We start from the raw sequence: 71,852 nt of genomic DNA, 5'->3' as shown, positions 1-71,852 counted from the left end.
AACATACAATAATGAAAACGCGGGCATGTTAAATTGGCAATGCCCTCTTTGCTACATTGCACGTGGCGACACTGGCTACCTGCATAAAAAGAGGGGTATAATGGGATAAGAAGATCGATAGACCAGAGGACATCATTGGGCGTGTTCGTGGGGACCGCTAGTTGATTGAAACATAGGACACAAACTGAAAATTTATAGTCCGGATTTAAAACTTGTGTCTTTAGAAGCGCTCCATAGCGCTATAAAACACGCTTATATAACGGCCGAGCATCAAGCACGTCTAAGCGGGTCACTACCATGCCCTGAGATGGGCGCCAGAAAAGGCGCCCTGAAAGCAGACCGCACACATCGCAAGCATAAGACAGACTAACCCTCCTCTCTGTAAGCGTGGAGAACTTTTATATCGCTATTTCCCTTCCCGCTTCTTCCCCATGCAGATAGTGGAGACCATCTGCGACAATACTTTGATGATTCATCACAGGGTTTCTTGGTGTCTTTCTTGTCAGGGGAAGGTTGGGGCGACAGCCGCAGGATTTTAGCTCCAGTTAGGCGACAAGACCCCAAACGGCGGTGCAGTGCATCTAGGGACACTTGTTCGCGTTCAGTGCAGCTGCAGCACTCACATGCTGGAGATCCTGTTATTGCGCTATGGTGGGAGCAAACATTTGTATGTACCCCTTTCAACCACAGGTGACTCAAATGCGTTGCAACAAACTGGGGAAGACAAGATTGTAGCTAAAGTCTTGAATTGGGCTTGTTGATGGTAGTACATATTGATAATCGGCAGCGCGAAGGGATACGGGCTCAGATTGAAATTGAAAGAGTCATCATTGAGGCATTGCTGATTACCGAGGCTGGAGACCAATGTGGCAGCACACTTTGAGTGTTTCTTTCTGACAAGGAGTTGGGTTTTTTAGAACGTTGCTAGAGATGTTCCCGCTTCTGCTTTGTAGTTTTGACACTGTCTTCGCGCTTCTGGTTTTTTATGGTTTAATTGTGCCCGTGGCTGCCGATCCGGTGCCTTTAGGTTTGACTCAGCTTTCGCTCCATCTGATTTTTTTTTTCCTTGCTAGTTCTGTTGTTTTTACTTTTGACTCTGTTTTTGCTTCGATCGTTGAGCTGTTAGTTCTGTTGTTTTTATTTTTGACTCTGCTTTTGCTTCGATAATTGGTCTTGACTGCGCTTGCGCTGTGTTTTGTTATCGTTGGTAACGCGGCGTCCCATACATTGATTTTTATCGTCATTGTGTGCGTCGGTTCAGGATACGTTTAGCTGTGTAGCGATCTTAAACCGCTTCAGATAAGGGCCTTTAGATGCAATGAAAGAATGACGTTTCTTGGTTGATAATTTTGTTCCTCTTGTTCTCATGATGTCACGTGGGTTATGGTTTGCGTTCATAAGCTGCTCCCCGCTTTCAATAAATCTGTTAGTCAGCGCCTGTCGTGTTGTGTGTTGTCCGTGTCTATTCGCGCTGCTGATTATTAGTAACATTGTAGCTTCAGTTGTCGGAATTGATCGAGGTTATGTAAACGGCATCCCGAGTCCCCTGGGATATCCTACGCGACCAAGACCAGGGCCGGCTTGCACGATGAAGTCCGAGCTAAGCCCAGACAGAAACGGTGTCTTTAGTAAGACCAGACTTCTTTAAGATGGCTCGTGTTCCGAACGCCGAAAGCTTCGGTTCGGCTCGTGTTCACCAGAGTGGCTTCCCTGAACGCCCTCAGCAACCACTTAGGGCATTTTACCTCGTAATACAATCTTAAGGAGCAAAAAGCAATGACACGGATTTTACACAGTGCAAGATTGACTGAATGTTTGCATCTTACAGCGAGAACAGGGCAAGCGCATCTCTGTATTTTCCTAATTTATCTACTTAGGAACCTGACGTCCTTGTATCTTAAGACGGCAATAGAGTCGTAATCGTACAAGCGAATTATTCAAGTCGGGACTGACATCCAATCTTGACTCTAGTCTTAGGCGGCCTGTCCTTTAGATTCCAGTTAGGTCTGGATTTAGCTAAGACAGTCTTGAGATCGTTTCGTGCAAGTGGGCCCAGGTTACGGATAAATATTCGTAAATATCCTAGATGCCGTAGAGTATCGGATCTTTTCAGTGTAATTGGGTTATAGGGTAGCCTACTGGGCATCGCCTAGTTAACCTCCCTGACTTTCTAATCTTATATTACTCTCTCCCTCTCTCTTTCTTTATGGCATTGGGGCGACAAGAGAATTTTTACTTCGTCTTACCGGATGAAAACCGTGAGTGGTTGTCGAACGTTATTAGATCAGTGATAGTTTCCCTTGGCCTCTCAGAAATGATACATACTTTGCATTTAGGTCGAAGAGCTATGCTCAACAGAAATCTGGTGAAGTTCTTTCTGCTGCGCCCTGATGAACCTCAGAAAGCGCATGTGTCTGCTGACAGCCACTATTTTCATGCATCGCTCTCATTTGGTGATAACTGATAAGGCAGCCTCCAACACTGTGAATAAGTGGACCGCGCTAAATTGGTTTTTAAGTTAGAATACAGCGAGACTCGACAAGATGTAGAACACAGCGTTCTGTATTCTAAATATGAAGTCACTCCCACTCGCCAACTGGGGCGTCACCTTGCAGTACCAAATGTCCACCGCTTTCTCTAGTTAAATAACGAATGGTTGGTCATTTGCAGGCAATCCCATCATCTGACAATGAAGCCAGTATTTTTGAGGTCGTAGCTAGCTACTTTATGACCAGTGACTCTGGCTCTTGTGTTTCACGTTGATATTGGAGTCGGTAAGTATTCGTTAAGTATCGCTAAGTATTCGAGTCGTGGAAGAGGCGCATTGGTAATTCATAGCTCGTCGTCGTGGCCAAGTTTCTTCCTTAGCCGGTAGCTGTCGGGTTTACCTTCTGAACACTTTGAGCTCGTTACGTGCCGCCGACGAAAGGCTTTCCTGAACCCATCTCGCTCTTCCTGAGAAGACGGTCTGGTTGCCGCCGACTTGATCAACCAGCGAAGACTGGTCACGCGCGTGCGATGCGTGAGGTGGAGGCCAGAGTTCTCCGGAACATAGGAAGCCTCTCAAGATGCAAGAGCGGCATTTTGTAAAGTTGATTTATTTACCTCTTAAAAGCCGCTCCTTTTAATTTCTCTTACGATGCCGGGAGGCCTGACACGGTCTCGGCCTATCTGTGCAGAGAGACGCGACGCGTTATATTCAGAGCTATGTGGGGACTAATTCTGCATGGATAAACCTGTCCACTCTTTCCTGGGGTCGCTGTCCACGGCTTGCAAACAGCGCGTTGGCTGAAAAGCAAGGCAGAGCCGTTTGCTTGTATTGAAGCGCAGAAAGACGTGATTGGCCCACCGCAGGAATTCTCACAAGACGGCTGTGAAGAATGCTTAATTCGTCCCGTAAGCTATAGGCTTTGCGCTTCACATGTGAGAGTAGCGGGATCGACAGGGTGCCATGGGACGGCAAAAGAACTGCAGCGATAACTCTGGACGTCGTGTCATGGTCTGGGAATGCGCTCTTCGGCAAGGAAATGGCTTGTTGAATTGTTTTTCATTGGGGAAGGGAGGGGGGAAGAGTGGGAGTCATTAAGGCGCGATGCGTCAAGCGCATTCTATGGAGGAGAAGGGGAGTGGCTGCTTCCGGCCTACGACTACTAGGTCATCGCCGTTTGCGACGGCGGCTAGTGTACCACCGGATTTGTATCTGTTGTAGGCCGTCATTGCACCCATCACGACGGCTGTTGCGACGGCTGTTGCGACGTGCGTCTTTCTTCTCTATTTTCTCTTCTGTCCGCATGAGGCAGCGGAGGGGGCTCAGTTACAGAGCCAGTAGCAGGCCCGTGCTTTTTCTCTTTCTTCTTCCTGCAGTCGCAACAAGAACAACAAAAGCATTCTATGTTCCTTCGTGCCGGACGTCCATGAGTAGGGCTGTTTCGAGCCGTGAGGAGTCTTGCAATGCCTACGAAGCCTCGCGGACAATCTTGCGAATAAACTTTTGTAGTTGATCACTCGCAGTTGTCATGGAGTACCCCGATTCAAACCCGACCGCAGCGGCCGCGTTTCAAAGAAGGCGAAACGCAAATGCATTCGGTGTCATGCGATATCAGTGGCGTTAAAGGTCTCCAGGTGGTCGAAATTATTTCGAAGACCTCTAATACGGCACCTCTCTCTCTCTTTCTGTCCGTCTCTCCGTGAACTTGAAGAGAAGGAAGAGAAGGTGGCGATGACCGCATTACGCGACTTAACAATGAAGGTGCGGAGCGGCCGCACAGATGCAGCCAGTGAGAGAATGGGGCATGTCAAAGTTGCGAACATCGCGGCCGTCACTGGGCAGCGTTGTACAAGCGTGTGTTACTCCGGGCTGAGCAGTCGTGTGTCACTCGCGCGTCCTCAACTTCGGCATCTCTCCCCTTGCATTAGTCACTCCTTAGCCTTCACGGACAGCAGACGTGTATGCGCGGTGATCCCTGGACCTCGGCTCCAGTCCACCCGCCGCGTCATGAAGCAGCTGCTTACCTCCGCGCCTTAACTGGCGCTCGCCTTCAAGCGTATTTCCCTGCTCTTAGATTACCTTTCTTCGTCCTGGAGACCTTCTTTCACTCCTCGGAATGTGAGTGATGCCGAAACTCTGAAGCATCTGTTTTGCTCATGCCCTACATTCTCCTCAAATCTCTCTCTCTCTCCCTATGATCCCACCAAAACCTTTCGGGTGCAGAGCAGTGAATTCCTAAGAGGGATGCAATACATTGTGCCTATTTTCATTCATCTGTAATAAGAACCACTGAAGATTGTGTAAGGAAAGCTGAGGACGCGGCTACGCCGCGCATTTGCTGTAAGTCGCAATGGACAAAGCCGAGCCGTCTGGCACTGCGGCGCAGGTTCGACGTGCTGAAATACAACGGTTACGAAGACAGCGGGAACATCAATGTACTGATTCTGATACAGCAACTAACGGCGCACGACGTGTAAAATGCATGAAAAGTATAGTAGCGATAAGCTATGCACATACTTCGCATTTTATTAAGTATGCAAATTGGTTATAATTTATTTTTTGCAATACAAATATTTCTTCTTGTTCGCGCTATTCTTGAATATTTTGTGCATGTATGTAAGTATCAACTACGAGCAATCGGCACCAGACTCTCGAAGAGCTAAATTACATCGCTACAGTTTTATGTACACGAACCCTGATCTTGGCTCTTTTCTCGCTGTGATCAGTTCTTCAGAAAAGGATTAACATAGGTTAGATAGCCAAATTAGCAGATTCTGAATGGCCCTGGCATTGACCGCTGAAACATCTACGCCGTCACAGCAGCAATGAAGGTCGGTACACGCTCGTGGCCGATAAAACGGGAGCTAAAGGGGGAAGAAAAAAACACATTCGAGAGTGCCCGTAAGCACTTTATTTCAGTGTTTATATTTTTATAACGCAAGAGGAAGAAAGAACACTTTCGCTGGCCCCTACGGATTTAGGTCATGAATGCTGACAAGGGAACGCGTCGGACCAATCTCAAGGTGGCGCGCGTATATATAGGAACTAACCTAGATAGGTCCTGTCTTCTTTTTTGGCCAGCCGCGTGGTCGAGCGGCCGCGCTGGCGGCCCATACGCGCACGCGGCGTCCTTGAACGAGCTGGGAGGAAAGCTCCTTTCTGTCAAAGAGACCGCAGGTGAGCTTTCAGGTCACTGCCCTATCAAGTACAGTAATATTTTATCAGTACTATCTATCAGGTTAAGTTACTATCACCTTGTGCTCTGTTCCACTTTGTCGCATAATTAATACAGTTCATAAAGGATATTTAAAGCGTTTTAACGCGCCTCCTATTTTTTTCCCTAGAAACCGGTTTTCTGGTTTGTGTAGGCGCATATTTGATGTGCCCTGGACGAATTCAGTTGCACTTCCATCGCTTATAAACGCGATTAGTGATGCCACCGACAACGTTACTGGTAGTCCCCCCCCCCCCCCCCCCCCTCCTTCCACCCCCGTTGAGATCGAGTTTTTACATTCGTTAGACAAGCACTGTAGATGTCCGTTAAGCCACTGTATATCTGTGCAGTCGAGCGAACATGATTAAAGTGGCATGCGATTGTAATTATTATGACACGTGCGAAGTTCATGTTAGTGAGGACACCGTCTCAACGAACATTTCTGTCCTCGCGTTCAGTAAGCAAAAGAAGCTGCGGAGCGTGGATGTGTGCTCGTTACTAGTATATATAAAGCTAGTTCTAAAAATCATTTTCAGTATGCAAATTTTCAGCGTGCCTTTCAGAATAGCTAAAACCTCACCCTTTTACTCGCTGGACTGATTATACGATTATACGCACGTGCACCAAAGGAGGAAAGATCTGGTAGCGCGAAAGCTTCGCTAGCTTTCACAATAACCAGAAAAACATGCATTTTGATTCATCTGCGTAAACATTGCAAATGTATGCGCACCTTTGTAGTGACTTCCAGACGCATATGGTCACACTTATTAAATGCGCACCGAATATGTCCGTGTTTCGACCAATACAGAGGTTCACCACGGATTCTCTGAAACATCCAGTTTATGTTTTTAGGCTATTCCGCCCCTCACGTCAATGTTTGCATACTTTTGAGGTGTTGCAGTGACATACCCGACGATGCATGCGAACCATGTTCACGACCGAAGGACATTCGTGTTTCACTGTGATGTATCTGTTTAGTTTTGTCACACGCCTCGGTGTACAAATGACTTTTGCATCCGGCTTTTGACCTCAAAGCTGCGAGTCTGACCATGACCGCAGCGTGTAACCTACGCGTAGATTTGAGACGTCCAACAACACATGTGATGTCATTTTTTTTTCTGTCCTCACAGACGCCGAAAATTCATTAATTACTGGCTAACTTGAGCTAAACATATGGATGTAAGTTGAAAACGGAAATAGGCAGGAAGAAGCGCGTAACGTATCAAATTTCTTGATGAGTGAAGGTTAGATTGAAACATAGCGAACTAAGCAAAAACTGCAAACTACTGCAGATTGTGAAACCTTTCTTTAACGGTTACTAAAAGAATACTGGCGTTCATTGACAGCAACCTTAGGTAAGCTTTTGAAGGTCTTTCATGAATGAATGAATGAATGAATGAATGAATGAATGAATGAATGAATGAATGAATGAATGAATGAATGAATGAATGAATGAATGAATGAATGAATGAATGAATGAACGAACGAACCACATAACCAAAATACTGAGAAATAATTTAGCCAGCCTTCTTATGCTCTAAGGAGTTAGACTAGTGATAAAAAATATGAGTGAGAATAAGGGCATTAAAGCCGTCAGGATAGCTTGAGACTGACATGCTTGGTAGTAAATAGGAAAAAAAAAAATTGCTAGGAAGTGAATATATCAAAATATCAAAAAAATATCGATGTCACAATAATTCTTTGCATTTTTCTTTTTCAGGTTTTCCTTTAGCAATGGACAAGGCTGCTCTACTATTACTTCTGTATCCGGTCTTCTCGTCTTGCGTGCGGCAGGAACCGCCATCTGAGGATATGTTGGCCTACACAAAGTCGGGCATCCTGCGCGGGAGCACACAGATGATCATGGGAAGACCCGTCGACACTTTCTTCGGAATACCATATGCGCAACCTCCCGTGGGAGAGCTGCGTTTTAAGAAATCTGTCCCTGTAAAACCCTGGAGTGGAATTCGCAACGCGACCCGGCTTCCGCCGCCGTGCCTGCAGTCGCCACTACCATTTCCCGTATCTTGGGCGGAGAACAAACTGCCCGCGTCCGAGGACTGCCTCTACGTGAACATTTGGGCCCCACCCTGCTCTCAGGAGGATTGCAACTGCTCCTTGAAAAACATAATGGTAAATATTTACGGAGGCGGATATAGTGTCGGTTCCAGCGACTGGGACGTCTACGATGGCGGTGTCATGGCATCCCGCGGTAACCTGATCTACGCCAGCTTCAACTACCGGATTGGCGCTTTCGGCTTCTTGAACGGCAAGGTACCCGATGCTCCAGGTAACCAGGGGCTTCACGACACTCTCCTCGCCGTAAAGTGGATCAAGGAGAATGCCATGGCCTTCGGCGGAGACCCCGAAAAGATTACGCTCTTCGGCGAGAGCGCCGGCGCTGTGTCGGTGGGCTATTTCCTGGTGTCGCCACTCACCAGAGGCATCGCCCGGAGGGTTATTATGCAGAGCGGCAGTCCTTACTGGAGGATCGGTGACAACACCGACAGCGGGCCTCAGAAGATAATGGACATAGCCAGACAAGTCGGCTGCGCTGAACCGACATCAAGATTTCAGGAGGACTATAAGGCCGTCATACAGTGCTTGCGAAACAATGTGTCAGGAGAGGCGATTTTGGATGCGGTTCAACAACTCTACGGTAAGAAGCACTCAACCATGTTCTTTCCTAGCTACGGCGATGATTTTCTGCCACAGGACCCTGTTAAGAGCTTCGAAAGCGGTGACTTTGACAGCAGCACGCCCGTACTGGTGGGCACCAACAGAGACGAGGGCTCTGTCTTCCTCACCAGCACACTCCCCGAGATATTTCCTCACAGTGGAGTCGTCACGCTGTCGAAGGATGAAGCGAGCTTCTACCTAATCTTCGTGTTCCAGCACCTCATGGGCAAAACGCCAACCGGGGTGAGGGACTTTTATTTTAACCACTTGCAGAACCCCAACACATCGGCAGTGCTGAGAGCTGCGTCGGACGCCGTCGGTGACTACGCTTTCACCTGCCCCGTTAACTACTTCGCCAAGGCCGTGTCTCGTAGGGGCGGAGATGTTTACCACTACTATTACACGTACCGCTCCGCTCGCAGCAGCATGGCGGAATGGATGGGCGTGGCCCATTTTGAGGAGTTCCCATTCGTTGTCGGTATGCCATTCTGGTGTGACTACCACTACCCGGATGAAGAAATCAACTTCAGCAAGGCGCTGATGAACATCTGGATAACGTTCGCCAAAAACGGGTGAGATCTCGAACGACTTGCTTTTATTTTTCACCGCGATGATGAACATACTTTGACGGGATATTCATGCATCAAGATTTTTCGATTTGGAATCGAAGCCTGTACGTTTATTCAGGTTATTACATATCCTTCCTATCAGTGTCACTTCTTGCCAGACATCCCAGCATATCGTCAATACTCTCATATAGTTGCGATGTTTTTTCGCTTTTAATTTACATCAGCTAGAGCTCAACAGTGTGTACCAAACCGAGGACAAAGATTGAGAGGCTGTTAAGCAGTCGGTTACATAAATAGCAGCAGATAAACGATGAAAAGAAAATAGAGGTCGGTTCTGGCTTTACAGTCGTTATTTCCCATATTTGACTTATTTGTACCAAAAACCATGGCTTTCGCATCCAATTCCTCGCCAAACCTCAAAGAAATTTAAAATCTTTAGTGCAAATGGATCATTTATAAACCTTACGCCCTGTTGTGTGACTGCAAGAAATGTTAACCTACATTTTTTTTTTTATCCTAACCTCCTGTTGTCCGCCTTTCCAAAACTTCCGAGAGCACTGCAGAATCTGCAGTGGAGAAATGCGTAAACGTGAGCGTTGTTGTTGCACATGGCATATCGCGCTCCCCGTGTAGAGATTTCACACTGCAGAAATTAGGATAGCAGCTGCGCCGTTGACGACACTATTTTGTTTTTTCTTATTTCTCCTCGATTAAACAACACTTTATACATTTTCTGATCAATTTTACTCATTTTATTTCTGTTGTTTTTTTCTCAAATGCCCAGCTTTCAATCGCAAGAAACACATCCAGACACGTCACACTTCCGGTCAGATGACCCTTGCCACATGTTACGTGACCCGACCATACATCACGTGAATAGAAGTGTGACGTCACATTAGGGCGTCGCCATTACGCTGCGCGGCTATTTCAATTGACTTTTTGGCTATACTTAATTACATAATTACCCAATTTTACCCATACGATTCCCCAAACGAGATTTTCCTTCTTCCATCTAGTCCAATCATTTGTTTATTGGTAACTCATTCGATTACAAGAAAATTATGCACACAACTTTTTGGGGATCGATGCCAAACCTCAAACGTAGACACTTAACGCTTACGTATTAATAAGTGAATGGTGGATAGACAAAACCCTAGAAGTGGACCTCTTAGGCCAAGACTCCGTTTACCGTAGCTATCAGTAAATTGTGCAAACATCTTAGCTGGAAAGGCAAAATTAGGGTAAAGATACTACACATAGTCAAAAGTATAAAATTAATGAGCTGAAATATGCGAATTTCGTGATATGAGGACAAAAACAAGTCTTGAACGTAAGAATATTTGGAGATCTTTCCACAAACTAATAGTTCAGAAGTCTGTAAAAAATCTTTGTGTCACAACTACTTCTTTCCCTCAAAAGTTCTATTATTATCACTGGAATAATGTTCTATCTACTTGAGCTATATAAAAAGCCTACAGGAAGCAGTGCAAACTCCAGTTCATAACAAGACACTTCCTGGTAAAGAAGTTTTAGCACTGTCAACAACTAAACCCTAACAAAGCCTTAAGAAAGTAATATGGCATATATGGCTGAATAATACACGGGCGCTAAAAAAAAAAAAAAACAAAAAAAACATCATGAATGGAAGCAAGATAGAGCCCATCGTTATTAGGGCGTGCCACTGTGGTTGGAAGTCTGTTTGGCCATGCGCCTCTTTAAGATGAACAATCATAAGGATGGAATAGAATTTTGTAGAAACAGCAGATTGAAGTACAATTCCGTCTGCGATCTTGCAAAGGCTGTGTAGTGGGATTATAAGTTAATCTATATAATGTAGTATTAGAGCAGTTCTCAAACTTTTTGTCTCAAAGGACTTCAATAATGACTTAGAGATAACGGAGACCAAACGCAGATAACGGGTAACGTTGCTTCTAAAGGGGCAAAGTGGACAAATTGGAAATTGGTTTGGAAAGACGACCTTTTATAATCAAGCATGAGACAAAGACGCAGCTAATCCCAAACAAATGAACCTACATTGAAGTTTTAGTACCTAACTCGATCAAACGCTTTTTCAAGTCAGATTAGCATTATTATTATTGCTCCTGGGAGTCACAGTAATGCTGAAAACCTGTACGCGCGACACAAAGTTTGAACTGTACTGATCCGCCCCTTATTAAACGGCTGGTGACGTCGAGTCAAAGCAGACATCGCGAACTGCAGTAAATTCGATAGTGGTTGCGGAACCCCCGCAGTCCGCATTAGTAACTGCAATACACTACTGGTTAGGACGAGGTATTCTGGTTACCTCAACCTACACAAACGTAATATTAAACCTAAAAATAGTTTTTCTTCATCATCACTTTTTTTATTATAACTTATGTGACAGTTCGTTAATACCACAAAATTCCAACATCGCTACTGGTCGTGAAAATCTCAAATAGGATAAGGTACATATAACAGGGGAGTAAGCTGAGATCAAAAAGAAGTTCCCACAAGTTGTGCCGCCATCATCAAACTCATTATCGTGGCCAGCATAGATTTTTCTCGCTAAGTCAAAAGTGAGCAGGGTTTGGACAGGCGTTTTAAAAACTTGCGTTAGATAACGTAGCTTTACAAAATTTTGGGCATTTTTGTCAGGTTTCAAAACACTTTTGAGACAATGTTTAAGCGGGAAACGTATGTGAGCGAAAAAGTGAGCGAAGCGACAAGGCGGCGCGGCGAAAGCGATCATGGTTCGCTCCGTCGCCTACTGGGGAAGACGCGTGCACGCGACAGCGCGAACCGAGCGAAACGGCGACAACGCTCTGTGTAGGTTGTGTGGCTGGCATTTGGCTGGCATAGTGCCTTAGTACACCGCAAAACTATTGCCAAATCCAGCAGCAGACATAACGATTGCAAGAATTAACGTTATTTTGCGACAACATGGCAAAGTAAAATGTATTTACAGCAAACCGTATCGAATGTGTGTGAACTTGCACTGTAATCGGCACGAATAGTCACGTGACCCCTTAGTTCTATTGTTGTTTCGGTTGCGATTAGACGTTCTTTGAATCCTTGGCTATCCACCATTGTTCGTACAAAGCGAAATGTTTACGCGGTAATGCACAATCACAATGCAACACAGCAAAATAAAGAAAGCATGCGAAATGAGCGGCAGTGACGTACGGTTACTTCCGGGCGAACGAGCGAAATTTTCTATTTCGGCAAATCCGAGCGACGAGCCAAGCGACACATGCATTTCTGTTCGCGCGAAGGCTTCGCGCGCCGCGTGCCGCCGTCGCGTTCGCGTGAGTTTTCGCGTGCATGCGATTCAGCCTTTAAGCATGAGGAGTTTAAATAAGACGATTCTGAAACATGTTCGCGAGCAGACGCTATTTGAGTGTCGTTTAAAATTTGGGTTTTTGAGTATCCCTTCAGCTTGCGGTTGCAAGATCAAGCATTTAAAATAAGAAGCCGCTCGTAACAAACAGCAGCTTGCGCTCTCATGCACCGTGATGGAACCGTCATGCAACGCAAAAGCTTCAAAACGATCCGGCATATTGCCTCACGCTCGTATGAGTAAACGCGTAACATTACACTTACATTTGCAAATTTCATGACATGTTTTACCTTCCACAACGACAGCTATGCGTGAACTATGGACTGCAAGGCGTGACAAAGAAAACATTTCCGAGACAAATGACATCAAGCGAACTGAACGTTTTTATTTGCTCATTTCCTTATAGGAGCAGCTGTGCAAGTAGTTCAGTGCCACAGGTTTAACGCGCTTGTCTGCTCGCAGCATCTCAACTGTCATTTGTAAAACAACACAGGGCAAATAAAGTGAACAGTAAACACACACGCGTGCCCCCTTTGACGTTTGCTGTACGGAGCGCTGATCATCCACAATAAGCCAGGGAACAGAGCAGATGCCTGTGTGCTCGACAGACGAAATGCTTGGAAGCGCGTAACAACCACAGGGTTAGCTAACTTTAAGACAACACAGAAGAAGTTTGGCACCTATATGACGTTACAGCAGATACGCAACGCCACATACCATCAGAAATGTTTCGGGCGTGATGATTTTACCGTTGTTTACATTAGCCGCCACCAACCAGTTTAATGCAGGCCGCCAACTTCCCGCGATCTACGTTGCCAGGTTCAAACCTTATTCATCGGCCAGATTTAAGAGTATAAATCATCTAACAATCATCAAACATTATGATGATGGCGGAAATCACGCGGTATCCGCTCGGATGCATTGGATGAACGAGCAGCTTTTTTCTAAATTTTGTGCATTATCTCTATGGCATATAAGTAAAATACTTAAATTCTTCGTCAAATTCACCTCAGTGGTCCACAGGTAGAGAAGAGTTCAAGCAGCAGTTGTGCACTGGAATCTTCCAGTCTTTTCTTAATCAGAGTCTTTGAGGCTAAGCTTGACATGCACGGTAGGGATAGTTCTGATGACTGAGTAAGACATGGTTTGTGATCATTCTAACTAGACACACTAAAGCGGAACACTGGACATCGAAAGGCAAGACAAGAAAAGCACAGCGCGCAAAAACTACACAAACAGCCATGGCGCAAGTTATAAAAGTTGATAAAACAGGCCAGTCGCTCTTCGAAAACAGAGGAGTACTTTCAGGCTGGTAGGCGTGATACCCAAATTTTGCCTGCTCAGATACCTGTTAGTTCCCCAGACGTCCCAACACTGCTGATGTGGAGCGTTTCGGTAGACTCTGCCGGCGACAATGGCTTTGTAACTATTGTTTCCACTTGAATCGCGATTTCTGATAAGACGCTAAAAAGAAGACAGATTCAGAGCATGCACGCAAATTATAAAACCTCCATTTTAGTAAAGCCTTATGGTGAACCTAAATAGTTCGTGCATGGAACTGATCGCCATTTTCCTCTCCTTATGACGGAGCCGAATCAACTGCATTAAATTTCAGACTAAGTCGAAAATATGAGCCTTCTATTGGTGCATCTTCCAAAACGTATATAGTAGAAATCGTGAAAAATAGCGACTTCCGCCTACTTAGGTCCCCCTGCACATTAGCCATTAGAGGCTTTATATGGTGCGTAACCCGATGACTTGTAGTAATACTTTCAGGGACTAATTGGGACATATTTTCTTAGAAGAACTTGGCGCCAACGCAGACAGCACACGGTAGCTCTTGTCAAGACTCTGACTGTGTGTTGCGGCGCTGTGTTCTTCAGAAACCCCAAGGAGAGAGAGAGAGAGAGACAGAGAGAAATAAGACTAATGAAAACAGATATTTTGTCGGCTTTAATTTTCACTGACATGATACTCTGCATGGGGGGAGGGGGGGGGGGGGGACTACGGAATAAATACTGAAGAAAGGTTAGGAAAGAGTGCGGTAATTGAAGATGGATGGGTGGCTTTTTGAATAAAGCCGAAGTCCGGTAGTGTGCATGTATAGCGTGATGATCAAGTAGATGAGTAATTTAGAGTTTTTTTTAACATACCAATAGCGTCTAAATAGGTAAGTAAGAATGTCTTTGCACGGCGCTGCTGTCTGTAGTAGCTTAAAGGACCTAGTGCACTGTGAGCGGCACTTGGGTGACAGATTGCATGCATTGCTCATAGTGCGCAAGTCCGTTGGCGTACGCTGGACATTCGCGGAGAATATTCTCATAGTCGGAGGTCTCAGTTGAGCCACAGTTGTGACAAACCGGACTGTCTGCTTGATGGAATCGGTATCGTAGACTGCTCGTAAAGACAGCATTGAGACGGAGACGATGATAAATTGTTTCGAGATGACGCGGAAGCCCGAGTGGTAATCTTGATTTGAGATGTGGGTCGATGTAATGGAGAAAGGGTTAATGATGACTTGGCAAGTTTCAGAGGCGGTTCTTCTCATTCTGGCTATATCGCTTGGCGAGTTGAGACGCATCTGATTTTGTGAAGTAGATGCGCTTATAGTTGTGATGTTGTAGAACTTTTCGAGCCGCTTCGTCTGCTCTCTCGTTGGCCAGGATGCCGCAGTGAGCCAGAATCTATTAAAAGATTGTAATGTGACCTTCAGTGACAGCCAAATGGTGCAGGTATCCAATCTCGTGGGAAATTGGCTGGTTATTTGTTTTCTTCATTATGCTTGACATGGTTTGCAGCACACCTTGCGAGCCCGTGAAGATTACCCATCACCCTGGGTTATGGCGCGAAATATAGAAGAGGCTTGAACATAAAACGCGCTTAGTTGCTTTCCTTCTATTAAACCCAACTGAACTTTCTACATCTGTTAATGTCAAGGTTGCGATTTCGCTCTTATTTATTAATTTATTTTTGCTGAGGCAAGCAAAATGGTGAAATGGCGGCTCCCTATCGAGCGTAAGCAGAAGTCGCACGCCAGCGATCAGCACTGGCTGTGCCAACAGTTCTCAAACCGCCCAGCGAAAGTTTTGCAAGCTTTTCCCGCGGCGATTGTGGAGCAGGTTGGGAGCTATCTACGTGCGCTGCACGCGTGCCGTGGCGTCGATGACACGTGTCGCGATCGCCTCCGACGCCCCATTGCACTCGTTGCGTCGACGCCTTCTCGGCGATGTCGCAAACAGAAATCATGTCTGCAGGACCCAGGCCGTATTTCAACAGAGCAAGCGCTCGTTAGGACACACAGACATAAGGACGGTCTCAATTTTCGGCTTTTATACGAGCTGATCCCGCGCGATATTTGTCACGACGTGGGTATAGCGCAGTGTGTCTTTTTTTTTTTTTTTTTTTTTTTTCGCGTCTACCGCGGTGAAGAGGCGAGATAGTGGAACGATGCGATTTTCGCCGAGGTGATCAACACAAGGCAGAGCGTTCGTTTTTTATGCTTGCATCTTAGTAAGTGAAAAATACGGCTAATTTTTGCTCTATCACAGTTACGCAATATCCGCATAACAAAAGCTTGAACTTTGTTGCGGTCCTCATTGAAATGAACTCAGAAAAGATGTCACTTAGTAAAATGCGCAGTTTTAAACTGCATACAAAATGAGTTGAGAGCCTTCGTCGGATTTTCTGTAGAAAGGGGCTTTAATTTTATCATAATAAGAACACCTAAAAAAATCTCTCTTTCGATTTATATAAAACGATGTGTAAGACAGGCCGCTGTGCGCTTTCTATCTATCAATCTTTATTTCCTTCTCAACCGCTCTTCGAATCACTAGATAATGACTTAAAAAGAGACAGATTTTAAGCATGGATCATTCTCATCGTCTTCATGCTCATTTTGTTTATCTTCTTCACTTTAGTCTCAAAAGGATCCAGTTTTGGATATCACACTGGATGTGAGAATTACACTACTTCTTTTCACGGTTGCTTTGGTGTTCAAGAGAGCAACCGCGCCGCGGTGGCGCAGTGGCTAGGGCGCTTGATTGCTGTTTCCAAGGGGGCGGAATCGAATCCCGGCCCCCGCGATCACTTTTTGATGGAGGCGAAAAGCAAGCCACTCGTGTGCTGTGCGATGTCAGTGCATGTTAAAGAACCCCAGGTGGTCGAAATTTGCGGAGCCCTCCCCTACGGCGTCTCTCATAGCCTGAGCAGCTTTGGGAGGTTAAACCTCATAAACTAAACCAAACCAAACCAACACGAGAGACGCGATCCTGAAATGTGGCGATGGTGTTCAACTTCCGTACGCTCCGTTGACCCTGTGACGCTTTCACATCCCATAAAGCATACACGACCGAACTGGCAAGGCACTTCTAAACTATCACTTTAAACCCAGCAGCTTCTTTGTAATGTCTGCTGATCTTTGCGACTACAACGTAATGTTGTTACGTAAATCTTGGCGGTTCTGAAGTGCACTGTGCGATCACGCAGAGGTACTGAAAAGCGTTTACATAAAGGCAAGCTTTAGATTCACGTGGAGTTTTGTTTTTAGTCATATACGTTTTAATATTACCAGAGTTTTCCACACCATTTACTTCGCAATTTGACTTTCAAGTTAGCCTCGAATGGAAATCTTGCTAAAGCGCTAGCGTTCGCTTTTCTTTTCCTTTTTTTACAGAATCCCGCCAATCGTGAACGGCACGCGATGGCCCAAGTATTCTGAAGAAGCCCCGTTGCACATGGAGCTGAACCCGGGGCACTACCGCGTCGGCAATGGCATCCACGAACGCAGCTGCCAGTACTGGAGGAAGCACATCATCCGGGACACATAATAATATAAAAAAAAACTGGCGACACAAAGCCTCATTCACGCGTCTTCATACACACGAAAACTCAATTTTTCAATAACTGTCATATTATGACCTACGCTTGATTGTTAACAGAAACCGTGCAACAGTTGGGCGGGAGCTTCAGTGCGCTATAGCCAACGTTTAGAAAAGTGGGCTTCACTTGATCGGGCAGCGCGGTCATCCCTGGCAGGGTTTATATAGGATTATGCTTACGAAAAAGAAAAGCTGGGGAGGGGAACGGAGGCGAAAAGAGTAAGGAATAAAAGAATGTTGCTTTGGAGACTGCTTTGTGCGAACTGGGAACCTGTGATCCCCTCACCAGGAAAATGAAATAAATAAGGCGGTAGTATCAGGGAAAGTGCAGTGTGAGGTGCATGATGGATAGGCACAAGAAGCAGGCTCGACATTGGCACATGATTGTAGGAGAGGCTTTCCTATTCTAAAGGAACCTAGTAACAAATAAAGCTATAGCATAATACTAGAAGAGAGAGCTCCAGAAATGCTGAAGTGATAACATAGACTGACCAAAGATGCGAATAAGGAATGATAAGATATAGAAGGCGGGTTGGTGACATAGTAAGAAATGCACGCGCACTAGGTTTTTAGGAAGACATTGGTACGGAGCCTAGAGGGGGGCACAGTAAGATAATGACCCAAAAAGGCGGCAAAAGGAGAGCCAGAAAAAAAAAGTATTGTAGTACACTACACGTACAAGCAAAGAAAAAATATAACAAAATGGTTCAAAAGAAACGAATATATTAAAAACCAAAAACAGAAAGGAAACTAGTTTTTTTTTTTTTTTTAACACAAGGAAATTATGCTATGGAGAGGAGAACAAATACTGTAGATAAAGGGTGTATGATTCACGCTGCATGTAACTGCCTCAAAGAATCATTATGGGGCTGAAACAATAAATTTTATACGTTCTAATTTTCCTTTTCAGACGTTTGTTCCTGCTGGTTGCAATGAGTTGAATTTACGGATTGGAGATACTTTCTTTTATTTTCTGTCCATTTAAGATTTAAAGCCTTATTGTAGAATAAATATTTTAATTTCAACAAATTTGTGGCCATGTGAATTGAATGATTGGAAACTGGTTTCGGTAGGTTTATGCCTGTACTACGGATGACCGTTCAGCCTTACGCTCATCGATTATCCAGTCGATCCGGTGTATTGTTTCGAGTAGGAGGAGCATTCTATGTGGTTCATATCGTTGAAGATGTGCAATTAAACTTTGTTTCGAATTCAATTATTTTTACCGCGTTTTGACTGTACTACATTATCGCTGCAGCGGTGGCGTAGCGGTAGAACATCCGCCTCGCATGCAAGAGGACCGGGGTTCAAATCCCGGTGCCGCGCAATTCTCCACCGGATGACAAAAAAAAAAAAAAAAAAAAAAAAATCCGCGTGTCGATGGAATTGCATATACAGGTTTGGGGTGCGACCTGATGCCGGTGAACACCTCCGGCAACGCACTCCCTCACCAGAACAGGAGTTGGCCACCCTGGTGCAGTAATTGGCCACAACCTCCTATGATAAGCTCCATAAAACCTCGGCCCTCAGTCACCAGCGGCTGCGGAACAACTGACCACGGCGGCGGTCAGACCTGTGACGCAGCAGGGGGTGCTAAGAAAGCCTGGCTCCGCTGGACAGGCCGCCATTGGAAACTGACCCTGGCAACGTTTAATGCTAGAACCCTAGCTAGTGAAGCTAGTTTAGCAGTGCTGTTAGAGGAACTAGAGGGCATGAAATGGGATGTCATAGGGCTTAGTGAGGTTAGGAGGCCGAATGAGGCATATACTGTACTGAAGGATGGGCATGTACTGTGTTATCGAGGTTTACCAGAGAGGCGACAACTAGGAGTAGGTTTCCTTGTCAATAAGTATATAGCGGGTAATATAGATGAATTCTATAGTATTAATGAGAGGGTTGCAGGCATCGTAATTAGGCTTAATAAGCGGTATAAACTGAAGGTTGTACAGGCCTATGCACCTACATGTAGTTATGATGACCAGGCAGTTGAAAGCTTCTATGAAGATGTAGAATCGGCAATGCGAAAAGTAAAGACGCAGTATACTGTACTAATGGGCGACTTCAATGCCAAGGTAGGGAAAAAACAGGCAGGAGGCAAGGCAGTAGGTGACTATGGCATTGGTTCTAGGAATAGCAGGGGGGAGTTACTAGTTGAGTTTGCAGAGCGCAATAACTTACGAATCATGAATACCTTCTTCAGCAAACGGAAGAACCGAAAATGGACATGGAAAAGTCCTAACGGAGAGACTAAAAATGAAATCGACTTCATAATGTGTTCAACCCCCGCCATTGTGCAGGATGTAGAGGTAATCGGGAAAGTTCGATGTAGTGACCACAGGATGGTGAGGTCCCGAATTAGCCTAAATCTGAAGAAGGAACGCAATAGATTAGTAAGAAAGAAACCCATCAACGAATTAGCGGTGAGGGGGAGGGCAGAAGAGTTCAGGATCTCGCTACAGAATAGGTATTCAGCTCTAACTGAGGATGGCGACATTACCCTAGAGGCAAGGAACAATAATTTCAGAGATATCATTACTGAGTGCGCGGTAGAAGTAGGCGGTAGGATAGTTAGAGAGGATACCGGTAAGCTGTCTAAGGAGACGAAAGATTTGATTAAGAAACGGCAGAGTATGAAAGCTTCCAATCCAACAGACCAGATCGAATTGGCCGAGATATCAAAGCTAATCAATAAGCGCAAGGTGGCCGATATAAGGAAGTATAACATGGAGAAAATTGAGCATGCTGTAGAGAACGGGGGAAGCCTTAAAGCGGTAAAGAAGAAATTGAGCATAGGCAAAAACCAGATGTATGCGATAAGGGACAAGGCGGGCAACGTCATCACTAATATGGACAAGATAGTCAAAGTAGCCGAGGAGTTCTATACAGATCTCTACAGTAGCCAAAGTAGTCAGGACCGTAATGAGATTGGCGTCAGGGAAAAACAGTCAGACGTTCCACCAGTGACGAAGGACGAGGTCAAGAAAGCACTAGAAACTATGAAAAGGGGGAAATCAGCTGGAGAGGATCAGATAACTACAGATTTGCTGAAGGACGGGGGGGATATCGTGCTAGGAAAACTGGCCACCCTGTATACGCAGTGCCTGGTGTCATCGACGGTACCGGAAGCATGGAAGAATGCAAACATTATCCTCATTCACAAGAAAGGGGACTCTAAGGACCTTAAAAATTACAGACCAATCAGCTTACTGTCTGTTACGTATAAGGTATTTACTAAGGTAATCGCTAATAGAATCAGGACAACCTTAGACTGCAATCAAGCAAAGGATCAAGCAGGGTTTCGGAAACGGTACTCTACTATCGATCATATCCATACCATCAATCAGGTGATAGAAAAATGCGCGGAATATAACCAGCCCTTATACATAGCATTCATCGATTACGAAAAAGCATTTGACTCAGTTGAAACCTCGGCGGTGATGCAGGCATTGCGAAATCAGGGGGTAGACGAGCCGTACGTGAAAGTGCTGGAAGATATATATAGTGGCTGCACAGCAACCATAGTTCTGCATAAAGAAAGTAACAAAATTCCCATAAAGAAAGGTGTTAGGCAAGGAGACACAATCTCCCCAGTACTATTCACAGCTTGTTTAGAGGAAGTATTCAGAGACTTGGAATGGGAGCAGTTAGGGATAAGGCTAGATGGAGAATACCTCAGTAATCTGCGATTTGCTGATGACATTGCCTTGCTAAGCAACTCGGGAGATGAACTGCAAATAATGATTGATGACCTAGACAGGAAAAGTAGAAAGGTAGGCTTGAAAATCAATATGCAGAAAACTAAGGTAATGTTCAACAGCCTCGGGAAGGAACAGGAGTTTACATTAGGTAGCGAAATACTGGAAGTAGTAGGCGAATATATCTACTTAGGACAGGTAGTAACCGCAGATCCGGACCATGAAAAGGAAATAACAAGAAGAATAAGATTGGGATGGAGCGCATTTGGCAAGCACTCGCAGATTATGACTAGCAGCTTACCGGTATCGCTCAAGAGGAAAGTATACAACAGTTGCATCTTGCCTGTACTCACCTATGGGGCTGAAACGTGGAGGCTAACCAAGAGAGTTCTACTTAAGTTGAGGACAACCCAGAGGGCTATGGAACGAAAAATGGTAGGGGTAACATTAAGAGATAGAAAGCGTGCAGAGTGGGTCAGAGAAATAACTCAAGTTAACGACATTCTAGTGGAAATTAAGAAGAAGAAATGGACATGGGCAGGACATGTAGTGCGAAGAGAGGATAACCGATGGTCGCTGAGGGTAACAAACTGGATTCCAAGGGAAGGAAAGCGTAGCAGGGGGCGGCAGAAAGTTAGGTGGGCGGATGAGATTAAGAAGTTCGCAGGGGTCAAGTGGATGCAGCTAGCACAGAACCGGGTTAAGTGGAGAGATATGGGAGAGGCCTTCGCCCTGCAGTGGGTATAATCAGGCTGATGATGATGATGACATTATCGCTGAGGTTTACGATACGTTTGCACATTACCCTTTGTGCCTACAGGATTTTTTTTTTTTTTTTGTACTGGTGACTATTGCTTAATAGCATGGGATGGTACTTCTGCAGGATATTGTTTATGTTGGGAAGAGCGCTGACATATTTTGTTTTAAAAGAAAGTGGGCGCTCACTGTTAGCTTTTGATTGATTTTCTTTAACACGTCGTTGCGTTTTACAGTGGCCGCTTTTTTCGACGCCCATATTCCGAAAGTCACAGGTACGTATACTCAGGAATTTACAGGGAATTATAGTTTCTTTTAATTAGTTTTGCTTTTATTCAATGAATTTCGCTCAAGTTATCCTTCTGACCAATGACGCCTCTCCGACAAATATATTTTGCTTAAAACGCCTTTGATAATGGCTGGTGAAATCTTGGTATTGTCATCGATCTGTTGGTTTTCTTCACAAAGAAGTTTTAACTTCTTTTTCATTTCCCCGCTCACCACAGTGTCGATAAAATTAACTTCTAGCCGGAAAGAGTGGCAAGCAAAATTAATGCCGCTGCGAAAATTATTCATGCGGGAGACGGTTCATATGAATTATTCATACGGGGAGGGGGGAGGGGCGATTGGAATGATCCCGATCCATGTCCCCACGTCATGACGATGCCGCCAGTACAGTGCAGGTTTATGAATAGTGATTCAGGAAACCATTTTTTTTTTTTTAGCTTGCATTCCAAAATTACATTTCCTTAGGTCGGCACGAATGAAGTAATGAATGCCGGTTGATATTCTTCCGAATGTCAGCAGATAATGCGATGATTCCAATTCAAAATAATTTAAGGTCAGGATTAGCTGAAGAAGCGGTAGACAAAACTTCAAATTCAGGTGAGTGGGAATTTTGTGAATGGGGAGAGGACTCGATACCTTCATCGACAAGAATATTCCTGCAGAGAGCCATGACATGTCACGATTGTGTGCCATTTAACAGGTACGTTCATATGTATTGTTGTCCGTGAAAGTATCGAAGCCCATTCACGAGCATTATTGGACCCCCCCCTATATAAATATGAGGCTGATCTATCTTCACAATATATTACTTTGGGTTTTAATCATCCTATTACCTGTAGACAATCGGAACAACCATAGGAACTTAAGCCGCAACAGCTCATGCAAATGCAGGGTAATTCATGTAATCCGAACCAAGGATTTAAAATGAAGGTGCTGTGTATCTTGGTGAAACGTAAGGCGCACTATGAAGAACGGCTGAGGGAAATGAATTAGGAGAGCTGGGCGCCAAATGTTTTCAGGTAACTCCGGTGCAGCATTGGTATGACATGGAGGAGAAGAACTAGATGGCTTGCAAATAAGTACAAATGTCATGGAGAAGAAAACGATAGACAAACCACCGTGAAACAAAAAGTGAAATCCTCAGAAAATGCTCATTGGCAAAAAAGAATGCCGGACAAACCGACGATGGAGCTTTATTGGGCGGCTAAGATCAAAATTCGAAAGGAAACTTTTTTTTTTTTTGACAATTCCAAAGGTAGTGGTTTACTTTTTGAGTGTAGGGCAGGGTGTTTGAGGACGAAATGCTACCGGCAAAAATTTGATAGCACAGATGACATTTGCTGCTTCTGCATGCAAAGCATGAAAGCGATTGAACATATTATTATAAAATGTAAGGCACTTCTTTTTTGCAAATTTTCGGCATTGAGAGACTGGCGCAAAGTGTGACAAATTGTGTGAGAGAGAAAATATTTATTTTGTCAGAAAGAGGATGAGCCGGCCTAGATGGTGAATGCTGACATCGTTTAGGTCCGCGTCCCTAGTCCTGGTTGCCGCAAGATCCCGCCGCCTCTCGAGCCCGGCGTGTGAGAGCAGCTGGTGCCTTTGCACACGAGCACTCGAACTGGAAGGTCTCCCAAGCCTCTTTAGTGGGGTGGGTGGGGAGAAAAGGGAGGATTGCGTTAAGAGGTCCTTACCATGTGGGATAGAGAACAAAGCTCGGCTCGTTACGGTGTAGGCACAAAGCATTAGCTTTCGGATCGTAGCGAGCAGCCTTGGCGGGACACCAGTAGGTGTTCGTCTATAGCTGTCGCAGAATGCTTTCGTCCATGGCTTCTACAGCGCCTTTGCCGGTAGAGAAAACTGGCGATGGCTGTCTTTATAGTGCTCGACGATTTCTCGAAACCGCAGTAGCGGTCGGCTGGGTTCATCGGTTTGGGAGGACGCGGAGGTAGCTAGGTCCCGGAGGATAAGCGCTCGGCCAGCCGCATTCGCAGCTTCGTTACATGGGAGTCCCTGGTGGGCCGGTGCCCACACGATGCGTCTAGATGAGAGTTCGGCGTGTCTGACGGCGTTGTAGAGCATGTTATAAGCTAGAGGACATACCTAACCTTTGACTCAGCTCTCGCAAGCGAAACGCGAGTCTGAAATCACAACCTTGCATTGGGGTCCTGCGACCGCGAAGGCGGTAACGACTTCTTCATCCCGGTATGCACTGTCGCCGCAAAAGGAAAGCCCTTTGATGTGCATGTTCTGGTGCACTACGACTGCCGTGTAGTAGTGGCCCGACGGAGTCGCACCTGTGACGTCAACGTAGAACACGCTGGGTTTCGGACCATGTTGTTCATCCAGCGCCCAAGCATGCACTGTTCTCCTGTCTTCATGTGTGTGCGGAGTCGTGTTTTGTGGCACGGGTGCAACCTTTAGCTTGTACCGCCACAGCTCCGAGATGTGGAGTGGCTCCTCCGGAACACAGGGTACTCTTTTGTTGAGGCGGCTGACGGCCCCGTCTGCTGCAGTCTTGTGAATTGACTCGTGAGTTGAGCCTCTCGCAACTTTAAGTAGGTGTTGAGCGCCCCTATATAGGGCTGTGGAGGTTGTGCTGTGAGGACGAAATGAAGGCTTAGTATGTGTCTAACTTTTCGGTGGACGCATTACCACTTACATTGAACGGCATACGTGTGGATGGAGCTATATGTATCATCGGTCCGAATCCCTATGGAAAACTTGCCTGAAATTTGACTAGCAGATGGATCTAAATGGGAAGCGAAATGGCCGATATGGCATCCCCCTTGAACTGCTGCTGTGTGATGCTTTTTTAAGCAGTTTAGTTGCGCGTTAAGTTGAATTTATTTATTTATTTATTTATTTATTTATTTATTTATTTATTTATTTATTTATTTATTTATTTATTTATTTAATATACACTTCGGTGTAGGCGGTATCAGGCTAACTCTATTTGGCAATAGGTAGAGTCCGTGAGCTGTCGAAGCGTAGCCCGGAGGGTTTGAACTACTACTGCGACGCCGCACACCTGCAGCGTTGTTGTCGCTGTTGTTAAATAAAGTGAACATGTGACTGATTCAGTCATATATAAGCGGTCATAAATCATGGCAGTCATTTTGAGAAAATAATTTCTCTGCTAAAGAAACAGTGCCCTCAGGTGGTGATCAGATGCGGAGCACTTTGCACATTGCAGGCAGAAGCGGCGCCATTCGTCCGATCCTTGAATACTCAAAATTTACTCTGGGCATCATGCGAAGAAATGTTTGAAGCAACTGCGCAGAGATCTGTGCCTTCTTGCACACTGACCGCGATCATTGCCACTCTAGCTTCGGGTGGTGCCTGTTTTTCCGGGTAGTTTTGTTGACCCTTAGTACGTGAGCAGATTATCTTTATACATTTGTTATAGTTACATAGTTATTTGTTTTCTCTGTCATTTGAAATTACTTCTGAAGTTGCCTAAGGCGCGTCACAACGCGTACCGCTGCGCGTTGCAGCAGAAACGCTTAGTTTCGGGCATCAATATCTTCATTGAGAATAAATTTGACACCTCCTCACTTTCGGACAAACATTCCTTGCTCTGCGTAGGTACTGCTCGGCAAAGAAGCTAATATATTTTCTATCCCGCCAACAATCAAACTTCGTTAGCTTCACAAGCGATAAGTGCTAGGTCGACACTAGCGCTGCCCGTGCTAGTGGTGGAGCTCGGGCCCAATACGCTGTGAAGTAAAATTGGTACAGTAGAAAGGTTGCATAAACTCACTACTCGTCGTTGTTGCTTATGAAGCATAGTACTAACAACGTGCGATATTTTAAGGCGAAAGCCTTACTTGGCTTATGGTGAAATCTTGCGTAGGCGAAACCTGACCGCAAGATGAGTCCGCGAAATTCCGCGGGATATCGGCGAGGTTCTTTATAACCTTTAAGAGAAAAAAATCATCTTTCACCATGTATAGAACTACCTCTTCGATCACCAGCCAAGCACGTTAACGAGAAACATATATTAGTTCTTTTTAGCGTTCCTACCGTCTCCATGGCAACGTATATATTGTTATATTACGTGAAATTAAAGCGCAACAAAGTAACTTTCACGAGCCCAAAATACGTGCTGTGTTGATTCGCACGTTGCAAGAGGCTGGGCCAAAACCAAATACATGCAAAGTGCCATTGCTTGAAACACGTGCAAATTCACTGCAGGTGTTTCGGTGCGCAGCTCAGAACTAATCCGGACAGCAAAGGTGTAATGAAACGATAAAGCTAACGCACGTTCTTAGGCACTGTCCACGGCTCAGTGCTGAATATTTTAAATCAAAACTTCCGTTAGTAAACCGCCGCACAAGTTACGCATGGGTGTGCACCAAAGTAAACGAAGAACGTTATTTCCTACTAACAATCTTCACTCGTTGCCTACTCAAAATCGGCACCCGTGAAATGTGCAAGTTGGAAGTGTACGCTGGTGCTCTCTTTGCGTTCGCTAGTGAAGCCGTGATAGCGTTTGTAACCGAACAGCGCTTTCGGTTCATTATTTTTGCACTCGCACAAAGTAGTTGTCGCTGTATTTGTACGTTCCTTTTAACGTCGGATTCATTATAATGGAGTAATGGTTAAGATGCTAGAGAGGGGTTTCAAAGAGTAAATAAAGAAAACCGAAACTAATTTTGAATTATCTTACAAGAATCATTTTTAGTATGGCTGGAAGTATTTTAACGAATTAGGTTCTTCACGACGAACGGGGTCTAGTCAGAGGTCAGCCGTATAGTCACTTGAATGTCCCGCGCGCGAGAGATCGATCCAGAGTCATCGTTCTCTGACGTATACACAAAGGGGGTCAACGTCTTGGCGGCCATTATACCTTACCCCTACACAGCCGAAGCCCCAGAGATGAGTTAGGGAGGCTCACAAGGGTACAAGAGCTTCAAACGCGTGACGTGAGGAAGTTTTGTTTCTGTTAAACGGCGACCTGTTGTGCCGTGAGATGTGCAATCTTGTGGGATCACTGAGGTGGCAGTAATGACGTAAGGCCCATCGTAGTGCGTCAACAGTTTCTGGTGAAGGTCGCGCCGCCTGATCAGTCGCCAGAGACGGACTACGTCGACTTTATCGTGAGTGACGTGCTGACGCCGGTCATCGTACCGTGCTTTGAAGCATTCCGGCGAAACTATTGGCAGCAAGTGGAAGCTCCGGCCTGGTTTCTTCGGCAAGGCACGTCGTACTGGCGAAAAAAAAAAAGAAAAAAGAAAAGCTAGAGCCCCGAAAGCACCGCAGGGGTCGTTCACACAGGAGAAAGTAAGGGGTGCATTCTGTCGTCTCATAGGGAGCAGTCTCCAAAACGTAGGTGCTGAAAGGCAGTAAGTGACGCAATTCATGAAATCTGAGGCTCTAGGCATCTAAAGCATGTTGATTTAGAGTTCTGTTCGCGCGTTCAGCTAAACCCTTCGATTGTGGTTAATAAGGAATTCAGTGGCAAAGAGTCATTGTGCAGGAGCGCCTCACGACACCGGCAGTGAACTGACGGTCTCGGTCACTTATTATAGCTCGCGGCGGTGGCGTGGTGGCCCATGCCGTAAAATGGCATTTCGAAGCAGGAACAGCAACGATTACTGTGTAGTAGTCTATGGCAAAGATGCCGTTCCAATAGATAATTGAGCACTGCTTGAAGGTTATCACGCGAGCATTGACTGGTGTAGCTTATTTTCGACCAGTGAAAAAGATTGCATAAACTTCTCCTCCTCTGTGGCTGTTCCATCCTACAACAGTCGCCTCGCTGTTTTAAGCTTTCCATTGTTTGCAATCATGTGTGAACCTGGCAGCCTCTTTGCAAACGATATATCAGAGTTCGTTGGCAGCGATATTTGCTAAGCCCGTCCGTGTATTGTTAGATCGACGAATCTCCTCTGTATCGGCAACACGCGACTGATTAAAAGCCATGCTCATGATCCATTCTCCACGTGACGACGATGCACGCACCAGGCGAAGCTTTGGGAAATCCAATCCCTGATAATATCACTAGCCTAGGTCACTGCCTTTTCGGAAATATTTCATTCTATGAGAGTTATTCCCTCCTGAAAAAGTCTTCCAACTTTGTGTGCCTTCTCTGACCACTAAATAAGAAGAGAAGCTTCTCAGAACTTGGCGTTTCATTTTGTTTTCTTTCTTTGCGACAGTTTCTGTAGAATGGCATTATTAGTCAGTGCCCATTAGAAGGATCTGTCCGTATAGGAACAGGCTGAACTACAATTCTGAACTGCGCTACGTCCAAAAACGCAAGTGCATCAAAAAGTACACGGCGTTATTAATTGGCCCCAAACCATGTCCTCAGTTCAGATAATTATATGTAGTAAGTTAACACAGCTGTTAAACTGTTTCGTGTGTTTAACACGCCGCTAACGGAATTAGTTAAGATAGCTGCTAAACTGTTTCGTGTGTTTAACACGCCGCTAAAGGAATGGATGACCACTCCACGAAGCGCGCTGACAAGTGACGCGCACTGAAGCACAATTCTTTTTCACGTAAACGGAAGTGCATATGTCCGTCACAGAAGCGCAACGATGGTGATGTGCCGCTGTCGATTTCAAACTAGCACGGATCGTTCATATTTTGTGAAATGCAGCCCTAAATTTAACCAGCGCTGATTGTATACAAACGCTTGAATTAAAGCGTAGCTTTCTGCCCGTAATTTACCAATGGCAGTGGCGCCGCGGCGGTAGCGAACTATAGCTCATCACGCCTGTTTTAGGCGACGCAACAGGCCGCACGTAGTGCGTTCCAACTTAGCAACCGTGGCTGACCATGGCAGTAGGAAGAGCGACATCTGAGATGCGGTAGCTGATAGAAGAGTATTCTTTTCACAACTGCTGGTAAATTAATGCGCGCAGACGATGATACAACGATTCATAGTGGTAATCGTCAAAAACGGACAAAGAATATTGACTGCAACTTATACTGGACCACAGGATGAAGCGGAGCAGAGGTGCACATTTTTGTGGCTGACACTACGTGCAATTTGGCCCATACCGTTCAGACGTAGAACGCGTTTTAAATCAGTCAAATTTCGAGGACAGGACCGTGTGTAAGCCGCTCCAAGATGCCCGGAGCTGGAGCCGTCTCGCATTACACGTAAAAGAGAGGTGCACGGTCCGTTGTAACTGCGAAAAGTAGTCGTAATACAATACGGAAGCAACTTTTCTATAGCGCAATGCTTATGCGCCCGTTCGGGGGCATGAGCTGCTTCTTTTTCAGTGCTGTTGCCGCCGTAACAGAGCGAAAGAGAACCACGAGCCATGCAAGAGTCACGAGCTAAGGAGAATTTCGCAGAAGAAGAGAAAGAAGTATCACAAGCTCTGCTCCGCTCGCTCATCGACAGCATGCGATAGTTAGCATGACTCCAAATATGGGTAGCGAGATGCTGCGCTGCCTTCAGTCTCCTCGAAGTGAAGAATAAGATCAGAAAGGAGCCTTGGTTCCACCTTTTCAGCGAGAAGTACGGCACCTTGGCGCAAAGAAATTTTATGAAGAATGGAGACACCCAATGATCATATTCAAGGAAGAAAATCGAAGAATAGGAGTCTGCTGTTGGGAGTCTTGCTCGCGTCAGGCTTCGATCCACCGGGGCGTTGCGTGGGCGGTGCATTGGCACTGCGAACCCGCCCCGGAGGAGCGAATCCAGATTGCATGAGCCCCTTGGCCGGGATAACGCTCGCTCCCCGAAACAAAAACCTCCCCACCCCTGTGGTGTGGGGGGCCTTGCCCGGGGTAGCCGTAGGATGATGATGGCTGTTGGTTGAGGTCTGTACCCTCACAGGAGGGCTGCACCCAGTGCACCCTTCCCTCCATCTGACAAAGCAAGGAGAAGAATAATGAGTGACGCTACCGACGGAAATACCGTCTTCTGTCGCTGCTGCTTAACGAGCTGCCCGAGCAGAAGCTCCACGGTACCGACGCCAGAATCCAGATGTGCGCGCCACCGAACCAGCAGCTAACACCGTCGCCGAGTGCCGTTCGCGTCACCGAAGCACAAGCTAGGAGCCGCCTCTGAGAAGACCCTTCATATCCCAAATGCTTGTAGTAACCATTTGCTTAAACAAGCGTCGTAACCAATGGCTGCTTGCGCCGTTGAAACGGCCCTGCGTTCGCGCAGCCGAAGCTGAAGGGCAGCTTTAAAATTTCGCAATAGGAAATACAGTAATCGTCCTTACAATTATTTTAGAGGACACCGTCGCGTATTAAAAGGCTGCACCTCTCTGGGTTTGTAAAATATTTAAGAGGAGCTGAATATAAGGATCTTTTCATTGCTCACTTATAAAAACCTTAACGTCCGGGAAATGCGCGGCGAGGGCTGAAATATAATGTATGAAATTGCATATGTCCTACAGGAGTGTATACAACAAGTGGCATCCGGGGAAAAAAATGGCATTGGCATTTCATTGCTAGCTCTTGTATACGACAATGAAGTCATACTCTGGTGGATGGAGAGGCCAGACCGCAAGGCAATCGAGTGGACCTCCAACTTTGACGAGCTAGCAGAGGGAGTGATGGTTAATCAATATAGTGAATTGGCGGCCGTATATGTCAGAACAAAAACAACGCACGGTGAAGACCGCAGCAAAACATACTTGTTGGGTAATCATGCAATGGCGCTTTAAGTTTTCGAGGGCTCACGGACGCTGTATCAGACTCTTGGCCGTCGTAGCATTAAACCATTACAGCAGCGATGCAGATGCCACTAGCATCCATGTGAACTTCTAGTTGGTACGGATGCATATGAGACCCAAAGGTTAGCAAAAAAAGATATTGTACCTCCAAAGGACATACGAAAGGCAATACAAGATATTGTCGTCTTCAATAACTTTCGTCTGTGCTGAAGTCAGTCTAAATGACACGATACGCAGCAAATTGCACATGAGAGCCCAAATTGCAAAGCAAGGCCGGGTTTGTGTGGCCATATTCAGACTCAAGCGCATGTTGACCTGGACCTCAAAAAAGCACCGTCAACAGAGCATAGATGAAGCCACATTGAACGGCGGTAAAGAAGCTCAGTGTGCCAGCCTAATTGTGCTGCGCCATGGACGTGGTGGTCATCAAAAAATTTTAAGCATTCTTCACTTAGTCCAAATTGCACGACACGAGCCATGAGTTTTACCTTCAGCTCCCCCGTGCGATCCGTCAATTCTTTTCGATTTATTTCTATATGACGCGCTTCTTATCTCTACCTTTATTTGCTTATTTGGCCCCTAATGACATGCACATTTAAATACTCCGAGTTCTGCGTCATGGTAGTGTTAGAAGGAACGGAGCGAGGCCGACAACGTCTAACGGTGCGACCGCCTCAAAATGGCGCCAGGCCGCAAGCAGTCGACACCGGCAGTCAAAAAAAAAAGTTTCCTATTTGGTCACGGGCTCTCAGAACCCAAGAGCAGCTCGTGTTTCGCGCAATTTCGTCCCTTCGTTTTTCATTTGAAGAACTTGCGCGTGTTCGCGAACCGGAATAGGCATGGGAATAGCCCGAACTGCGATCTTTCGAACGAAAATTCCAGTGAGGCCGCGTATTTCTCGTACTGCGGCCTAATAAAGCTTGCCGTTATTTTACCTAAATTAAAAGCACCTAGCTCGCATATTTTCGACTACGCAATACCGTGGGAACTGGATAATATTTTCAATCAAAATGCGCAGTAGCTCCTGAAACCTCTTAAAATAAAGAAAATTAGAAAATCGAAAATACTATTTTTTTTTGTCCGATTTTCGGCCGCAAAGAGCCGTGTCTCCCCTTAAGGTGCCAAATTAAGTACTTCGCAGGATCTTCCCAGTCACATAACTTCTGGCCCCTTTTGAAGCTCGCGTAGATTGCTTTTCACATGAACATGTTGAAGCTGAACATGATAGAGTTGATGGAGCTTCAGGAAAACACGCTATGAAGACAAAGTTTACCATAGTGAGCCGTGAGACATTCTCGCTGGGGACTGCAGAAATATTTCCTCTCCTCCATGAGATGAATGTAGTGCTTTTTTGCAGTTGTTTACATTTGCATGAAAACATGTCTTTTCCAGGCTTACATACATGAAAAACTAGTACTGAGACAGGATGAATGTGGCTGCAGATATGCGCAACTTTGTTTACACGCGGCCGCACAACATATCGACAAAACTTTGGTTTGACTATTTTTTGTCGGGTAGCAATAAATAACGGAAGCGGTTTAAGCATGGCTTGAACCCAGCTGTGCGAGCATAAGCTCTATTAAGCATGGTATTGAAAGGTTCAGCAGGTCGTACGTGGTGCGAGTTTGAAATTCATTACCTTTGAAATTATGTGACGTGACGTAACGTCAGTGCTGCCACGGCTTGCATTTCTCTGCTTGTCCCCACCGCTACTGTTAACCTTTCCCTCAACTTCCTCCGCCGTTCTTACGCTACACAAGAAGAATTATGGACCCGGCCCCAGAACATCGGCGGGGAGGGGTGGCTAGAGCGCTAAGCCGGGGCATGGAAAGATGGTGGTTCGAGCCCTGGTGTGAAAATGATTGACTCAATTTCTTTACTTTAATATAACTCCTACTTTGACCTTTACCAGGCCGTCAAGTTCAAAGCGACGAGGCAACGCGAAATCCAAAGCTGCGCCCCAAGTAGTAGAAATTTCGTTAACTAGACGCCTGTATCGCACCACATGTTCTAGTTAATTGCCCTCCCCATCTCCCTGAACAGGGTCCCCAGCACTTGCGACAGTCAACAAAGAGGCACCGACATAGCCACGGTGGAGAGCTGACTTGTGCTTTTAATCAATATCATGAATCGGTTTGAATGTCGCCCGAAGGGCCCTTAATTTTTAAAATCTTGACTCAAGTTGCGTAGGACAAGCTGTATATATGGATGGTTTGTGGAATTTAACGCCCCAAAGCGACTCAGGCTCTGAGAAACGCCGTGTTGGAGGGCTTCGGAAATTTCGGCCCCAGGGAGTTCACACCCACACTGAAATCACACAGCAAAGACACTTTGCTTTTCGCCTCCAAACTTGTATACATGTAGCACGTTGCCTCAAAATCTGTTTAGCTTAGTGAACTCATTAACTCCCAAATGCGGCTATCCTCCCTTTTTTCCCTATATCCTGTTATGAGAATGCATTACTCTTTCTCTTACTTTACTTTTTGTACTCTTGAAACGTTACATGTAAAGCCAATTAGGAGGCTTACCCAAAGCACCTCGCTTGCTTTACTCTTCTGCTTGCAAGTCGGCGTAATATGCGTGCCGAGCAAGAGTCATCAAACATGCTGCTACGGGTTCTGTTTACAGAACAAAATCGTATACAGCTATCTATATATAGCAGCAAACAACGTTTTGAGCGCGCTTACGGCGGGAAGGTGGTAAGAGCGGAACAAAAGTGCGGCAAGCGCAACTTCATGGTCGTGCTTGAGGAAAACCTTTGCTAGCCTCTACGGTGTATACTTTGCGTCCTCGCGCTTCCTCTTTCCTTCTCGTCTGTTCACACGCCCACTGCTTCATTTCAATGAAACGCGGGGCTTGTTGTGAGACCTAGCCTCATCTACGAGGCGAGCCAGACAATGCAATCTGACTACTCCTTCAGGTACTCAGACTGCAGAAGTGTCTCTGGAGAAAAATGCCAAGCAAGCACAGGCGTATTATCATTATATTCACTTCCTGCCAAAAGCGTACAATGAAACGGCCTCCCGTTTATACGCACTTTCTGCCACGAATGATTTTCGGCTTGGGCGAAACTTTTTTTTTTTTTTAAGTCCACTTCTCAGACACGCAAAAAAAAATGTCACTGCATTCGGTGACGAAACAATGCCCGATGTACTTCATTGGTGCTAGGCTTCAGACCGCTACCTCACTGTCTACGCAATGAAACAAATTACAAAACCTCATTGCATGTGGGCTTATTTTTGTTTTCGTTGCGTAGCCGGCAAGTGAAGACCGGGCGCACGAGCGGGCAAATTAAGTTATGAAAATCCTTAGAACAGGCGGACGTAGCTATAACGGCACAAGTTGTCTCTACCAACGTATAGACGCCCTCAGCCAGAATTTGTGCACAAGTGTTTCGCGCTAGCGTCAAGATTGTTTTAAGTTTCATTTTGCACTTACCGTAAAGATTAATACTTCCCGTTAGTGTGTGGCTGTGTAAACCACCACGCATGTAACTAACAATTTAAATGCCGGTTCGTACAGTGCTCTCAGCTTTCCTTCCTGCGTTCAGGGTGTTGAAGGCAGGTGCTTGAAGTTACCTGCACGGAATGCAGGTACGCAAAGAATCGAAGCGGCAAGGTCCTTTCCGGCAAGGCTCAACTCGTGCTTTGATTCGTTTCGACGGAAATGTTCGGTCTTTTAATGGTATTGTATCTTTTATATATACTGGCGCCTTCGGGACTGTCTGAGTCTGAGTGCTCAATAACTCTCATTCAATCCGGAATGCCTCTATGCTGCTGCGGCTTTTCCAGCTAAAGAAAAGGAGCTTCTTCCATTGCAGTTGATTGTCAGAGATCTCTTGTAGCCGTCATAATACCCATAAGCAACATGTGTCTTATGGAAATCATGATTGGACAAATGGTATTCATTTGCATTTGGAACCTCCAATACCAGCTCCAGAAACTTTTATCCTGCAGACTTGTTTTGCTACATTTCTGCGCATACATGGCAGACCCCAGGTTTCCGGACTGCAGTCTGGCAACACCAGATTGGACAACTGCCATACAAATTCTGCATGAATCTATTGAAGTCACATAATGGACGTGTTCGAATATTCGTCACCTGCACGTCATGCGCTCATAACGATGTTTACTTGCAGAAAGTAATATAACTTTCAAAAACTTGCACTATTCTAAATAAAAGCTGCAGGACCACCGAAACCTGCCAATAAATAAGCTAACAAGTCCTTAAAAACGCTTAAAATCCCTCCTCTCGTAATGCAACATTTTTGCCCTATAAACAGTCGAAAAACCCGCTTATCTGACAACGCTGGGGACAGAACAAGTGAGTTGTGAGTGGGGCTGTTAGAGGATGACAATGAATGAAGTGAGTGAGTGAGTGAGTGAGTGAGTGAGTGAGTGAGTGAGTGAGTGAGTGAGTGAGTGAGTGAGTGAGTGAGTGAGTGAGTGAGTGAGTGAGTGAGTGAGTGAGTGAGTGAGTGAGTGAGTGAGTGAGTGAGTGAGTGAGTGAGTGAGTGAGTGAGTGAGTGAGTGAGTGAGTGAGATAGCCTAGTAGGAAAGTAGTTTTCCCGTTTCCATTTCCTGCAATGCACTTGTCTGCAGGTGAAGTCGCGTGTCGTTGACGTTTTAGGGCTGAAGCTCTGTGGTCGGTTTTTATAAATACTTGCTATCTCCTGCCGACCGCATACTCCTTTCTTGCCCCGTTCAGAAGTGTGACCACATAATAAAAAATAAGATTGGGAACAGGAGATTTCCGAGGCGGAGTCCAGAAGAGCACTAATAGCAAAATGGCATGGCTCATGTGATTCGAGGTCTACTCAGCAAACAAAGCAAAAGAAAAGCGGCCACTTCATGACCGCAGTGTGTGTAGTTGAGAGGTTTGTTTCGAAATAAGAGTACCGGTGACCGTTGCGAAATCGCTGGAAACTAGCATAGCCACAAAACTTGCTTCTTCTCCCACCTTACCCTCGGCGCACTAACGAGCGCATGTCTTTAGGCGCACCGCCAAGGGTACGAGCCGTTAACCCTGCCCTGATTGCCAAGTTTTTTTTGTTCTCTAGGGCGACCTCGGTAGCAATGCACCGCCGATTTCATCCAGCCAGCGATACAGCAACGCACTGTGATAAAACAACGCCAGGGGCGCTCGGTTGTCTGCCCATGATAAGCGAGGCGCTGTTGCGTATATATCCTGTATCTCACTGTCGGATGTGAAACAACGCCCTGCGCTCAAACATGTATGTCAGGCAGCGCACTGCAGAGACGCATGTGTGCACGGGGCTTCGTCAAAGGTGCTTCGCATATCGCTCCGTCTCTCTTTAAGGCCTCTTCGCGAAGGACGACTCCCTCATTCTCGGTGCAGAGTTTAGAATGCTCAAGAAATGCTTTTTGCAAGCCTATTCAGTTGGTATCTAGTCGCGAGGTGAATATGCAATGCCCCAGAAGAAACTAAAATGTCTCAAAAGGCTCCGCTGTGTCTTGCTGAAGTAGCTACTCCTGGCTGGAACTGCCATCATAACTTTAGCTAGCCAAGGCGCCTATTACGCAAAACAATCTGCCTGCAAAATGTTTTTAAAGATTTGTCTACGCCAAGCCTTTGTTTAATCGTGATACACGCAGATAAAACGAGGCCACGACGCTGTCCAATGGCGAAAAGCGTTTTTCAAACAACTACGACGAAGCACGGCTTCAGCAGTAGAAAGTGCAGATCTCAAGAAAGCGGGGCTTTGTAACACGGCTGCGCTGTTAGAGAATCAAGTGATGTGACAGAGTATAAAAGCACAGCTACATCTATTACTTGTTTAAAAGTGAATTTTCTTTAGTTAAAGTCACTGTGCGCATTTCTGCGTAATTATAGCGATGCCTTTCTTGTGTTTTATACTTCACTGCTTGGCAATCGTCGACACGATGGAGTGTTCTCGACTTGAGAATAATTTTTCTTCTGGTCTTTCGGGATCAAGTCATAGCAGAGCCCGGGTCCGTAGTACATAAGTGTCCATTTTTCATTTCGAATTCATTTATTTATCTGGCGTTGCTTGAGTGATAAAGCCATAGCTTTCAAGCGTTCGTGGAAAGTTACCCGACTATTCGCCCATTAATGGCTGCACCTTAGCATTGGCTGCATAATAAAGCCAGTAGTCAGCTGGTGTGTGCGGTAAAAGGCAACGGCCATGCCGTCTGTATAACCACCTATTATGATTTTGCCACAGGCCGCTTGTTGTTTTCATCTACTGTTACCGTCATGTTGACGTCTGGCGAAATGAATGAAAAATAGAAAATGGAGGATTTTGGATTACATGACCTGCACACCCTGCTACAAACTACGCTATCCCAGAAGCCAGTGCAACGTCCCAAAAGCCAAGCAATGGTTTAGGCATGCGTCCCCACGCCTGTGATGGAGATAAAATGGTGCAACCCCTGGCCTCTACGTTAATAACACTGAAAAGTGATTTTCTACAGACGTCTCAAGAAAAGAAGTGTCTATTGATGCTAGCAAGAGCGCGACCGGACGCGGGCGCCTCGGATTTGGGAAAAAAAGGTGTGTGCCAGCGTACATACGTCCAGTGTTCCGAGGAAAGTGAAACAGCTACCTCCGTAAAAACAAGCGCTCTGAGCAGGCTTTATATTCTCTAGACTACTCGGTTTCACAAGCTCTTTGTCTGCAGCACTGCGAATTGTAAGGGTGATAGGGGCTTGTCCGGATTATGCCTACAAAACGACTGTGTTTCAAGCTCCAGTCGCATACAGCGGCACAAGGGGATACGAGTTCGATCATGTTGAGCGCATTTTATGCAATCATGTTGTCGTTTTGATTGGCGCAGATCGGTCTTGCCGTTCGTAGTGCTGTGAACAGCTTGTGGAATGGAATATAACATTATTCGCGCGATGTTAGATATGTAATCGTTCATTCTAGCATCCGTTTCTTCCGGCATTGTTCGTGTGACCCAGACGAGTGCTACCTACCATAGTATAATTAGTTGCCGAGCTACCTGTTTAAAATAGAAGAAATGCGCTTTTCGTTTTTGAAGATATGTATTTCTAGAGCTCATGCAATAAACCGGCAAGGGTTTTCTGGTTGATTCTTTTGCTCATACGCGTTAGTTCGCTACCACCTCCAAGGCATAAGCTCCACCTTGACATTATTTATGACGCGACAACGTTATTGACCCATTTGCCGGCTCCTCTTGAACATCCTCGTTCTCATGCATTAACGTTTCTACTTGCTTAATCACGACCTTTTAATTTGCACACATATTATCTTCCATATACTCATTAGTACACAGTCGCAGGATACCACACTGCGTGAAAGACCACCGGACGTAGATATAATTCCCCGCTTTAGCCAAACCGAACGAGAGTGCCTGTCTGACCAAGAAACAGCGTGTCTCACTTAGCGTAGGAGTGTCCTGGAAGGTTGGATTCCGGTACACCTTTCCATCTCAAAGGCGAAGCTCAAGTTGGAAGCGCCAGTCATGTCGGTCATGTCATGTGGTATCGTGGCGCCACACAACGCGGCGACCAGTCAATGCACAGTCATGTTTCCTGCCAGCCAACCCCTACCAGAGTCATGCCCGCAATCTTTCGTTCACAGCGTCAGCGCCAAAGTTTCTGGAGAACGAACCATTCAACGCTGTCGATTAATATACATACCCGCCTTGGCGGGAGCAAGTGAACTTCCTCGTTTGTTATGCAAAGCACGCAGATGATTTCTACGATGTCTCGCTGCTTATTATTGCGGGTCGTACGTGTGGTGCAACGTTACAAGTTGGCCAATCGACCTTCTTTCATAAGCAGATCTCGGTGTCCGTGAATATTGGTCGATTGCATGCTCAAGATGAAAAAGCTGTCCAAATGGAAATCCTTGTAACAGGGCAAAGCTGCGGCGTAGCTAAAGGCGCATTGCAGCCCTCATCTGTAGTCTCATTTTCCCTAACATGCATTCGAAAAAATTGTTACCGAAAGAGATACCCGAGGGTAGAAAATAAGAGACAAAAAGAAAAATAACAAAATGGGTTACATATATCTGCTTGTGCTCACAAAGCACATATACGCTAAGGTACTGATTCTCTCAGTATAACCTGTAACCCGCCGGCGGTGAACACAGCTCGATTTGCACTTTACGACAGTGAAATTTGTCGTGAATTTTGGATTAGAATATTAGCCACCGCCGGGTTCCATGTCCCCCAATGGTTACTGAAGCGAACTCCAACCACCTCTTTTTGGAGCGTTAGCCCCACTGCGTTCATTTGAAAGTGTCGTGTGATTCCTGGGCCTAGCACCTTATGCGTTCTACAGATGACGTCATGTATTCGCGTGGCACGCGTTGTTTCATCTCACGCTGCGCAACAAACATAGTCGTCTTCATCGTCGTGCCCAGGCACGAGAGCACTATGCTATCGCCGCAGCAGAACGCGCCTCGTTTAAAACCGCAACACACTATCGCGCTGTGCGCTAAACAGCATCACGTAATCATCAAGTTGCCAACGCAAAACGCTCTCGCGCTGTGCAATGAACATTGTCGTCTTCGTGAAGTACCATCCCTGCCGCTCCTTCATTTATTACATGTAAATGCGCCATGTATACATACGCCATCTTTCTGAAGACAGACTGCAGTCGTGCCAGACAGGCTGCCGAGATCATCGAACAACGACGGGCCCGTTGCGGATACAGACGCTCGGAAGTGAGCCAAGATCGAAGTGGCAGGAACGACTGCAGCTGCGGCGATGGCTAACGCTCGTGAAACTTAGCTCAGTGTCAGTTGAATCTCTGTAATTTTTGTTGCTATTAATACTCAATGCAAATGCACTTGCTCAGAAGTGGCATTCATCTCGAATTGCGACAGGGCTCCGCATAGTCATCTATAAGACGCCTGTGGTTACGTGCGGAACAATCCGAGAGAGGAAGAGGATTATTACGGCTCTATACGCCTTGCTTCTCACTCTCTCTATTATGTTGTTCATTATATGTGAACTCATTCTAGCAAGAACAGCACAGCATCCGGTTCGCCTCACGTTTTACCGTGGTTGTGCTGATATTAAAGCTCACATTTTACTACGAACAACAAGGCTGAACCACGAAAACCAATGGCGAGGAATTACGGTGTTTTAATATGAGATGAGTGCTGACCAAGGTACTGACTGGGCATTAAAAGCAGCGAAAGAGGACCCGTTCCTAAACCACTGACTGCATTAGAAAATAGGACTTAGATCGGCGCTTGCTTTTTATGCTTGTCACATCAGTCTCCAGGGTGTATTCCTCCTCATGAGCTTGTAGCTCGTTTATAGAGCTCCAACTTGCCATAATGTGCGCATATAATAAAGACAACTTATGTCGCCTCTTCCTAAAAGTGCAGGTTCCGGCATAGGGATAAAATGCTGTAGTGCTCATTTGAAACAAAACGCATGCGGTTGGCTGGAATGAGACGGGTGCACGCACAAGCAAATCGAGCGGCCGGCGCTCCACAAACGCCACACACGCATGAGTAATGTGCTCAACCATTTTCTGCCTCTATTCTAACCACATCTCCCGCTTGCTCTCCGTGACGGCGTCGCTTGAACAGCGATACAACCGTACAAGCGCGCGCCACTTGTGGCTCACCGGTCTACCTAGTAATTGTTTTTCTCGATGCAGTGATTCAGTGCACGATAGTTTGCAGATTGTTGCAGAGAACAAAACTATGTGCAGTGATAGCTCGAGTCCCCGTCACAGGCTGCCGTTCGTGGCCACGAATTTTCGCACTCTGCACTTTCGCTTTCCTTTTTCTCTTCTTCTATCTCTTGTAGTGCACTCCTTTCTGAAACTTACAACTGCGAGCCAGTATACTGTTTGTGCCTCTGATAATATGCTTCCTACGCAACGGTAATTTTCATTAGTCTATAAGATATACAACACAGCATCTAGTTGACTGATTGATTGATTGATTGATTGATTGATTGATTGATTGATTGATTGATTGATTGATTGATTGATTGATTGATTGATTGATTGATTGATTGATTGATTGATTGTGATTTGATGCAGAAGTAGATGTCGAATCTTATTGCATGAAACTTATTTGTAGCGGTTTCATTTTCTACTCCTTTGAGTTCTTCACTTATAGGTATCCCCACAGATGTAAGAGCTGGCAGCAAAGCCAATGGCATAGAGGCTGAAAATGAAAAGAGAAAAAATGTTGAAGATACTCATCTCCAAGGTTTCGAACACAGGTTGCTTCTTGGGCAGTAGGTAAACCAAGAGTAGCGAGGTGGCACTTTTTTCTTGGTTGTCTGCTATGACGATGAACACTCAAAACAAGTACAAAGCAATAAAAGCACGTTCTTAGCTAAGCCAGCGCTAGTCGATCAAAAGCGTTCCAGCGTATTGAGGTCGTTCAGCACAGAGCGCCACTCTGGCTGCCCACTCAGTACTTTGTAAGCATCTATCTGATGAGTAGCCCGGCGGCATTAATTTTACCCGCCTAGGGAAAACTTGCGGTACTATAAATTTATGGCTACGGAAAGGGAAAGCAGAAAACAAAAACTGAAGTGAATATGAAGAAAAACTGCAGACATTCAATTTACAAGTCTCATGGTTCATTCGATGCACTCGATGAGGTGAGCAATTTAGAAGTGGCTCCTCATTTTTCTTGTGTTTATAAACCGTATTTTCATTTTGTATTATTGTCTTCAATTTGTAAAAAGAGTTGACTAGTATTGCCATGCATCGCTTTTCAATATATAGATCCCTCAAGCCTCCTCTCCAGATCATCTCTAACCTATATATACCCTCTTCTACAGCTCCAAGCGTCTCACCTCAGCTCCTTTCTCCCCCACCGCTCAATTAACTACCGCTCTTCAGTCCGCAGTGAGTGACGCAAAGGGTGTGTACAGTGTACCACTAGCACGAACATGGACCCTCGCTTTTAATCCGCAATGGGTGTGGGCATATAAGGCAAAAGCAAGCAAGCCGCGGGGGACAGAATGAGAACTGGGGAAACTGGAGAGGGCGGGGGGGGGGGGGGGGCGAAGCCAGTGTTGCCATCACTTAGGTATATCGCATCGGCATAGCGACTGTGAAAGCGTTATGTACCAACACACGCACGCGTACGCATTCGATGAGAAAGAGGAGGGGGTAAGACGCGTTCCACTTTCACCATCGGTGTCGCGCTCCTCAGTGAGCACTCTCGCTTTCGTTGCCTTCGTAGAAGGCGGCGGCGCCGGTTTGTAGAAGAAAGGGCGAAACGCGGAATGAAAAGAAGAAAGTTGAGGAGGGCCGCGAGGCAATAAGGATAGCGGCGGAAAGCGCGCGCGCTGTTGCGTCGGAAACAGTGCTCGGCAGGATTGAATCCGGAAGCGGGAGCTGCTGCTTTTGAGCCGGCTTTCGACCAGCGGCCTCGAAAATAGCACTACGAGCCTGTGGTGTGTGTGGCAGTGGCCAGTCGGAGGCCACAGCAGTGGTGAGGAGTCCCGTGCACTGCATCGATCGGACACGCTCCCCGGAGGAGCAAGAGGCGCACTGCAGGGGTCGACACAGGCTCGTCAGTCTGGCCACGATCTGCGTAGCCGGTCGCGCAGTCGTCTCTCGCTGAGTGGGGCAGCCAGCAGAGTTCGTCAGCCGAGCCCTGATAGTGGACTGCTTTGTAGTGGCGGTGGTTCACACGCGGCCTTCATCATCGACTCCTGCTCATCACTCAACAAAGGTGACAAAAGAGACAGGTGAGTGTCATGTTGATCGGAAGCAGCCAGTCAAGTGCGAGAGTGCGCATACACTATCATCCTTGTCCTGTGCAAGCATCGCTCTCTTTATCTTTACTTTTGTGATATGATCATGCATCTAGACCAAACAAGTTGAGCAAACAAACGTGATCTTGCTGCTGCTGCTGCCATTTCGCTTGCACTGTACCGTCTTTGCCAAAAGTAACCAGGCTGCGTGTTCCGCTTCTCAGTCGGACAGTACCGAATTCGTACTACTAATGAAGCTGTAAATCTATGCAAAGTAAAGGCGAGCTCCCGTCCTCACTTCTTAGCAAGTTACGATCCTCTATCCGTGTTGGCTTTAGAATACAAGTGAGAAGGAAAACATGCAGTCTGGTTACTTTTGCCAAAGACGGTACTTTCATTTAACGAAGATCGCGCCAGTACCAAGCAAGAATTGTGATGCGCATTGTTATGTGTTTACAACACTTACGTCATAAAATAGCTCTGAGAGATAGGCTGACAACTTCTAGCTATCAATGATAGGACATCTTAACCAATGCAACCAACAAGAATGGTTCCCAGGGAGGCAATGACAAACCGCATCTACATGAATTTCGCGTATCTCGCACATCACAGATGATGATTTTTCTGCAAGCAGAAATGGAGCGCTCATTACTCTCGTCATCAAAGAGCAATATGCAGGCACGTTTAGCCAAAATGCGGGCGACACAAATGAAGCCTAGTGAAAGACATCTCGTACGTAATAACCATGAGCATAACTAGCCCCTTATCCTATGACATTTATAGCAGCCGGCCCGACCATGTTTTAAAGAAACAACCTGAGTCGGAAGAAATGTGTGGCTTGCGCTGTCCTCGAATCAGCGCAGACCTAAACGAAGGAGGATTTGAGTGCCTTGGCTTTAGCCTTCAGCTCGACAGTTCATTAGAGGAGTGAACAAAAAAAAAAGAAGGTCTTCTTTAATTTTTACTAACGGAGAGTAAACGCTGAGAGGCAAGAAGAAGAAAAAACGCCAGAATGAGACACCAAAGAACACCTGTCTTTTTGACAGGCCGTATTAAATAAAACTCGAACTTTCTTCGCGACGTCAGCAGCCCGTGCACGTCAGCGCAGTGCGACTCACGAGTTGCAACTTTTCTTAAGATCTGTACACCTTCGCAGATCGTAGGGCTTCGTTATAGAGGAGCCTTGTCCACACGACCGGCAGGCGCTTCGGATAACTATCCCGCGCTACAGACACATCGCCGTGTTTGTGATTTTTTTTCCTCTAGTCATTTCCTCTTTCCTCCCATCTCACTCTGGCTTGCCCAATAAGGTATTACAAGGCGTTACTAGTTTTGCAAAACTGTCAACTAAAAAAACTGTCGTCCGCTGCATAGCACGGACTATTTTTTACTTTAGCTATTTTATCACGCACGGTTCTTAGCATACGCCCTTTGTCTCAATCCACCAAGCCTTGAAATGCACCGCACGCGAGGTGCGACGCGTTCGAAAGGAAGCACTAACGTGTTTATTACTGAACCTGGCCTCGTTTGCCATGCACACGGCGCTGTCAGGCTAAAGCCTGTTCTCCGATGTGCAGAAGCAAAGAGTTATTATGTTTGTGCGACATTACATTTCTTTAAGTAGCGAAATGAATGCAGCGCATATTGTAGATGTGGTTTCACATGAAAGAGCCGTGACTGTCAAAATGAGATGATGGAGAGAAAAAACCTTGATTTAATTTACATGAGAGTGTGCACAGCACATATGGAATAAAAGTTCATACCCTGACCAGCTTGGATTTACCTCAGCTGCCTGGTAAAAAATGTAGGCTAAGCCTCTCATAAGCCACACTTTCCTAAATCCATTCAGCATATTCAAGAGCTTACATAATGAAGCTTATACTGAGATCCTCCAGCCACTACAACCCATTCAGTGCGTGAGAAAGGAATCTGTGGGTTTGTACTATCGCTTTAATTTTCACACGAAGGGCGTGTTGTTTTTTAACTGATTTTCGGCAACAAGGAGACAAATCTAGAAAGAACTGGAAGCTTACGTGATACACCAACTTCATGTCAACGCTCCGGTGATATGTAGGCACACTGAACTTAGCACGCTGCTTTTTTAGAGGCTTCCAACATGAAAATTTCATAGTAGTTCTTCTGACTGTCAGCTTTATGGCCATGCGATAAAGTCACTTCTATAGAGGCACCAATCAGCAATTCTTTTTCATCGCCAAATATGCAAAAAAGATGCCAACACATACAATATCAACACATTCGAACACATAGCAATATCTGTTTGCATTGTTAACAGCAGTTTCATAACCTAGTCTACTGAAGTTATCTTCCTCCGTATTCTGCTCTAAAATTGGTTAAATTGGTTTCGCGGTGAAGCGAATTGCATCTAGTACTACTGTACTAGACGCCTTGTCAAAATTGTTGAGCCAATGGGGTCTGCTTCTGAGCCGCTTCGTGCGGCTTGTAATGCATTTCAAGCGTTCCGAATATCTTTTTTTTTTTACGGTAAGAATATTTTTGTTTTACCCGCTCGAATGAGAAGAACCTGCAGTAATGCTAAATTAGCTCAACCACACGGCTCAGAAGCAGACCCCCTGATGTCTCCGCACTTTTGACAAGGCCGTACCTGTTGTACCTCGAACAACTAATTGTAATGAGTGCACATCGCGAAACCGTGCTTTCAGTTCTTCTTTCGTATATCTGTCCTTCGCGTGCAGGCACCTTGAGCGCTATGCGGTTAGCTGTTTTCCTGGGCGTGGCTGCTGGTCTAGCCGCCGTCGCCTCTGCTGCGAAGATATACCGGCCTGCAGTGTACACGAGTTCCGGAAAGCTCGTGGGACTAAAGAAAGAGGCATTCGGCCGCCCTATCGATGTCTTCTACGGGATACCTTACGCACAGCCGCCTGTGGATGAGCTTCGCTTCCAGAAGCCTCTGCCAGTGACACCCTGGAAGGGACTGCGCGATGCTTCGACGCCACCGTTCCCATGCAAGCAGCCAGACTTTTTCGTCCACCAAAACTACACGATACTGACGCGAAACTCCACCGAGGATTGCCTCTACCTGAACGTGTGGACGCCCGCGAGGTACTGTCGGGACGTCAAGACCTGCGGTCCGAAGGCAGTCATGGTGTTCATCTACGGCGGGGCGTTCACGTACGGCAGCAGTAGCTGGTCCTTCTACGACGGCATCCATTTCGCCGCGGCAGGAGACGTGGTCGTGGTCACGCTTAATTACAGGGTCGGGCCATTCGGCTTCTTCAGCTCTGGACTTGATGGCCTCAACGGCAACCAAGGTATGTACGACCAGATCCTCGCGCTCACGTGGGTCAAGTCCAACATTAAGCATTTCGGTGGCGACTCCGAGCTGATCACCGTGTTCGGACAAAGCGCGGGAGCCATCTCAGTAGGCTACTTACTAGTGTCGCCGCTAAGTCGAGGTCTCTTCCGGCGAGCCATCATGGAGAGCGGCAGCCCCTTCTGGATGCTGCACGACAGTCGGGACACTGCGCTTCAGAAGAGCTATTCCCTGGCTAATGCTTTGGGCTGCACCAAGGGTTTCGACAAGAGCATCGAGGACCCGCAGGTGATGTCGTGTCTTCGCTCTAAGGACGCCAACGAGATCGTAAGCGTCGCTACGGAGGTTCTAGGGACTCAAGCTGAAACTTTCTTCCCAAGCCGTGACGGCGAACTTTTCCCTGACGATGCCAATGTTCTCATGGACGCCATGAGAACTTCCGGAGTTGAACTACTCATAGGAAACAACAGGAACGAAGGTACTTACTTTGTGTACAACTTCCTGGCCAAGGGACTCAAATTTCACAATCTGGCTCATATCACAAAAGACGAACTCGGTTTCTACATGGTATTGTTCTTCAGGACTATGCTGCAGTCTGGCGGCGTGAATGAAATTCGTGAGTTCTATTTGGATAAACTGAACAGCAGTGACCCTAATGTGATTCTGCAGCGTGGATCGGACGCTGTAGGCGATTTTCTGATCACCTGCCCCAGTCGCTACTTTGCGGAGAAGTATCAGCGAAAAGGTCAGCCTGTGTATTACTACCAGTTCTCGCACCGACCCAGCTTCAGCGTGTGGCCCGAGTGGATGGGAGCGACGCACTTTGATGAGTTCCCTTTTGTGTTCGCGCACGCCATGGCTTTCCCCGAGATGGTGACGCCTGAAGAAGTCACGCTGAGCAGGCAGATGGTCGACATCTGGACTACGTTCGCCAAATTCGGGTGAGTAATGGCCACCCCTGTAGATCGCACACTCTCCTTTTTGAGGGGAAATGCTGTACGTCAGTGGTATTTGGTGGGGCGCTTTAGCGTTTAAAGGGGTTAATTGCATGATACGACTGCTCTTTGGGAAGCGTGTTGTTCCTTAAAGGAGAAATCTGTTATACCATCGGTCCTTGGGTAGCGCGTACTCTACTAGTTGTTTTCTTCAATATGGTAACTAATTTTCTCTACAGAGTCGCGTGTATAAAATGCACTTAGACTGCTCAGCTTTCTCGTCAATTCTAATGTTTTTCATTACTGTACAGCCGATGCGGCTTCGTGCATAAGTACTCCTTTTTCAGCCTCGTTTCCTGCTCAAGACGCACACGCAAACGCGAGAGTAACCTTAACTGAAATTTTCACATGCGCACAGGCTCACCTATAATGTTTCTAAAGACCCTGTGATTCTCAGCAAGCACAACAGGGAAGTTTCGAGCTACGGCGTTTTGCTCATTGTTACGCAAAAACAATGCCCCATTCAACAGTTTGTCTCTAATCGCACACGACCCCGACACTCCTCGCCGTTTCTGTCGTGTCTAACGAAGTGTAGCTTTGATAACCAAAATGAGCTTAGAGTGGAGCGCAAGGCCGTAACTTAAATTACTGGCACAGCAGAGGTAGCCGAGGTACCAAGGGCAGCCGTGCAGTAAAGCGACCTTGGGTGCTGCACAGCGCGCCGCAATGGACTTAGTTAATCTAGATTCCTCCTCCACGTTATTTCTGTTGCCGTTACGCTGCTTTCAGTGGCTGAACAACGTGGGCAAGAGCAATTAATCTTGATGTCGATATAACTTTCTTACGAGCCCGACGCGTTGGAGGGAGTGATCTTTCACTCGGTGCCGGACAAAGCCACCTAATTAACTGCATGTGTTTTGCACTCAACTATACCCCATGGCTTGTTCCTTTTTCATTCATTTCTTTCGCTTGTTCCTGCCTACATCATTTCTGGTTTTGTAATGCGCACTATTAAGTTTTCTTGTTTCAATGTATCCTATATTTGGCTTAGAAGAAAACTGTTTCATGGCTCATATCACTGAAATTATGCAAAACTCTTAGTTGGAGGTTGTCACCAGGGGGCCGGCCACCCAATTCACAAGAACGATCGTTCACGCCGAGACATTTGTGTGATCTGATAACGCATGCGCAGAGTCGCGTGTATAAAGTGCACTTCGACTGCTCAGCTTTACTCAGGCATGACAGGAGGACTGCGATTATATAGCTTACACGTTGTGTAGCTCACATTATTTTCCAGACGGACTGTAGCCGTCAAGCACCAGAACTGGCTCCAGGTGCAAATAGCTGTGCATATTCGGCTCGTGACTAGCTGATGCAGCCTCCGCAACACTGCGCGTTATTAGTGAGACATAGTAAGCAGGCCCCGCCGACTGACCTAAACGGTTTGCGGTTCTGCGCCCTTTCTTTCTGGCCTCGTTGCAATCAACAACTCCGCGTTCCTAAACTCACTCTAACACATAAGTCTCGCTTGCGAGTCGTTCCACAGAGTGAGTGGGCCTACGAGGTGAACTGCATTTCCCCGTGCATATAGACTAGGTGCTCGCGATTCGTGCCCCTCGTGTACTTGCCTCGAAGAAAGTGCCGCTTGCTCTCCGCGCTACTTGCTTACATAAAGGGAGAACCTTATCCATTTGCTCTCGTTTTCAGCACGCAGGCTAGCGGCGAGGTACCTGATTGGAAAAAGAAAGTGAGCAAAGCGGTGTCACCTAATTTTGCGACCTCGCTGAGAGAGTTTTTTGTTCTTCGCCTGGCTCTTCAGTTGAGGCGAGAGTAGCGTAGAAACTCTATCCGGAGTCTCTGATGCAACTCAGCGCAGCAGCGATGCTTTTTATCTTCACTCCATACGGGCGATTTGGTGCGCGGAATTCAATCCAAGTCGAGAAAGGTATTTCGCAAAGAAACGCTTCCTTCAAGGCAGCGTGATCAGTCTTGTCTTTCACTTGAACCAGAAACGTATGCTCCCAAGCTATACGCTCATAGCATTTTTGTGGATTTGTATCGCCATGCCTGACCATTGAGTACGTGTACAGGAATGTTTAAGCTGACGTAAACAGTAGCGCACATCATTCACAACGCTACAGCATTCAACTGTCATCATGATTTTTTTTTCAGCCATGATGCGAGAGATGGTAATTATCCATCATTTACATCGGCCTTATATAAGCACATTTTTGGTAATATAACGTGGATGTTTGCAACAACAGTCGCTTGAATGAAATATTATTTTCAGGAGCATGTGAATGGCTTATTTTTTCTTTTTCTTTATCAAGACGTAATCGAATACGAATAGAGTAGCTAAAACCGAATCACACACCGTATTGACCGGTGATAGAAGCGATATGAATACGATAGATTCATTGTACTAATCACGAATATTCGTACAAAAAGAATAAATGTGCGAAAGGTGTAGCTGTCGGGGCTGTCGCTGTGATACCATGCTATACCTTAATAGTTTAAAGCTACAGGTGAGAACCGACGTGACATTAATCCGCATTAAGGGGCTGCAAAATGAGGTCAGTATATTAACTCAAGGATTGCAAAGTTATACTTGCAGAAAAAATTAACTTTTCTAATTTATGACGACGGAGAATAAACTAGAGAATGAGTAGATGCCTTCGAGATCAGGCATTGAGGCAGGGTTTGAATATTCCTGCCGCGTCGTCCACTGTGAGAACCATGAAAGGCAGGCGCCACGCTAATGAACTGTATCGCGGCAGTTAACCCTTCCTCCGCACTCATCGCGGAAGTATGGTAGACGCCGTCAATGTGGGTCCTGTTTTTGAAACGTTTGTCGACGAGAAACATGGCAATTCATATTCGAACGTCGTGTCAGTTATTCGGAACGTATCGCAAATGTTCTGAATATATATATCCAATTCGACTGATATTTTAAACAGAAACATTTGATCTGTTAGAATAATTGAATGAAAAGATTTTATATTCGCTTTTCAAAATTTTCGAATATTCGTATATCCCTAATTGCATTGTACTGTTCTGAGCCTGCGTGGCTGTTCTCTTATCATATGTTTCTGGCATTCGCTGCAGTTGTACGAAATTTAAAATGAATTACATTCATTAATAGGCGACACAAATTGGCAATTAACTCAGCCTCGATTTCAACTTGAAGTTTTAAGATCGTACAGCACCAGAACAAGCGCATATACTGCGAGAATGAGCTGAACCCATGGGAGTCAAAAAAGCGTTGTTCGCAATATCGCCTACGAAGTTTGCTCTAATCACAGCTCGTAGCTGATCTGCCATCAAATATTTTTCACTGCCTCTCTCCACAATCGCCTTCCGCTAACATAAAGGGCGAGTTCAAGGACGTAGCGTCTAGCTAAGCCACGTCCTCTGACAAATCCCCGTTCTCTCGTGCCCCAGACAGGCCGCCACCTTCACCCCATCGTATGAAGAGTTTGCACAGTGGGTATGGGAGAGGAGCTACCGTTCCAAGACGGCAGTCCCTCACTCCAGCTTCGGCAGATGCGGATGGTGCTCCAGGGCAATAAAAAGACCACCGCATTAAGTGCTCTCTATAGGCTACCGGCAAAGCCCTGACCGGACCACCCGTCTCAAGGGTCGTGAGCCGCACCTTCTCGTAAATAGCCTAGCGTATATACGCCACAACGAGGCTGACAGCCGACGACAGGATTTGCCGAAGCGGGAGAATAGCAATTATTGGCCAGCTGAACATCGGCAAGTATGAGCGAGCGAGAGGCGGGTCGGCTGTTTACGGCATATTTCAAGGCTGTGCGCGCAAAGTCTGTGCCTCTGACTTGATCATTTCGTTCGCGGTGCACCGGTGTAAATTCAGAGCGGCTATGCTATACTTCCCGAGCGGTGGCACAGGCACTTAAACTGAGCAGTCGCAAACAGAAACAAGGCGGCGCTCATTCTTTGTCTAAGAATGCTTGTATTCCTCGAAACGATAACACGCCAGAGTTCGTAGGAAAACGCACTGCGTCATGTGAAATAAGAAAATGGGGCGTAAAAATGATACACAAAGGTCTATTTTGGAGTGAAAGTTGGTCTGGCAGCTTATGCGAGCCGCTAGCAAGACGGGCTCGGAAGCGTCCAGCGAAGTCGCCTCCTCTTCACGACTGTGCTGCCAAACCGACGCACTCGCCCTCTCTGCACATCCATCGTCTACAGGGCAATCGAGCAGTTTTCCAGAATTCCAAGCTTCGTATAAAAGCTCAGCAGCTGCGTGCAAGTTCTTCCTCTAATACATGCTATACTTCGACCGGTTTCTGCAATCATAGATTGTATTGAATCAAGATTCCCGTAACCTAAAGGGCTTTATGCGAGCGAAGATCGGAACTCTCCTCCAAAAAAAAAGCAAATTTGAAGTATTTATTTGTTTATTTTAGGTCCGTGAAGGGAAGCTAGAAACCACACCATGCATTTTTCTTTGTAAAGATAGATTTTTGGCGCTTCATGACTAATTTATTGGAACCCTCTAATGCTAACGCATTAACACTGCACTAATTCCGTCATAATTTAGTTGTTTGCTTATTTGCCTTGATGTAACCACAGGAACAACACCTACATTTTATTTTCTGCCCTTTCTTAGATGATAAAAGCCTTGCTTTCAGTGCAAGTGTAGCCTCTTCGTCATTACAACATGATAAACTATTGATAACGGCATGCTTTAATTCGTGCTATCGGTTGCCTTTCGATGCCTCAATTTTTAACAAAAATTAGAATTAAACCTCAAATAACAAATTTCGAAAGAACCAGTGCCAACTACTAGCGAATAGGTAAAACTTGAAATAATGGCTGCCATTATTCTTTTACGCCAGTAAACCATGCTTGCGCGTAGACCTGGGTGCAAGGATCCTTAAAGTCAGCATGAGTAAGAAGACGCTCTTACGTATATATCGCTGAACAACTCCTATGCCCGTTAGTCTGCCACATACGGCGCTCCGTTCGCTAAACGTGACCCAGTGGGCACCGCCTACTGTCACTGCTAGAAGTGACTATTTCTTCTTCGTAGCTTCAGAAGGTTTTTGAAATGGTGTCTGCCTTTTTGCGCTAACAACGAAATAGGTTCCAAGGAAAAATACATTACCTACGTCTAATCATGCACACCTATCTGAATTTCTGATGCAAGCGTGCCGAGAAAAAAGTTGCACGTGTTTTTCTTTCTTTCTTTTCTTTTCTTTTCTGTGAGCAAGAAATGCAGCCATTAAGCGCTCGTGTCTCCGGCTTGTGAAAGAGGGTGAACCGTTCAAGGTCACTAAGTCGCGCAACCATACACAGACCCAGACACGCGAGTGCTCACGTTTACGAGGACGAAAAATCACCCTGGAAAGCTCTCAAACTGCCAAAGGCAACGTCACTGACCAACTGAAGCACCTGAATGAGCGAACACTTAGTATGAGACAGCTCCTATCGGCGGGATACAAATGCACTGAGGCTATGCGGTTGCAATATCATCCGTTGACGAATATTTTCCTTGGACAACGGGTCTCCGTGAGATGCTGTCTCTATACTCGTTCATGGCGCGTGACAGAATGATTCACCACCCGGAACTGCAGCAACTTTTTGATGGAGTCATATCAATCAGCCGGGGTGGCGCGAGGAATCGCCACGGACCATTGCAGATGCGGCGAGCTGTTCTTTACTCGCCTCCATGTAAGAGCTCCGGTGCTGTGAGGCGACGCTAATAAGTAATAAAAAACGCAGCGACGGGAAAGTAAAGTCCTCCTTCATTTAGCCCTATAGCAAGATACACACCGTGATTAGGTGCAACGCTGGTTAGCGTTAGGCAAGGCCGCGAGCTTGCATACATCTATGAAAGCAGGAGGACGACTACTATTCCACAACTCATTTGGGCCAGCCTTACGCGGAGTGCAGAGGCCTTGAGTGCACAATCAGCGTCAGCGGTTATATCGTTTCTTCCTTTTATTTTAGTTTCTGACGGAACAATTTTCCTCCGAGACAGGATTCAGTTTCCACTGCAAACATCGGTTTGACTTGAGACTATACAATTACATCGTGCACCGTTATATGCCGTTATATGCTACAGCACACCATAATTGTTTCTAATCCGGTGTGATTCCAGTCACTTTTCACCTTAAATATGATATTCAGGAGGGCAAGAATAGCAGCTTTGCGAAATGGAGCATTTTACATGTGCTCGGTGGCCGACTATGCTGCCCTATCGTGGTTTGAAAGGACGCATTTCTATTGTTTCCCTCACTACCATTAATCCCGCCGCATGATTCCGTTAACGCTCTTTCAAGTTTGAAAGAAAAGTACGAATAATGTTTACTGTTTAGTGCGAATTAACTACGCGTATAATTGCATATTCGCGCAGACGTGGTAATGTGGGGATGGTCCTATTATTGTTTTTCGAGTACACTCGGATGATGGCCTCTTACAGGTCGCCGCGTACAGGACTCGTGGGATGTCTACGCCAGCGATGATATGGGATAGTGCTACATATAAAAAAAAAATAAACTACGCACAAAGCTCAACATCAGGTGGAGGTAGCAAAGAACGGTTAGCCGATCAATGCAACGCGCTTTTTAGCCGGACGTTTACTATATTTAAAAGCCTTAATATAACAAAATAATCACTGAAGAAACTTACGCTAAGCCTTGGTACTTGCCCTCTTCCTTCAGTGCTCATTTGTGTCAGCTCCTTCTTAATTTGTTCGGAAATAAGCATGATGTCATGAAATTTTTTTCTCTTCGTGTTTCATAGTAACCCGAAAACAACTATCAGTGACGGGGTAGTCGGTTTTTCACGTAGGCAGGCTCTCGTCTTCCACTCAGCGCCGATAATATGGTGGAAGCCAAACCCGCAGCATAGCGCGACCATGCATGCACCAAGTGGCCTTCAATCTTGCAATATTCTGCACCGTCTGTGGTTACATTCCATTCATTATTATTATGAGAAAGGCTCTACGCTGCTTTCTTACCCAAGAGAAAGCGCCTAATGAGGCACTTCACTTCGGTGACGCAACAGAAGCTGTTATGGTTGTATACAAAAGACGCGCGGTGGTGACCGACTGGAAGAAATGAAGTGCTCATTATAAAGGCCTCATTTATTGCTTTTATACATAGCCATTTCTTTTTTTTTTTTGTTATAAGCCTACCAACTTCTATTTTCCTAACATTGTGAGATAACGGTCCATAGCTGTCTTGTTCGCTTCTTTTTTTCTTCCCTCCAGGCGCATGACAACACTGGGAAAGATAGCGTGGCCCCGGTACTCAGCAGCGGGACCGTACATGGTGGACATTGCCCTAAAGAGCCTCACAATCAAGAAGGGACCTCAGGAGGAGAACTGCAACTTCTGGAGACGCTACTTTGCCCTCGACGGTTGAGCGTTGCTGCGCGCCCCATTGCAGTTTTCACAAGTGCCAAAGCAGAGGGCACCACACATCGAAATCTAGTGCGTGTGCCCACCTCTGGAGGTCACGCCTCTCGCAGAATAGCGGCAGTCAATGCGCCGTTTTTATGCTATATGCGTAAGGTGACGAAGTTAACATCATTACAGTCCAATCCAGTATCATAGTTAACGACAGATAGCTAGGAAGTGAAACCTTGAGAGACCTCACTTAGCAATCTATAGGTGCGTCAGATCACATTGCTCTGTTGTTCAAACGCATTGTTTGCCATTCATTATGTCTACAGGCGTTTTCCAATTGGCCCGCTGCTGGAGCAAATAACCTTTTCGGTAGTCAAGTGGTTATTTTGAAAATATTCAGCTCTGAAATCAACAGTAGTGATAGGATTTTATACACACGTGATCCCGATATGATACCGTTAATTTAGTTGTTTTTTTGTTGTCGTTGTTGTTAAAACCCTGATTGCAGTAGGGCAACTTTAGAAAGCTATTATGTTTTGCAGCTAAGAACGAGGAAAAAATAAGAATGTAATCATTTAATGCTATACGCCGCACAATCTTAATGAATGCATTGTTTTTTCTTTTTCTTTTTTTTCGTTTTTTATGGAAGCCGTAGAATGTCGCCTCTGATTGTTGTAACCCCCTTCGACACTGTCTCGGAAATGTCAAAAGTAATCTGTGCGCGCCTTTTTTCAGTGCATATTTGTAGAGATGTATGTTCATTATTAACGCGTAATACGATACGAATGCTGATATCTGAGTTCTTTTTCGAGAATATGTGGCCCTTGCCATGAGCAAACTAATAAATATTTACTGCGGAGGACACATCCCTAAGAGTTCAAGTATCATTTCACAATCAACTTTGCAAGCAGTCTGCTGATATATTTTACATCGCTTCCTCTTCTTTATCTAACGCTGAAAGAAAACTCCTAATTAACTCTGCTCTCGTTGTGAAATAAAGCTGTGTACATCGATCGGAGAACTTTATCAGCAAAGAATGCCGGTCTGTTTCCGTGCTTCGGAGCGAGGCTAGTGGATGACGTAAAGGCGAAAGAGAAGAGCGAAGTGTGAAGTAAGAATGACTGAAGTACGCAAATGTCGGGCGCGAAAATCACGCGGCATTGTCTAAGCCTGTCGTCCAAGCGCGAAGCTCTCAGCAAGCTGAATAACTAGTAGAAAATCTTCATGATCGACGATCCCTGCTAGAGGAATGCAAATTGAGCGGTCTGTTATGCGCCATCTCTCCGCATGAGCTGCGCAGATGAACGAGAATTTAGTGCCTGCATCATTGATACTTTCAACAAAGCCAGCTGTCTTCATTAAGGATCTGATGAGAAAAGTCTCGTTGTTGAAACGCAAGCACAGAACTGAAGGGCTACCTCCCTTTTCCAATTTCTCATTAGTCGCAGCATTCCCCATCTTTTTCTTTTCTGTTTGTGCCCTGCGTTACCATTCCCGAATAACTTTACATACTAAGCTATTTCAAGACAGGGCTTATGAAGTCTGCTTACGAAACTTTCATCCACGCTGAAACATGCTGAAACAAAGCTCAGTTTATAACAGAGCGTCGAAATTGTCTCGGCGTTTAGGTGCCTTGCTGAAACCCTAGTCGTCTTTCACTCTTGAAATGCGCAGTCAGCTGTTGCGTAGACTGTACTAATCGTTGTGTATTTGTTGTAATCTTCTTGTTGACTGCGCTATGTTGTCATTTGAAATAAAGCGCAATAACAGTTGCATTTAAGAACTCAATGTTGTTTTGTCATTTTTGTACCTTTTTTTACAAATGAAATCTCTGCATGAATGTATTAAGACGTGTGTGATGAGCTGCGGCTTCGCAGACTAGGCCCAAGTGGTTTGAACTGACCCGCGCACACTGGTATGTGCTAGTGAGTGGCAGCGTTAAGGGCTCCTGTCTTCAAAAATCTGACGTAGCCATCGTTGGCCGCCAGCGAGAAATCCCGAAGAAACCGGTAAAAAACGTTCAAATTGACGTCACTTTTTTCTGGAAAGGTACTGTGCCCGATGGGAAGTTTTAGAGCTTGGAAACAAAAGTGGGCTAATTTCTCTGGAGGAGGAAATCGAAACCAGAACTTCCGGGCTGCGAGACGGGCACGCTTTCCACAAGCCAGGAAGGCTCGCTGGTTCAAGCTGAATGACTATCGACCTGGGGAACGCGCGATGCGAACGGCCACCTGATAACGCAATGACGTTCATTATACTCTTGAAGGCGAATATTGAGGGTCACCCCAAGGTCTTGACATCCTCCCAATTTCCAGCCTTTCACTTATTCTTTCCTTTTCATGCGTCCCGGTTCAGGCATGCACACGCAGTGAGGCAGTCACCGTGCAATTCCTTTATTTGTAATCCTCTTTTTTCCCGCTAAATACGATTAAGCATAAATCGAGTCCTGATAGTTGTCATTCCATAAAAAGCGGTATTTCTTCCCGAGTGCACGCATCAAGGAGACATTTTACGAGCTGAGAGAGCATTGAGTAACCTAGTAAAGTACACTGATTTGAAGTTATGAATAGGTTATTTTCATTCATATTCCAAAAGAGAAGCTTAAAGTACTTTTATGTAAATACTATTCTAAAATAAACGCCGCAAATTTCTTTGAAATGCTACGAAATGTATGTTACGCTTCTTTGCAAATTTAATCGAGGAAGAAAAGAGAGAAAGTGAGGAAAGTTTCTGTTGAGTTTATGGTAGTTATTTATGTTATGCGATCCTAATCTTCAGGAACTCAAAACTTCAAAATTTGATGGATGTACCCAAGATTAATTTATGCGACTTAAGCTCGATCACAGCTCACCAGTCAAGGCAAAATCATAGGACCGCTTACATTTATGTGGAGTACACTGCAGGTCACGCTCAGTGTTTTTAGTCCTGAGAAATGTTCATAAGTGTCCTATGGCGCGGTGGACTTTATTTTTACAGTACACTCACTCTTCTTAACCAAAACGTTTTTGCAGAGCACTCTGACTAAGAGTCCAACCGCGTTCGCAGCCTATGGAGCGTGACATACTCGTCGCATTTGCCACAACGTCGATACAAACGTTACATATAGCATTAAGCTGCTAGAAGAATATCGATAACAATTTTACATTTTTGTGCATCCTGTGCAGTTCTTAATACTTTAGCCGTCGATCGATCGTGACATCGGCACAAGAACCATTTTGGGTTCCTATCATTGTAGCACTCGATGCTTAAATATTCCTGCTAGGACTTGAACCAGAAAACAAGTTCTTTCTTTTTCTCCCTCTCCTCCGGGTAAAAAATTATTCCACAATAAATACTTTTGATGGTAATGAGAATGACCGCGTTAACAAATCTGCCATTCAGTGTTGCAGAAACCGAAGCGTTTGTGATTGACATGGAACGTTCAAACGAGGCCATTTTTCATAGACTGAATAATTACCCTCTACGGCGGCTCGTACATGCAACCTGCGCTCATTACGAAAGGATTCTGGGTAATATGTGCAGTGGTCGTTTTCGCAAAAGGTCCGGGCGCAGCAATCCGAAGGAAGAAGAGAAGGAAGAGGATGATCAAGGATATAGTAGAATAAATAAACTCAATAATGGAAACTTTACGCAGGTCGATATGTTATGTTCAAAAAACGAATATTCTTCGTAAAGATTCTTTTTAGGCACATTACCTGACGTTGAAGGTGCTCTGTCTGCCCCATATGAAAAACGTTCCAATACTGCGCAAGAAGCTTGTTGATTCACCGTTGGGCGAAACTCTCACCAATCACATATCCATATTTCATTCCGAAAACTTTGTGGTCATTTATCCTGGGGATGTGGTCAGCGGGAATTGTGAAAAGGACGACCTCGCGCGTGGCACAAGCTAGCAGGATGAATAAGCTGTGGAGAAGAAGACGAAGAAAGTATAGGCCCGCTCTTATGGCTATTACCTCTGACACGATAGCTCCAATTTTTCTGATGGCCCTTTACGGATCCGTGTTAGTTGTCGCCATTCGAGCCAAGAACAAATCTCGCCGTGGCCGAACCGCCGATACTGCTGGCAGTGCGACAGATGACGACAGCCATGAAGGAACAGCGCAGTTCATGATCGCCGACCGTGACGTTGGATTGTATACCTGCACTTGCTCCATGACAGGTCTGTTCATAGCCTTGTTTACCAAATATCTTTGTAACATCGGCAGGCAGTAAGACGATGCTTCTTTCGGTGATAAGAAATCAGTGTGAGCTTCGGATTCGCAGAGGCTTATAAACGTTAAGAGGCCATCGCGTACTAAGGCTGTCACATCTTACTCCGCATCAGCTTGTTGTTAGCTATTAAACCTTTCTCTTTATGGTACATTTTTCTGGACAAGTCGAGCCCAATGACATCGTGCAAACAGCCTTATGAATGTTAGAGAAACTTATCACGCCGATGTGTATGAATCGAAAATAAACGCAATGGCGCCTGCCCCTTACTTCATCACACACTAGGTTGGTTTGTCCCACCCCGCAAATATCAGAATCACTAATTAATACAGCTGTCTCTCCATTCTAACCATAATCTGTTCTTCCTTGGTAAGCATGTTCACGCCAACTTACATCCCGTCCCTGAATCTCAGATCCAGCTTTCTAGAAAACACTAGATCCGAGAAAAACAACGGACTCAGTACCATCTTACAGTGTTGGTAAGATTATGGTATTTCAGAAACCAACCTTCCGGCTAAAAAATTCCAGTATCATACAGTGACGGTACTGCTATATAGATTCAGCTACTCAAGCTATAGATAACGCTCCAGGCTCCGTCTCGATGCTGGCTGCCGGTGGACCTTGGCTCCAGGGCTAGAAAGAGTGGCATTTCCTAGGGCACGGTGCGGGAACGTTTCGGCTGCTGTCCGCCACAACCATGGTGACCCATTGAACCGCGCCGCAAAGGCGATCACGTCTACTACTCCAGTTGGCTGCTTGATCAGTGCTAACCAAGCGTCGCCGCCGCGATCACATACGAATTCAGACCACTTGCGTGGTCGTGCCACTTGGCCACTTGGCAATTAGCATGCGCTGTTTTAAGCAGCAGCGCAAAAGGACAGAGACGAGTGGAAGGAGGCACACAACGACGGCGCTGAACCGTCAAAACAGCATGCGCTGTTTTGTCGCTCCAGAAGGCACCCACTTGCGCTCTTACAACGATAAGTAGGATCTCAGTCTTCTGCGCTGAGTCGTAGTCACCGCAGTGACCACAGTTGTAATAAATTTACCTACGCCGAGACGCGGTACAATTTGCATAAGGGCAGGAGGGGGGGGGGGGGGGGGTGAAGGTGAGTGGAGGTGAGCGGAAGTGGCCGGAGGTGGAGTGGCGAGGTGTTTTTAGGGTGGCTTTTGTTAAATAAGTAAATGGGCAGGTGGGGACGCAGACTGGTGAGCAAGTGGCTGGTGAGCGGTGTTTCGGAGATATCTGAGCTTCCCTACCAAATCTTTGGGTTCGATTTCGCTGGGGCCCATCCTGGACCTTGATGAAGTCGTCGACCGTAAAAATGTGGCACGTGCCCGATGGTACACACCTACCGGAGGATGATATGCAGCATGGTCCAGTACTTTTAAACAGTGCTAGCCCATCCAAGCAAGTTCAGTATTTAATTAAGGCACCTGTTAATTTCGAGGCAACTGTGGGCTAATACAAGATACTGCTATGCACAATTTTATGGGAACGGTCTAAGCCTTCGAAGCGCGGAAAAATTTTGCTTTAAAAATTTTTTGCGGTACTCGCAACGATTAGATAAAACTGTCACAGAAAATCAGTGTGGTGCTGCTTTGAAAGTAACGGAGGCAAATGTGGAGTACTGTCAGATACATTTATGAACACGCAAGATAGAAAGGGTAAAAACTTCTATTCATAGAAATTTTTTTATTCTGATGTTTGTCCTGCTGACACAGTGAGTAAATAATGCTGCCACAGAAAACCAGTGGCGTATGTTGTTAGAAATAGCAAAGGGAGGACGCTTTCATACTGGTTGTTATTGTGCACTCATACAATATGCGAAAAAAAAAAATGAATTACGCGTTCTAGAACATTTTCTCAGATCTTCTCCAAAATTTCAGCTTATATTTGGTACTGATGCAACAATATTTCCGGTCAGCTAGAGCACAAAGCTGCGTATCCCGCTTCCTATCTAATGCAATTACATTGACGAACCACTCATTATGTTTAAATGCATCGAAAAGTTGTACACTGCTGAAAAAGAAAACCAATTGTTGGAATCATCTAAACGACGGCTTTGCTCTAAAGAGCTTTTTAGCACTGAGCCCAGCATTACATGCCCTGGAAGCGCATGCCATTTTATCCGTCTTCTTGATAACTACACCGACGATTTGCCGAACTGAAAGAAGTAAAGATTGTCTTCAAGCGGAAGGCTTGATCCTGCTTCCTAGCATTTGCTCTAGCTGACTGCATTATTAAGTGCAAAACATTTCCAGTTGCTGTGTCAACAGTCTGAAGCACAAAACTCTCGCAAATAAATTGTGCTATGAACTCTAATCGGCAAGCTCAGCATTTTCGTACAACAATATTTTTCTTAGACCAGAAAGAGCTATCCTCATCATCCTGCAAGGTGTCTGCCCTCTATCTAAACTACTGTTGTTTTTATCGAATAATTTCATCCCCCTAAACCACCAAGTTCGTCGCAGCGACCTGGGTAGGCGGCTCGTTCTTGAACACCACCACGGAGGCGGCTTTCAAGTACGGACTCGTTGGATGCCAGGCTCCGCTTTGCTACGCTTGCAGCCTTCTTGTTGGTAAGCAAAACACACCGTGGGGCAATATATCAGGCAAATATTCGCCAGCACTGAACACGTAAATTATTTCAACCGTATGGCAAATTTGTGTTTAAGGTATTGGGTCAAATGCCCATTTCCCGTGCATTTCGCCCCACTTAAGCCGAGCACCAAGCCAAGGGAAGCTAGCTGTAATCATTTTATAACCAGCAAGCCCCGTACCTCCTGCATGGAATGTGGATGCTGGGGTCATAAGCCATCGCTGCGGTGATTCTTGGTTACAACTCTGGCACACGGATAAACATTTTATTTTTACTCTACTGACTACAGAACTGTATTTTCTTTGAATGCAACAAATATCATCCATGTAAGATGCATTGCCCCTCGAAGGGAACCACTTTTTTCTCGTCTGTCTAAAATATGCACGCTGTTTATCTGAAGCTCCCCGTTGAATGTACGATCGAAAAAAGGAAAAAAAAAAAGACTCAAGTGCAGGCGCACATATGTTACGCACCTAACGCATTAATGTACCTGGTCGACGTGAGCGCGTTTCTGGACGCAGGCCCTGACATCTACCACCCCTTCGTAAGATGTTCTCTGGCTTTTAAAATCCACAGCCGAGTTCTTTTCATAGCACGCCCTATCAAACTTTCCTAAAACCTTTCCGCAATGCTGGAATCTTGGCGTGTAGTCAACGTTGGCTCTTGAACCTAATGATGCCTGAAGAAAACATGCGCTGAGCGCGGTTACGCTGGTTAAGCTCGTCTGGTGAACAGAGACCACTCCTCGTTTTGATCGCAGGAGGTCGACTGTTTGCGTCCAAGATGCGTTCGGCCGGCTACAGGACCATGCTGGACCCGTTTCAGGAGCACTTCAGTTCGTTCGTGGGGGCGCTGCTATTCCTGCCAGCATTGCTCGCAGAAGTCCTCTGGGTGGCCGTCGTCTGCTCGGTGCTAGGTAAGCCTACATGAAGTCTCACAACTGCAGACACCAACTGAAAACTGAAGTCTGCTTCATCAAATCAGGAGTGCAATTCAGTGAGTTGTACGCACGTCGTAACGTTCAACTAACTGGTTAGTGGCGTCTTGACCAATCATGCGCTGGGCTGCCAGAACTGCTGGAATAATGAGCGCGCCAATCGTGAACCTTTGTTACGGGCACATTGTTTTAGGCGCCCGGCCCTCCATTTGATGCGGCAGCTCTGAAGCTTTCAGTTCAATGCGAGTCAAGTGTGACGCTGAGGGCGAGGGAGGACACCTGGAAAATCGAAAATAGCATTCCTAACTTTCTAGCCTTGTAGTTTTGTATGTTGTTTAAAGTGTTCCGAAACACAAGAAAAGGTGCTCAAAACAATCAACGAAGATCACCGCCGTAGTAAAAAGGATAACAAACCCCGACTTCATTTGTAGCATTTACGATAACCTGCTATTCTTTTTTCTATTCCTAGAAATTTTTAGAGATACACTTTCAGGCTATCGACGATGCTACGATGCTAAGGACAGAAAGGCAGCGAAGTTTACACCTTTTTCTGGTTTCATTTCACCATGTGGATTGCAGCAGTTGAGTTTGGTACGCCGTTGTCGCATAAGCATGCAATGAAAAGGAAAATGGAGCTCATTGTATTTGCACTAGAAGGTTCGTATAGTTTGTCTCGAACATAGAAAACACAATACCAGGGCACTTTGCACTGCCTTGACGTTAAGCTAATAACGACTTGCCAAATATTTACGCATGTTCCGAAAAAAATTCAGGAGATTCAGCGACAGTTGCTTGTGCTGGTGAATATATAATCTTTATTTATTATTTGTCTTCTCGGGCAGGGTGCGCCTAACGCCATTATGCTGTCATTCATGACGCCACTGCGTTCGGACGACTAAGCGTGGAGCACTGTCAGGGCGCGTTGAAGTTATATGTCACACGTGGCACCACCCCATTGGAGTTGTGGACCAATCAACAAACGCACGATGCCACCGCGTTTGTTGACCAATGCAGTGGAGTGCCACGGTCATTATTGACCGGCGTAAGGTTGACGACGTCGAAGTCGCAGAACAGAGTACTGTTCTTAACAGCTGCCCCTTCACCTAGTCCGATGACCGGAAGGAGAGCGAAATACGGTAACCATTCCTGCTCTGATTCGCTTTTTTCAAGTCTCTGGGTAGATGTATAGGATTCGGTACAGTGTGATGACCAATCAACGCCTGTCTGAAATGGGATAGCGACAACGGCTAGTGCAGCGCGGTATAGGAGCGCTGCAACTAACCTATCAATAGGGAATGTAGGATTGATCCCCCGGAGAAAACTGACACAAACAGTCGTAAGCACTTCCCATCTTTAACGCTGTCAATCCTCCTTCCAAGTTTACGTATTGTCTTTACGTAACTTTATTGCCAGTGTCGTTTGACAGCAGAATGACGACGCTATGAAGTGTATCCGCCTATTACCGCGTGGTATTCGCTTCGCCCTGTATAAAGTGGGACCACTTTATGAGCGCTAATTGCGTCTAGTCATCACTGCAGCGTCTGCCGCCGATGTCTTACTGCGGGTCGCCGGCAGCAACGCAACCATGGGTCCGGCCTTTCTGCTCATGTTCACCACCTTCGTGGGCGGCCTCACTGCGGTAGTCCATGCAGACACTGTACAGCTCATCGTCATGTTTCTAGGCATGGTGAGGCTCTCTCTTAAATTTCGTAGTCCATTGTTACACCCCATCCCACGGCGTTATGACGAGTGGAGAGACCTCCTCTATTGGACTCATCTACTAGCTATTGCTACAACCTCAAAACGCAAACGGTCCCAAATGTTGCAAACGTGGATTAATAGCAATAGGCGTTTGCAGGCACTTTACCATGATATGCAACACAGTGATAGCCTCCTCTGGCTTGTCTGCTTCGCATTTTGCAGTGGTTCTGCGTTCCATTCGTGTATTTCAATCAGCACGTGGTTGAGGCGACTTACTCTACCGGCGTTTGGCTGGGCAGCTTCACCACGACGGAGCTTTCCATTTCATACTTGGACAACCTGTTCGCGCTGATTCTGGGCGGTGTCCCTTGGCAGGTACTGATGCTGCCTGCTGTTCCTACATTATAATATTAGCGCCACAGTTAGCTCGAAGCTCTTAGCGTTTGAGTCAATCATGTTAGCGGCAGTGGCCTTAGTGTGCATTCTAGACTGCAGTTTTCTGTAAAGATGCCTAGGGCCACCAATAAATTTTGTTGAATTCCACAGTCTAGAAATAAGTTCAAGCTAAAATAAAGCTTTTCTTTTACACAGCCTAGCATGCTGATGTCTGTGGCTGCAAAGGACTCAAACTTCCCTGTCGAGGTTTTTTTTTTTTTCATCTTGTCAGTACAACGCCGTAGTGAGATAGCTATAAAGTATATAAACGATCCACTGAGAGAGAAAAAAAAAACAGCGCCACATTCTAAAGATCGCACAGCCCTCTCAAAGTAAATATTAATTTTAGCCCATCGCCCTTTCCAGCGGAGAAGTGACGGGGAGAGCTCTACAGCAAGTATCACAAGTATAGCCATGCACAAGCTTACATTGAACACATGAAGGAAGGAGGCACATCCCAGACCATTCGAGAGCGCAGATGTTCCATATGATTCCGACATCCTGCTATCTCCTGAGGCGTAGCACATCTATAATTGCACTGCTTTGTCGTAAAGAAATAGAAAAAAAAAAGTTTAGTGAATCGCTCCAAATCTCAGTGAACAAAATAGCAAACTTGTGCTCGAGCCGCTCATCCAGCCGCGTGACGCCGTTTGCAAACTTCCCTTATGCCTACAAACAGCGACGAGGACAATGGTTCTTTCCTAAAGGTGTGCGTCACCGAAAAGTCGACTTGAATGATGCTTAGTTCTTAAAAATATTGGGAAATGAAGCCGCCGAATCAAGGGGTCAGGGTAGCAAGCTTTCTATACATAGCATTATCCAACCAATACAGATAGCAGCACAAGCTGGAGCGTCGCATCGTTATGACACCGTCGCCAATTATAAAAACTTGATCCTCGAGCCGAATTCGAACTTCTAACTTCTAAAAAGAACCAGTTTCATTTTCAGTGTTTCAAACAATTCGGTTTCAAGCCTCCCGCTCTGCATGAAGCTGCAGGACAGGAATTGTTCATCTTTTTATCACCTCTGCAATAATCCGGTGCACTGAAGTATTATTCCAACCAAAACTATAACTCCAGTTGCGCATATCTTATGTATCCTCGTAAGAGAAGTTATCAACCTTGTTAATGTGAACGTTATAGTCGTCAACAGGGCTTCAGTAAAGAAAATCCTTGCCAGCCCTCGGATTGAGTATTTTCTTTCTCTTTTCCGGTCGGCGGGGCGATCGACACGCTTGCAGGTCTACTTTCAGAGGGTGCTAGCTTGTCGAACGCCCCTGGAGGCAGAGCAAGCCTCCTACGTGACTGCGCTGGGCTGTATCCTTGCAGCGGTGCCTGCGATAATCATAGGTTCCGTCGCCAAAGCTGAAGGTGAGTTAGAAGATAACATGTGGCGAACAAATGACGGATGGTGTCACTCGCGAAGCCATCACGTACCTTTCCAACGTTAAATTCTTCATAATTCTAAAGTTACAACACTCCTTTGCTGCCATGTTTATCATCTTTACTGAGTTTTTTATTTCAGAAGCACAGCGGTGGTGCTTCTTGTAACCATTCAGGAATCATTCTGATTAAAATTAGTGATCATAAATAGCAGCGCCACTCAATGTATCTCTCTTACTGCAGTATGCCAATGCATCACAAGACAACTCGACGCTGTGACATCGACAAAGCGTTTTCCCTTTTTGCGCGCTCGCAGAATCCGCGGTAGGCAACGAGACTCAGACGCTTCTCTTCCAAAACAAAAGCGTCTCGATGCTCCTGCCTCTGACGTTGCGCCACATGAGCCCGCCAGCAGTCTCTGCCGTGGGACTCACGGCTGTGTCGGCTGCCGCAATGTCGTCCGTCGGTTCGTCAACTCTCAGTGTGGCATCCATGTTCGCCTGGAACGTATACAAGGCCATCTTCAGAACCACGGTTAGCATCGTCGCTCTTGCGCGAGGGTTAGAGGCGTGGCCGCTGCACCTCCTAGATTCATAATACGTTACTCGCGTCGCTTATTAAATGTCCCGAGTCGCTTAATGCTCACTTTCGAGCTGTCTCCCGCTGTTTGTCAACACACGTTCACACTGCCATTATAATTACAGTTGGAAAGGCTTGTAATCGGTGGCCGAAGGACCTACGTGGCCAGTCATTTGGTAAGATGGAGTCCAAAGACAGACTCCTCCCGCACCACTAATGTATCGCGGGTAGAGAAAGTTTCAGAATTGGAGATATAAATGAACAGGTCCCTCCGGACAAAAATGTTTGATTGTAAATTATTAAATAAAATGGGGAATGCTACTAAAGCGACCCACAGCCGAGGAAGCGGGCCTGGGGAGACCCCACGTATCTCCCCTCGGAAGTAGCGGAAGGGCTAGGTTGTAGGAGAAGGGGAAGTAGGAATGAGGATAGGGTTATGGGAACTTGGAGGGGAATGTGGGCAGCGTAGGATTTTGACTGCCAGACAATTCGAGTTGAGCTCCCTTTCGGGCCTCCGTAGAGGACGAGCACTCGCTCCTAGCCGAATGTGCGGCCCTCAGCCTTACGATCATTAACCACCACAAGGCGCTTGCCGGGTTTCCGGCGTCTGAGACAGGCACCATTCATGAAGCCGCTTTTGAGGTTCCCCGTCCCCCAAGCCCGATTCCCCCCCCCCCCCCTGACTCTAGTTGAGGTACTAGAGAGGTAGATTTCGCTTGCGTTCATCCTTACTCCAAGATCCTCGGCAAGTGACCAGACTTTAATCTGGCGCACACTGACGGATACTCTTCCACGATAATCGCTCGAGAGTGCATGCTGGAAGCTATATTGATCAGCGTTCAGTTCGCTTTACTCCCATCCATTGCAAAATACTTATGTCCGCCTCGTGCTGTAGGGCCGTGCATCTTACAAAAGATGCTTCCCGCGTGAGGTCAGCTATCACGCCGTTCCCGCCCCCTACCTGTGCCGGTCACTTTCAGGGCATTACTAAGTGCTTTAACACTGTTCTGTGCCCCTACTCCCTCCCGGCCACCTCTTTCAGGGTGTGTACTTAGCCTTTAGGCCTTTCCGTACTAGGCGCTTCCCCTGTTTTCCACCAGTCTTTTCCCAAGTTTCGGTCCTACTAGCGTTTAGCTACTCTCTACTGTCTTTTTCGCTATTTCAAGCAAAGGGTGAGTTCCACAGAGCCCAGGATTGGTTCGCTTCAGCCACCAGGCTTCTGTCGAGGCACCCTTCTATTCGGCAACGAAAACCAATACGTTTGCGGCAGGGTAATGCCTTTAGGCACGAGGGGAATTTGCGATCCAACATACAGAGTCAGCTAGCTGCGTTTTCTAACCGCATTCCGCAGCTACGCCACCTTTGCCTCGGCAGCGGGCAGAGATTTCCCTTGGCCTGCCGACCAACCTGTGTACTGAAGAAGAGCCCAGCATCAGAAGTCAGCTAGCTGCGTTTCCTTGCGTACTCCACAGCTACTCCACCGGGCAGCGGGCAGGGCGTTCTCTTGGCCTGCCGACCGACTTCAATACTGGACTCTAATAAGAGCCCAGCATCCGAAATCAGCTAGCTGCGTTTCCTTGCGTACTCCGCAGCTACGCCGCCGTTCCCTTGGCAGCGGGCAGGGCATTCCCTTGGCTTGCCAACCGACTCGAACACTGGACTCAATTTTCCGGATTACACGCGTCCCGCCCAGACCCACTCTGGACCTGCCGCCTCTTCTGGCAACGGGCTAACGTGTACATGGCATGCTCACAATACCAAGGGAGTACGCTGGGGACTCCCCGGGGATTTGCCACCCCTCAGTATGGACCCCGACTAAACCCATACCGACCGCTGGCTGTCAGTCATTGAGCAAAGCCAGGCAGCCGAAACCACCTTGGCCCACTCAACGTGCAGGGGGGACCACGTGCAGGTCGCCAGATCGGATTTACCCCCCCCCCCCCCCCCCCCCCCCCCCCCCCCCCCACGTGGCCAGTCAATTGAATTATCCGCAAGGTGCCTGAAATCAGCTGACCTTAAGCCGACAAGCCAAGTACAGATATGTCAGTGCTTTGCAGTGTGCGCCCCTAAACAGCAAGAGGAATGTGCTCCAACAGGATGAACATGTGTCTAATTGCGGCAGGACATTACGTTGCAATGAACAACGAATGTTGCAAAGCTCCGTGGAGCACATGTGTACTGACAAATGGTGCGCATAAAGTAATCGGGCGTGATATCACTGAATAGACACTACCCCATGCTGTAAGCTTGATTCCAGCACAATCTTGTTTTTACGGATACCATATTTTACTTATATCTAAAATAGTTCTTCCCTAAGTAGTATATCTACATCTTAAGAAAGATAATTAGTTTTTCAGCGCAAACTACTGGTGGCTAATTTTCGGCAGGTACGTCGAAAACTACGTAGTCCTAATGTCGTAATTCCCTAGACAGCACCATCGAAATACCGCGACTTTAAAAGAAAAGACACAAAATATCATGGAAGAATTTTTATATTAACCGTATCGCAAGAAAAGATTGATGTTATCTTGGCGGCAAAATACATCAGTACAAAAATGGCGGACGGCATATTATCCCACTCATCGTTTTGAAAAAAAAATTGTTCATTGCGTTGGTTGCGTGGCTAAAAACACCAGCTCGATTGTGACGTGAAGAACGAAACGCTGATCTGAAATAAAGAAAGCACTGCTATGAGCGGCATACTTTAACAAATATCAGCGTCCAAAGAGCTAAGAACGCATTGCATGCATGAAGCGTATTATGAACATGCTTATTCTTTTGTTTCTTCCGGAATAATATTGGTCTTATATCATGCCTAAATCTTTAGTCTCATACCCTGGTGATGCCCTGAAGCAATAAATATCGATTAAAAAAAAACTGCTTGCTTCTGTCAATCAGCAAAACAAATTTGTTGCTGGCCCCTCTGCGCAGATATTACTTTCATGGCAGCGTTTCTCGGCAGTTAAGTGTGGCGCCTTACCTTCCAATCTGATGTGCAAACAGGCATCTGACTACGAGGTGGACTTCGTCATGCGCCTGAGCGTTGTGGTCGCTGGCATAACCGCCGTCTACTTGACCAGCGCCGATGTCAACGTGTTGCGTGCGCTGTGGTCCCTGTCGGCCGACCTTGTTTACATCGTCCTCTTTCCGCACCTGCTGTCGGTCTTCTATTTGCGCGACCACTGCAACACCTACGGGGCACTGACGGGATACGTTGTGGGAGTCGCACTCAGGGCGAACAGCTTCGACAACAGCTGGACATCGGGCCCGCTGAGGTACATGAACCACTTCATTAAAAGGCAACCTCCAGAGCATCGGTCATGCCCACTTTTGCTATTTAATTCGGTCCTTGGAACAACGGCTCCACGGCTGCATGAGATGATTGCCTACATGACTGTTTACGGCAATTCAACCTATTCGGTAACCGCAACATTAGAGAAGGGATGAACGGCGTTAAAATGACGAAACTGAAAAAGTGAAGGCGCATTGCGCACATAGCATAAGACATAGATTAGTGAGCAGGAGTTTCTCTTGTAGCTTCCAGCGTGTTATCACTGCGTGCAGAAGAAGAAAAGCAAGAGAGCTGGAAAAAGAGGAGTACTGGATTGAGCATGCAACACTTTGGCGTGTTCAGGCAAAACAAGCCCATAAATAATGGCAGGAACACGCATACGGCGAGCTTCAGCATTAAATAAAACATCATATTTTTGTTAAAAGTATCACACTGCAACGATGTTTGATTAATATGAAAAAGTGAAGGTTGTGTTACTGCAGGCATTTATTAATGGGGTGAACGTCATTAGGACTTAGCTTCAGATAGGAGCTGTGATTAGAATTCGGATGCTCTATGTCCTCTCTCGAAACATGGCTATGCTCTACATTCTCATTCCAGAGGAGTTCTGCTTGTTCAGTATGCCGGTCATGCTGTATTGACGCGATAAGCATGAGAAAATGGACCAAGCAGTATATTCGTCGTACTTCGTGCACCATGACTAACCGATGATGTGCCTGAGCACAACCACAGCATGTCCACGCCCTCATTCACTTTTCAGCTCACTACTGCGTTCTAAATATTGAGCTTTCAAATCATCAGATGGCTTCCGTACAGATTCCGTACAGAAAACAGTCACGGTAGAATATCGGTCGTTTAATCGACTGATTTAATTTAGTTTCATTGGTCGTAGGTAACAGCGGTGAAATTATTATGTGTGGCCTGTCGCCGCTGACAGAAGCCCTGCACTAGTTTTGTTAATTTTTCGCAAACGCTTCTTTGAGAAGAGCAGGGCTCAGTAGCTTCTTACATCTATGATATCCGTATTTAGCCCCTTTTTTTTCTCTATCCCTTTAGCGACAACAGGCAGGTGCTCCATCTAGAGAAGTCGGAAGGGCAGCACTACCCAGTTCGAACCATGGCAATGATGACCTGCTTGGCTACCGTCATCGGAACTTCCCTCTTCTTCAAGTGGCTCTTCACTCACCTGGTGATAAAACGTATTATCGCTCATAGATGTGTTTATTGATATGAAAGGTAGAGAGGTTGGCCGAAATGATTAAAATCTGGCCTGCTGCTCGGCACTGTATATTTTACGTATTGTATCATTTATGTGCTACTAGCACATACAGTATCGTCCGAGCTATTGAACCAGGGAGCGGTAAACATAGTGTCTATGCGCATAGCACAGCTATAAAAGTATTTAATTAGAGAAAAAATTGACTCCTTCATTTCTGGTGGTCCTGGAGAGATACAAAGATTGATAGACCTTGCAGACGTCCTCACCCCATACTTTGAGAGCTTTCATTTCCTCACATGAGTTCACAGGAAACATTCCCCATGTAGCACTCACTTTGAGAAAAAAAAGCGTATATGCTGGGAAGCATGGGCACTAAATTCTCGTTTATTTACGTATACGTGCCTAGCGAATTCCTTCCAAGTACGACGTCTTCGAATGCTTCTCGGCCTCGAGCTCTGCCACAGTTCGGCACCAGCCAAGAGGCTACTTCAACCAGGCCACCTCAGGAGCTTCGTTCCTGCCATCAAGGGTGCCTCGGTTGCTGCTTGAGGGCGAAAGGAAGCCACGAGTGGGCCCGGAAGCGCGGCCGCTCTTTGAAGCCGGTCATTACCACGCCTCTGATTGTGTACAGCCAGGTCAGTGCGCCTTGGCCTGCTGGCCTTCATGCTCACACCTGAAAAATATACTGCAACTACCGTGGTCACTTCCTCGTCACGAAGGGGAAATGGAAAGTCGGAAGATTCTCCGTCCTCCTTTTATTTTCTTTATCATTTTATTATTAAGCAAATTCACGCTCATCACGTGTCGAGGTCGACGTACATCGAATTGCCGCGATATGATGTACTATAAATGCAAGGAACTCATTGCGATGTTGATGTAGATCCGTCTACGTTGCTTACCTACTACTATACATACAGTTCAAAATGTGTGTAAACACTCCGAATAGCAAGCTATGTGAGGTATTCTTTTCAGTGATCGACGTCGTTCATCTAACTCATTTTGCTGTAGCTCGCATCGGAACCATGTCCCTGGCTTGTGAAGGTGACGGATTCCGTGAGCGTCGTTCCTACAGCGCTCCAGAGCTGACGGTGCCTTCGCCACTTCAGTGGCCCGTCGGTCAGTAGGCCGGCTTGTCTATTCCGGCAACGCAGAGAGGAAACCGAAGAAGATACAGTATGCTGTTCGGCGTTAGCTCTGCATTTCAAATACCTAGGTAGGTTGCTGGTCATACTGGTTTTAGGCGTTGATAAAACAGTATACTGCTAGCGCATTTCGTTAATGAAACCGTATTTGAAGATATTCTGACTTCGTAAACGGTCTGCATGTTCCCCTGCGGTTTGCCATGCCCCAGATTTCTTTTCTTTGGTACAGTTGATTACTCCCTTGAATTAAAAGACAATTGTTTAACAGCCTAGTCTGATGCCTACCTGAAATGTGTCAGCAACATTGGGCAATAACTGCGAACAAGAGGTCACAGTGTGATAGTGTACGTATAACTGGACAAAAAAATGACATACGTCCAGTTCACTGATGTGTGACCATATCGGCTATAAAGGCCAACGTCACCATCTCTTAGCATTGTAGTTCGTCCGCGGATCCCCTCCGAGTCATCACAGTGCAGAATCAAAACTTTACTGCTGCGATAGCACGAACAGA

At 46.1% G+C, this 71,852-nt stretch overlaps 3 protein-coding genes across 3 annotated transcripts in view; all 3 read left to right on the top strand.

Annotated features, from left to right (window-relative positions):
- The window catches only part of LOC146185582 (acetylcholinesterase-1-like), a 19,119-nt gene extending 2,024 nt beyond the window's left edge, over window positions 1–17,095 (top strand). The window contains exons 2-4 of the mRNA XM_084607866.1: window positions 438–512; window positions 7,423–8,953; window positions 16,942–17,095. Coding sequence (XP_084463992.1) covers window positions 438–512; window positions 7,423–8,953; window positions 16,942–17,095 — 1,760 coding nt within the window. The remainder of the gene's footprint in view (window positions 1–437; window positions 513–7,422; window positions 8,954–16,941) is intronic.
- Window positions 17,096–44,956: 27,861 nt separating this feature from the next.
- LOC146185581 (acetylcholinesterase-1-like) lies at window positions 44,957–53,852 on the top strand. The gene is made up of 2 exons (XM_084605559.1): window positions 44,957–46,464; window positions 53,699–53,852. The coding sequence occupies exons 1-2, from the start codon at window positions 44,960–44,962 to the stop codon at window positions 53,850–53,852; spliced, it is 1,659 nt and encodes a 552-aa protein (XP_084461685.1). The 5' UTR covers window positions 44,957–44,959.
- Window positions 53,853–61,434: 7,582 nt separating this feature from the next.
- Window positions 61,435–71,320, top strand: LOC146185580 (high-affinity choline transporter 1-like). The gene is made up of 9 exons (XM_084607865.1): window positions 61,435–61,567; window positions 63,115–63,275; window positions 63,512–63,664; window positions 64,965–65,094; window positions 65,423–65,640; window positions 68,689–68,960; window positions 70,034–70,166; window positions 70,603–70,831; window positions 71,205–71,320. Exons 1-9 carry the CDS (start codon window positions 61,435–61,437, stop codon window positions 71,318–71,320), a joined length of 1,545 nt encoding a protein of 514 aa, XP_084463991.1.
- Window positions 71,321–71,852: the final 532 nt, after the last annotated feature.

The sequence above is a fragment of the Amblyomma maculatum genome, chromosome 6 (genome assembly GCF_055883805.1).
Source record: "Amblyomma maculatum isolate TAMU_Amacu chromosome 6, ASM5588380v1, whole genome shotgun sequence".
Taxonomy (NCBI): Eukaryota; Metazoa; Arthropoda; class Arachnida; order Ixodida; family Ixodidae; genus Amblyomma; species Amblyomma maculatum.
This window is presented reverse-complemented; position numbering and strand designations above follow the sequence as displayed.

Excerpts from the sequence above, each read along its gene's own strand:
- LOC146185581 (XM_084605559.1), top strand. The coding sequence starts at position 44,960 with ATGCGGTTAGCTGTTTTCCTGGGCGTGGCTGCTGGTCTAGCCGCCGTC. Across the intron at positions 46,465-53,698 it reads ACTACGTTCGCCAAATTCGG|GCGCATGACAACACTGGGAA; the intron begins GTGAGTAATGGC and ends TCTTCCCTCCAG.
- LOC146185580 (XM_084607865.1), top strand. The coding sequence starts at position 61,435 with ATGCGTTCGGCCGGCTACAGGACCATGCTGGACCCGTTTCAGGAGCAC. Across the intron at positions 65,641-68,688 it reads AGGCCATCTTCAGAACCACG|GCATCTGACTACGAGGTGGA; the intron begins GTTAGCATCGTC and ends ATGTGCAAACAG. Across the intron at positions 68,961-70,033 it reads TGGACATCGGGCCCGCTGAG|CGACAACAGGCAGGTGCTCC; the intron begins GTACATGAACCA and ends CTATCCCTTTAG.